This window comes from Oncorhynchus mykiss, chromosome 6, assembly GCF_057628025.1.
Source record: "Oncorhynchus mykiss isolate SJ-2025 chromosome 6, ASM5762802v1, whole genome shotgun sequence".
In the NCBI taxonomy this organism is placed as follows: Eukaryota; Metazoa; Chordata; class Actinopteri; order Salmoniformes; family Salmonidae; genus Oncorhynchus; species Oncorhynchus mykiss.
Window position 1 is genome coordinate 27,521,539 of NC_143027.1, and position 72,089 is coordinate 27,593,627.

General features: G+C 42.1%; 2 protein-coding genes across 7 annotated transcripts; one reads left to right on the forward strand and one right to left on the reverse strand.

The window, feature by feature from the left end:
- Positions 1–10,396: 10,396 nt before the first annotated feature.
- Positions 10,397–19,851, reverse strand: LOC110525639 (indoleamine 2,3-dioxygenase 2). Of its 5 annotated transcripts, none has more exons than XM_021605945.3 (10): positions 19,626–19,830; positions 18,979–19,074; positions 18,474–18,593; positions 14,307–14,425; positions 14,179–14,193; positions 13,896–13,995; positions 13,534–13,651; positions 13,385–13,436; positions 12,583–12,731; positions 10,397–12,355 (listed from the first exon to the last, which is right to left on the reverse strand). In XM_021605945.3, the coding sequence occupies exons 1-10, from the start codon at positions 19,716–19,718 to the stop codon at positions 11,937–11,939; spliced, it is 1,281 nt and encodes a 426-aa protein (XP_021461620.1). In that variant the 5' UTR covers positions 19,719–19,830; the 3' UTR covers positions 10,397–11,936. The 5 variants fall into 5 exon arrangements, with proteins under 5 accessions (XP_021461620.1, XP_021461621.1, XP_021461622.1 ...); XM_021605946.3 differs by having other exon boundaries at positions 10,397–12,301; positions 19,626–19,820; XM_021605947.3 differs by lacking the exon at positions 18,979–19,074 and having other exon boundaries at positions 19,626–19,851.
- Positions 19,852–20,675: 824 nt separating this feature from the next.
- LOC110525640 (rho-related BTB domain-containing protein 2) lies at positions 20,676–39,515 on the forward strand. Of its 2 annotated transcripts, XM_021605949.3 has the most exons (12): positions 20,676–20,768; positions 21,397–21,485; positions 21,589–21,713; positions 30,893–31,094; positions 31,430–31,533; positions 31,642–31,827; positions 32,080–33,023; positions 33,107–33,225; positions 33,446–33,596; positions 34,705–34,793; positions 34,981–35,086; positions 35,253–39,515. In XM_021605949.3, the coding sequence occupies exons 3-12, from the start codon at positions 21,649–21,651 to the stop codon at positions 35,456–35,458; spliced, it is 2,172 nt and encodes a 723-aa protein (XP_021461624.1). In that variant the 5' UTR covers positions 20,676–20,768; positions 21,397–21,485; positions 21,589–21,648; the 3' UTR covers positions 35,459–39,515. The 2 variants fall into 2 exon arrangements, with proteins under 2 accessions (XP_021461624.1, XP_090093570.1); XM_090237444.1 differs by lacking the exon at positions 20,676–20,768 and having other exon boundaries at positions 21,409–21,713.
- The last annotated feature ends 32,574 nt before the right edge of the window (positions 39,516–72,089 follow it).

A 72,089-nucleotide genomic window follows, 5' to 3' on the forward strand; every position in this document is an offset into this window, starting at 1 on the left:
CTTACATCACAAGAAAGAGATGAAAGATAACTTTATTTTGATGGGTGTTCATTTTTTTGTGGAATTTAAAAAAGTAATCATTTAATACAGTTTAAATGTTTACAAATTAGATGTGCTGAAATAAAATTTACTTCAGAAAATGAATCGGATTATAGTGATATTATGTCTGATCTCGCAAACAATGTAAAGTATGTATAGATACAGTAGGTATAATCTAGAGCCAAGTTTGTTGATTTTTTTTATCCCATGATATCTTGATATTGACACACTTGTTGAATTATGCAACAGAACGTGACAAGAACAGTAATTAATGAGGCAGTCCAGACAGCCAGGTGAGTGCAGGTAGACCTAGACAGCCAGGTGAGTGCAGGTAGACCTAGACAGCCAGGTGAGTGCAGGTAGACCTAGACATAGCTCTTTGTTCGGTGGTTGAAGCCCTGTTCAACCCCTTTATGTTAATTAATTCATATCTGTAAATACATTCTATGAAAAAAAGTGATTTAAAGGTTTTTAAAAACCTTTTAACAATTTTGATGACCGATGATGCTAACTTCAGTACACTTGTAACGGTTTCCTTCTGTGGACGAAGGATCGGACCAAAGCGCAGCGTGGTTAGAGTTCAACATGTTTAATCAAGACCATAAACGTGAACACTACAAAATACCAAAACAACAAATGTGAAAAACCAAAACAGTCCTGTCTGGTGCATAGACACAAAGACAGAAGACAAGTACCCACAGAATATGGCTGCCTAAATATGGTTCTCAATCAGAGACAACGATAGACAGCTGCCTCTAATTGAGAACCAATCTAGGCAACCATAGACATACAAACTACCTAGAAAGGTAACAGCCCCATGAACATACAAACCCCTACACAAGAAAAAAAACATACATCACCCATGTCACACCATCACCTAACCAAAATAACAAGGAAAACAAAGAACACTAAGGTCAGGGTGTGACAACACTTCAGATATTTCTGAATACTTCTTATGATATTTCTGATAGTGAATGATTTTTGATAGTGAAGGCTAGGTTCTTCTCTCTTTTTTTGGCAAGCCTTACTCGCAAAGGCCTTCCTAAGTAATACCATCCATCAAATATATGACTAGACACTATGTAGCCCAAATTAACAATATCATTTGTGGTAGCCGAGGAATTAAAAGCTACTTTTGGCATGTCTAGCGCGGGGGAGAGATATTTTTAGTTCCAATGAATTGAAGTAGTTTTCAGTGTTCTCTCTGTGGGGCAGTTCAGATCTACCTGATTCTAGGGTTGCTATTAGCAGCACTAATAAAGGCCAGATTGTGGGAAAACTGGTTGTTAATGTGACCCGGCTGTGCCTCGCTGACAGACGTTCCCACCAGCGGTGAAGGACAGAGGGGCTGCTCTATTTTCCTTTCCACAGGAAAAATGGCATTAGCTCCCACAGAGCTGCAGACGCTTTACCTGCACTATTTTCCCCTGAGAGGTTTAATAACCTCTTTATCTTGATATCAACTACATTACATTCACTGACTCTCAGAATGAACATGAGGCCTTGGCCTTTCATTGGCTCCTGCAGCATGTAACTTAGCAAATATACATTCAAATGTGCATTAGTTGTCTGGCATAAATGCACAAAGTCCATGTGTAACGTGGTACCTGTACGTTTAATTGCCTGTGAAATAAAACCCATGATGTTTTTTTTTCATTCCACCTTTGATGGCCCCCAACTGGTGCAGCGGTCTAAGGCACTGCATCTCAGTGTTAGAGGTGTCACTACAGACCCTGGTTTGATTCCAGGCTGCATCACAACCGGCCGTGATTGGGATTCCCATAGGGTGGTGCACAATTGGCCCAGTGTCTTTCAGGTTAGAGTTTGGCCGGGGTAAGCCATCATTGTAAATAAGAATTTGTTCTTAACTGACTTGCCTAGTTAAATAAAGGTTCAATAAAAACATATTTTTTAAATGGCTCCTGTCATTGTAGGTGTGATATTTCCAAAACATCTCAACAATTGCAGGAATTAGCCTAATTAGATTTCCAGGTTGAGATGTAGATTCATGTGGGTTTCAGCTGTATACTTTAATTCTGTCGCTAATCCCAATTGGCAGATCAAACAAAGAAGCCTGTGAGGGGAGCATCCTCTGAGGCTCCACAGTGGCCACTCGTGCTGCATCTAGTTAGACAATTTCCACCTAAATTATATTTTCAACCCTCTAATTAACATCCAGCTCTTTAGCTTGAAGCCGAAGACACAACAGGAGTGCCTTCCTTGGAACATGCCGGGCTCCGACCCTCTCTATTAATGAAACAAGCGTGAGACTGTCTACTTCAAGCTGCTGCTGAGCTACTGCATGACGGGCAATTTCTCCCGGGCCTGCTTGGTGCCAGAGCAGCGGGTGAGGGGTGGGAAAACAGCAGCCTGGGCAGTGTTGGCACACAGCCGTATGTAGCATCCTGCCTATTAAGATAAAAAGGCCTTGCCCCTCACCCGTGCCATAAAAAACAACTCTACCCCCAACCACTTTGCTAATGATTGCTGTTTTATCCCTTTTGTCCCCAGAACTCCTCTCAAGAATCTTTATTTGAACCATATATTAACAACACAGAATCCAGTGAGAGACTTATAATTTTATTCACAATGAGAATAAGCATAGCCGTCAAATCCATTTGTGTCCCAGTGATTTTGAATGGCACCCAGCATGCGACATAGAAATTCAGCATGAGGCCTGAGCACTTATTACCTAAGGCATTTAGAAATGGGTTTGAGCTGTTTGACCTTAACTGTCCCGATTCCTTCGAAAGTAGTAAAATGACAAGAAAATCACTGCTGTAATACACTAAAACGTCAGGGAGCTAGAACACAAGGGAATTGAATGTGCTTAGTCATGTTTACCAGACCAGTGCAATTCTCTACAAGCAATGGTATTCATGTTTGATACTCCAGTACCTGGGAACCTTAAATTTACCATAAAAATGTACTCTTCAATCTATTCTAGGAAAACGATAGCTGTCTAATACTCGCACAAACACTAATTTACAATGATCCACTGTCTTGAGAATCCATGATATTGTAGCTGAGGTGCTTATTAGAGCCAGCATCCCTCTCAGCAGGACAATGTACTTTATCATAATCATCTCATCTGCCTTTCACGCTGCTACTACTTGGTAAACTACCTAGTTATGTGAAGGCCATGTGCTGTAAATGGATCCAAATTGTTCTGTCATTACTGCTGTTTTTACTCCTGTTGTTTGTTAATCCTACAAATATTTTTTTTACATTGGAATAAATTATAGAAGTTGTCGGAAACTGATTTGTCCCTCATAGTGAATAAACAGAATTTGGGAGAGCTAGTTGAGTGTTGGATTTATGATGTAACAAAAATTATAAAGTTGCATACAGGTCACAGTACACTGCCGTGTTACAAGACCTTGTTCTGGGTAATTACATTTTATAGACCTTTTTGCTTGAAGACTGGAGTTGGAAAGTGAAGATCCTGGCCCCTGCAGTGTAGTGTGTGTGTGTTTGTGTTTGTCCGTGTGTGTGTGTGAGAGAGAGAGCGAGAGTTGCAAATACCAAGCATGGTAAATTGTCTACTATTTTGACCATTAGGCCATTTAAATTTGTCTGTTAGGTCTGGCTAGACACACTGTCTTGATCTTACTGGACAATGGAGGATCCTCCTAGGGAATTATTTTTGGAAAATTGTCTCATTAATATAAGAACAATAAACATGAAAGGGCTGCAGAATATCAGGCAGGCAGAGTGGTGTGGTGTGGTATACAGTCTGTGGAGGGCCAGACTAAAACCCTGAAAGCCATAAATTAGGGTAGCTTTACTTGAAGGAATATTTAATAGTGAGTGAGTTCCTTTGGTGAGTAAATGAGGTTTCCGTTTCTGTACATACTATAAACATTAGAATGTATTAATTTGAATAAAACTGTTTTGTGGACATCATTGTGAGAACTCACTCTGCTTCATTGATGGGCATCATTCCCCGAATCATAATCAAATGTGCACTTAAAAAATCAATTGCGGTATTTTTGCTTGGGGTTATCGTTATATGAGTAAAAACACCCAGGTGTTCCCAAATTTACTTGCATGTGATACCTCTGCTAACCTCTCATCTCTGCTCCATTTACAACAATTTAGGAGAATGTTTAGGGCAGAACTGCCAGGCTATAGGTGTAAGGACACATAACAAATATTCTTACATAAATTCTCAAATTTGATTAATAAATCCTCTATGGGATCAGTGTCTCCTTAGTTCAGCTAATGTGATTATCATGACGTTGTATGTAACAAGAAACTTTCCCAGGACATTATATGTCGACTACTGTGGCGGGCCGAGCGCAGTGCGCGCTAACCAAGGTTGGCAAGTGCACGGGGTTTCCTCCGACACATTGATGCGGTTGGCTTCCGGGTTGGATGGCGCTGTGTTAAGAAGCAGTGCGGCTTGGTTGGGTTGTGTATCGGAGGACGCATTACTTTCAACCTTCGTCTTTCCCGAGACCGTACGGGAGTTGTAGCGATGAGACAAGATAGTAGCTACTATCTTAAAATTCAAAACAAAAAAAGAAAATGCATCAATAAACCAATTATGCACATTTGGGCAGACTTGATACAACATTTTGAACAGTAATGTAATGGTTCTTTGGATCAGTCTAAAACTGTGCATATACACTGCTGTCATCTAGTGGCCAACATCTAAATTGCGCCTAGAGTCCTAAGTCATATAATGGCCTTTCTCATGCATTTCAAAGATGATGGAACAAAAAATAAATAAAACACATGTTTTTTTTCATTGTATTATCTTTTCCCAGATCTAATGTGTTATATTCTCCTACGTTAATTTAAACATTTCACAAAATTCAAAGTGTTTAATTTCAAATGGTATAAAAAATTTGCATATCCTTGCTTCAGGTCCTGAGCTACAGGCAGTAGATTTGGGCATGTCATTTTAGGCGAAAATTGAAAAAAAGGGTCCAATCCTTTAGTTAAACACTGAATATTTATTCTGTAGCCCTTTCCTGCAGTCAATGACCTATTTGGCCTCATGGGTAGAATGTTATTAATATTTAATAAAGATATTTATTTATTTTTCTGATAAAATAATCAGTGTTTCTATGTCAAACAGTTTTGTTATATTTCAGTCTTCTGTGATATACATACAGTATAATATTGGGATGATAACTCAAAATTGAACATGTTTTATCTGACATGGTACAGGTGTCTTGTTTTTTTAAGCCCATAACCATGTGTGTGAGGTGTATTCTTTTGCTTCAAAGTAGATTTTTTTAAGACTTCCAAGAATCTCTCTGTGTGACCCTGACTTATCCCACTGCACAGCATGTTAAAAAGAGATCCTCCTTTTCTATGTCTCCTTTTAAGCATATACCACATTTTTTTCTCAGGGAATATCATTTAGGTATCCAGTACATTATTTTAAAATATACTAAATACTGTACATGAAGAGTACACCGTGGGTGGCTAGCTGAAGAAATAACTTCAGCCTTGAACTAATATTTCAGTTGGATCTCTCATGCTCTCTTCTGCAAATAATTTGCTTAATATTTTTTTTTACGATTTTGTAATATGCTTATATCACTGTAGTAAGTCACAATATTTGGTTTCCAAATTCAGGGACTTGTATATCGCATGGCATAATATTTGAGTTTTGAGTTTTATTTTGGTTGTGTTTGGCCTGAGTGGCGGACATGATTTGGCAGAACATGTTGTAATAACTAAGAGTTCTCTGTAAATATGTGTTTCCATGACCTTAGGAATTGTCCAGGAAGCCACTGAAGGAAGAGCAGAGACCTATTAGTACTACATACATCAAAGATAGCGGTGGTAGCACAATACATACAACCACAGAGGAGCGACTTGAGCTAAACTTGAGCTATGTTTGTTTACAAAGCTTGGCCTTGTCTAACCAATCTACCAAGTATCAAGCTACTATTATCACACTGTACTCATGAATGTGCTCTTTGAATGCGAGGATACTTATGGAGTTGGATAAGAGTGCATCAACAGATGTGGTCCTCTCCTCTGGGTCTCCAGGAGTACAGTGTACCCGAAGTGCACTTCTCTAACACCCTCGTGTCCTGGTTGTCCTGGTGTGTGCTGCCCCCCCCCCCCCCCCCCCCCCCTCATCCTGATCCTGCCGTGGCACGGCGGACTAGTCCCAATCCCCTGGGAGGAAGAGGAATGTTTTCCCAGGGAAGCTCCACTCCAAAGAACCCATCCCTTACATAAATAAAACATCACTATGGATTAATGAGGTTTATCCCACGCAGAAAAGCTAACTGTACAGTGTGTCCTACAGTACACAATGTTCTTGACTGTGTGTGCACCACCATGTGTCTTTTCTCTGTCTGGAGTTAGAACCTCTCCATCCCTCTACTGTCATAGGGTTTATTATCACACTTTTTGCCATTATCATGTATCATCAAGGTAATATATTACACTCCGCTACTTTTTCAGTTGATTGTAGATCCGTATAGTTTTTCCTATACAATATTACTTGCTGGAGGTTTAAGGAATTGATATGCGTAATGCAATGTTACTGTAGGATGCCTGATCAGAGCGATAAGCATTATGCTCTATGGGGCCAATTCCTACACATGCCCTTCTTATGCACTTCTCAGTGGTTGTCATGTAGACTTACCTTATGCATCGTTCTGGTGACTGGGTGTATTAATACACCACCCAAAGTGTAATTAATAACCTCAAAGGGACATTCCATGTCTGCATTTAGGTGCCCTGCTTTGCGAGGCATTGGAAATCCTTCTTGGTCTTGTTTGTGGTTGAATCTTTTTTTGAAACTCACTGCTCAACTGAGGGACCTTACAGATAATTGTATGTGTGGGGTACAAAGCTGAGGTAGTCGTTGAAAAATCCTGTTACACACTATTATTGCACACAGAGTGAGTCCACAGAGTGAACTTATTATGTGACTGGTTAAGCAAATGTTTACTCCTGAACCTATTATTTAGGCTTGCCATAACAAAAGGGTAGCATACTTATTGACTTAAGACATTTTAGCTTTTCATTTTTATGAATTTGTGATAATTTGAAAATAAATCATTCGACTTTGACATTATGGGGTATTTTGTGTATTCCAGTGACGCAAAACCTACATTTAATCCATTTTAAATTCAGGCTGTACAACAAAATGTGGTAAAGTCAAGGTGTGTGAATAGTTTCTGAAGGCACTGTAACGTTTATGTGTGGTCTGAGTTCCATAATGATTCAAATAGACTACAAGTCCCAATGTTAGCCTAATATAATCGATTAAAGCTTGCGACCCTCAGGATCATCCACACAGACGTGACAGAGGAATGAAAAGTAAACAGAATGGAATGGAATGAGCCTAAATGTATGCTACAATTGGAAGAAAAGTAACACTGAAGTGAGAGTTATAAATGTATGCGCCTATTACTGACGGTGGCTCTGGATAGTAGCTAATATTTAACATGTTACAAATTGTAAAATAAAATAGAGAAAAGCCTGGGCATATAATTAAAACATACATCAACTCATACATCAACTCGGCAGGTTCAGCCCTATAACTTGTGTCTCATAATTTTGAGGGCACACAATAAAAATTCGGAATAACTGCACAGCTAATTATAGCCGACTTCCCTGTGGAAAAGGGGCCGTAATACCTGTCATGCTGATATGATTTTCAGTTTGTTTCCATATGACTGGTTTCACATTCGCCTCCAGGGCTCATAAAAAAAATTGTGTATTTACAATCCCCTCTTCCAAACGGATTACTCATTCACCTAGCTCTTATCAATAGCTCTTATATATTTATAAATTACAGTGCATGTAGAATGCTGTTATTTCTATCAGGAAAAATGAAGTAGATTCTTTTTCCACATGGAACTGGTAGGTTCGCTCGACCATATTCAAGGTTTCTCGCACATAAAGGTGGTGGAATTATGAGGGAATTAAGTCAAGGTTAGAGTGTGGCTGACCTTGACACACCTCTGCCACACCTTTATTTCTTAGATCTCCATCCTGGATGAATAGCATGCTATTCTCATTCATAATTAAGTTCATAGAGAGAACAATGCGCAAAAAGGGAATTACGCTCCATTTACGAACACTTAACTCGGGTCGGAATCAGCCCCAATATGCACAGGGACGTACACTATATACAGAAAAGTATGTGGACACCCCGTTGCTGACAGGTGTATAAAATCGAGTACACAGCCATGCAATCTCCAAAAACAAACATTGGCAGTAGAATGGCTTTTCTGAAGAGCTCAGTGACTTTCTATGTGGCACCGTCATAGATTGTCACAAGTCAGTTCGTCAAATTTCTGACCTGCTAGAGATGCCCGTTCAACTGTAAGAGCTGTTATTGTGAAGCGGAAAGGTCTAGGAGCAACAACGGATCAGCCGCAAAGTGGTAAGCTACACAAGCTAACAGAACAGTATTTGGAAGCAATGTCAGCACAACAACTTTTTTTCGGGAGCTTCATGAAATGGGTTTCCATGGCCAAGCAGCCGCACATAAGCCTAAGATCACCATGCACAATGCCAAGCGACGGCTGGAGTGGTGTAAAGCTCATCACCATTGGATTCTGGAGCAGTGGAAATGCGTTCTTTGGAGTGATGAATCACGCTTCACCATCTGGCAGTCTGACGGACGAATCTGAAATTGGCGAATGTCAGGAGAACACTACCTGCCCCAATGCATTGCGCCAACTGCAAAGTTTGGTGGAGGAGGAATAATGGTCTAGGGAATTAAGGCAAATCTTAACACTACAGCATACAGTACAATACCATTCTAGATGATTCTGTACTCACAACTTTGTGGCAACAGTTTGGGGAAGGCTCTTTCCTGTTTCAGCATGATAATGCCCCCGTGCACAAAGCGAGGGCCATACAAAATTGGTTTGTCGAGATCGGTGTGGAAGAACTTGACTGGCCGGCACAGAGCCCTGACCTCATCAGTGCCTGACCTCACTAAAGCTCTTGTGTCTGAATGAAAGCAAGTCCCCACAGCAATGTTCCAACATCTACTGGAAAGCCTTCCCAGAAGAGTGGAGGCTGTTATAGCAGCAAAGGGGGACCAACTCCATATTCATTTTGGAATGAGATGATTTTGGAATGAGATGTTCAACAAGCAGGTGTCCACATACTTTTGGTCATATAGTGTATTTTTAAAGCCTTGTGTTAAAGGGCCACAGATCCAAACAGCTGTCACTCAACTGAAGCACAGGCTCAACAGGACTGCTCTTAGCTGGGTTTTGAACAGGCAGATGTGTGAACACAACCTAATGGTTCCTGAGTGTTTGCAAATTCATCACCCTCATACATAGTTGATCGGTGTTTATGTTCGATTACCTGCTGTGTAATCTATTCAGTTTCTACTTTAACTCTCAGTCATGCTCTCCATATCAAGCTATGTATCTTTTAGTGTATCTGCATGTACAGTACTCGTAGGCATGTGGGGTCGGGGTGTGTGTCAGAGAGAGTGAGAGCGAGAGAAAGAGAGATTGATGGATAGATGGACATTCCCTCTCCATGCTGGAGAGCCCCCGAGAGCTTCCTGTAAGTTTGTTAAAAACACGGATGAGAAGCTGTTGATAACATGATTGTGTGGGCGCCATCAGGGAAGGTGACATTAGAGACAACCTTTAGTGGAAGAGGAAGTCAATCAGTGGAGCAGGAGGGAGGTGGACAGCCAGCAGTGGGACGTGTGGTGGTGCACAGGGGAATCTCTGGCTACAGGCCAGACACAGGAACATGCGGGTAGTCACGGGTGTTATGACTGTGTGTGTGTGTGTGTGTTTTTGACTGTGCACATGTGTGAGCACGTGTGGATGTGCATGTGTGAGTGTGTGTGACCCACTGGTTTAAAAAAACAAGTAAAGCAACACCTCACGGCACGTGACCTACTTGTTGTGTGTATGTACCGACATGTATGTGTACCTGATAGATCCCCACACAAACTACATGTTAATGTTTTTAAATGTATGGAAATTGTGAAGTATTTTGCCTGTAATATATTGTTTGTTATATGTTGGGCCCCAGTAAGACTGTCGCCATTGGCGTTGGCTAATAGGGACCCTAATAAATCTAATCAAATCATTGCCACTGTTTCTGTTCCACACCTGGCCAGTGAGTCACTCACTAGTGGTGTAGGTGTGAGCCGCTATGCTCGTCACTCTGATCGTGGCTCTGTTAACCTTTAAGACAAAAGGCCCTGACTTGCTCAGGCTCCTACTAACCTTGTGAGGGGAGGCGCCTTGAATTACATTTATTCTTCTCTCTTCCAACAATGGCTCATTTTATAACAACTGGAAAAAATATCTTGAAAATCTTTCATCAACTCCAAAGGTGAATCATAAAAGCAGTTTTGTCTCCTTGTTTGTAATAAAACAGATTGTAAAATTCCAGGTTGTTTAATACAGTGCAATACAATCATTAACAGCAATATTACTAAATTTACATTATCTTATGGAGGTTTGACAGCTGTAACAGGACCTTGTACCAACACTACAGAATGAGGACAGAGACCAATAAATCACCCAGCTCTAGGTGGATTTCCATGGCCATAGATTAAGGTGGGGTTTCACAATGTAGTTTTTCCATTGTGATCGCAAATGTTTTATAACAACATAGGCAATACAATGGACTCACCTTGAATTAACAACATATGAAAGAATAAAGGGTGTGCGTATGTTTTTGTGTGTGTTTGTATATCACGTCCCCCGAAAAAGCTCCACTGAACCCTCGCCCAACAGGCCCGGACACACAATGAACAGATCCTTAGAGATGGCCAGTGTTTACTGGAGGGTTGTCAGGGACTCCTCCACGCTGAGGTAATAAGGAAGGGATTATTTGCTTTGGCTGCAGAAGAGGGCTCTAATCAGATCACTGCGACATGTGAGTGCAGTATTTTATTTTTCGCCACCCAATGCTCTCCCTCCCTTCTTATTCTCTACTCTACTCTCCTGTATGTCTGTCTGTCTGACCGTCCCTCCCTTCCTGTCATGTTTACTACTCAGTTTCTCCGATTGTAAAAGAGGTATGTGTGAGTAAGTAAAGGAGCTCTTTCCTTCTCTGTTTGCTTGTTTAGTGAACAAGAACTAGTATACAGCCCATAAAAACATGGCTTTTGGGACAGATGCCTGATATCATTTTCCCCTCAATGACAATCTCTTGTTTTTGCATGTCCTCCCTATTCAGTATGTGGGAGAAGAGGGAGGGTAAGTTAGATCAGTCATGTTTGTGGAATTGGATTTCCATGGCAGATTGACACACATCACCAGCTTTATCTGATGGTGCATGACAGTTATTGTAATGAAACGCCAATGGAGGCGAGCCAGGAAAGGTGAAGATAATGCCACGGCACACAGGCCATTCATGGCACAATCCAGCTCTTTATTTCGTTGGGTATTCCATGCTTTATCACTCCAGGAAGGGATAGCTGGGGCATGTGAGGGGTGTATGTGGGCAGGAGGAGCGCTGGTCTAGAGGAGTGAAGGAATATCTCTGGTAACTGATGGAGCTTCACTCCACTGCATTGTGTTCTGAAATAACTCCCTGATGGAGATAAGACACCTTTATATAGAGGACAGACAATGGCAGTTTATATCCGCTGTGCTAAAAATGTTAGTGCCCTACCTGGAAATAAATTGTATACACAATGACCACAGACATTTTAAGAATAAGCCCGTTGTTCCTGAACACTTTATGTCTCATGGCATGTCTCTGATGGAATTTGGTGTGATGCTTTCGTCCATCCCATTATCGTCAAACAGAAGATGAAAACATAAGGCTATTTAATCAATTCTAGAATAATACTTAAACATACCAAAATGTAGAAAAAGTCAAGGCGTCTGACTCTCATGCAGGAATTGGGGATTGTGGTATGAGCACAGTCGGTCTGGACTAGTCATCCGATACATATTTTACATTCTAGTTTAGATTAAAGACGTCCGTGTGCGGTCCCTTACAGTCTTTAGGAAGCTCATGATGCCCGAGCCGCCGGTGCCCTTCTCCTCCAGTGCCGTGGGCGCCCTGCTGACAGTCTCCTCCTGGGAAATGTTCCCCTGGTTTCGGAGCTGTCGGGCACGGGCAGCGGGCACAGTGATGAAGCGGCTGACCACGTTGATGTGGTAGCTGCGGAGGGCAAGCAGCTTGGTCACACAGAGCTGGAAGGCTGCGGTTAGCGGCTCACAGGCCTGCTGCTGGACAAAGCCTCGCAGGGAGGGCTGCAGAGAGATGTCCTGGATCAGACGCTTGTGGGAAGGGGGCATGTAGTTCCTCATACGGGTCAGAAAGGCACCTGTACATGTAGATAGCACATTCACCCTCACTGGAAATGACGTCTTTAGGATACCTAAGTACAAAAGATATGTCTATGTAGAATAAAACAGACGTCTATGTCTGTATAACACGGGACGTGTTACAACGTGTTACAACAACGTGTTACAACTCTTTGTGGTGAACATTTCCTTATTACACAAGAAAAGGCCCGTTAAAAAGTATCTCTGCATAACATTGATGGATCTTTGTGCGGTAATATTTTTTGTACGCACTGACTCTTCTGGACCTTTGCTTTCTTACCACTCTTTGCTTCATGTTTGACACCCAGCAGCTCATCAAAGCAGTGCAGCAGACTGCTCTGGGCAGCACTCCCACCAGAATACTCCATAGGCTCTGCCTGGACGCCCTCATACACCAACCCAGCTGGCATGGAGGAGTTGTCTTTCCACCTGACCAACATACATACAGGTATATAATACAATGAGTATACAAAAACGTTAATAACACCTGTTCTTTCCATGACATAGACTGACCAGGTGAATTCAGGTGAAAGCTCTGATACCTCATTGATGTCACATGTTAAATCCACTTCAATCAGTGTAGATGAAGGGGAGGTGACAGGTTAAAGAAGGATATCTAAGCCTTGAGACAAATGAAACATGGATTGTGTATGTGTGACATTCAGAGGATGAATGGGCAAGACAAAAGATGTAAGTGCCTTTGAACAGGGTATCGTAGTAGGTGCCAGGCACACTGGTTTGTGTCAAGAACTGAAATGCTGCTGGGTTTTTCACGCTCAACAGTTTCCCGTGTGTATCAAGAATGGTCCACCACCCAAAGCACATCCAACCAATTTGACACTACTATGGGAAGCATTGGAGTCAACATGCGCCAGCTTGAATGCTTTCGACACCTTGTAGAGTCCATGCCCAGATAAATCGAGACTGTTCTGAGGGAAACTCAATATTAGGAAGGTGTTCCTAATGTTTGGTATTCTCAGTATATATTCATAAATTACATGTATATTATATGCGTCATTAACTTTTGTCAGACATAAAAACTCATTTTATATCGTCTAGGCCTAGGGGTATTCAGTACCTACCCAGACAGATAGATCCTCATAATGCCATAGAAGACTTCTGGTTTGACATACACTGGAACAACATAAGAGACATCTATATGCTGAGAATGCAGGTGAACTGGACTGAATGTCAATGCCGTAAAAAATCTCATCTGTTTCAGCTGTAGTACCATGCATCAGTTTAAGTGCATCTGTCATGCCCTGTATGGCCTGGCTGAATTCCTCTAGTGCTCTGGTTACAGTCTCAGCATCACCGCACTGGACCCCATTAATAACCAAAGGAATACTCTGAAACACAACAAAGCATCACACATCAACATAACACTATGGATATTATCTGCTCAGTTATGTGAGCTACTGTAGTATTTTTTATTTGTGTGTCTTGTCTATTTTGTCTTTACTAGTCACAACTAAAAGACCACTGTTTCCTCTGACGGTTTCATGCCTTTCCTTCTCAGAATGTGCAATACATGTGTGACCAACTGGACATGTGATTATACAGCTCTTTGTGTGTTTCAGGAGAGGCCTCCACCTTAATGGCTGGCACTGCAGCCAGCTCCACTAGCAGAGTGACCATGAAGAACCCTCTCACACTGTCCCCACCAGGTAGCGTGACAAGCAGTTCCAAGTTCCTGGGAAAGCGATGAAAACAACAACTATCACCAAGACCACAATGACAGCTGGTAAGAAGTCAAAGTTCCAGCAAACATTTTATGAGATTTACAAATTGTATTAGCTAACAAGCAAAGACTATTGGAATGTGTGGAATCTACAAAGACAGCTTGTTGGAATCAGTTATTCAAGGCGATACTTACTCCATGTCAAACAGTCTGGTATGGAAGATGAGGTGGTGACATGAAAAATAAACACATTTTCCTTAAATATCACTGACAGACAAAAATAGAATTGTGTAACAGGAGACTGTTGAGTATTCTAATCTTACCCCTGTGGATCCCTCTTCCTCCAGTTAGCCAGTACTGCGTCTGCATGGGTAAGGATGGGAGGAAGTCCTAGGCGCTGAGACACCTCACAGTATGGAATGGCCAGGTTGCGGGGAAGCATCTTATGGGAGATAAGAGTTCATATCAGAGGGACTTGCTGTTATATAACAGCTGATACTCAGTGTATTGCATGATGACTGGGGTTACGTTTACAGATAGCCAATGTACATACAGTAAGTCCCTAATGTGCATGGATCTAGTAATGATTTGTTGCTCTTCGTATCCCTGGTACCATCTCCAATTCGCACAGATCCACAGATGACGCAATCTCTGTTGCACTCCACACTGCCCTTTCCCACCTGTACAAAAGGAACACCTATGTGAGAATGCTGTTCATTGACTACAGCTCAGCGTTCAACAACATAGTGCCCTCCAAGCTCATCACTAAGCTAAGGACCCTGGGACGGGATCCTAGACTTCCTCACAGACCACTTCCAGGTGGTGAGGGTAGGCAACAACAAATCTGCCACGCTGACCATTAACACGGGGGCCCCTCTGGGTGCGTGCTCAGTCCACTCCTGTTCTCCCTGTTCACCCACGTCTGGGTGCCCACGCATGACTCCAACATAATCATTAAGTTTGCCAACAACACAACGATGGTTGTGTTGTGATTCCAACAAGCTGATTCCAACAAGCTGTCTTTGTAGATTCCACACACGACTCCAACACCATCATTAAGTTTGCCGATGACACAACAGTGGTAGGCCTGATCACCGACAACGATGAGACAGCCTATAGGGAGCAGGTCAGAGACCTGACCATGTGGTGCAAGGACAACAACCTCTCCCTCAACGTGATCAAGACAAAGGAGATGATTGTGGACTACAGGAAAATGAGGATCGAGCACGCGCTCATTCTCATCGATGCAGTTGCAGTGGAGCAGGTTGAAAGCTTCAAGTTCCTTGGCGTCCACATCACCAACAAACTAACATGGTCCAAGCACACCAAGACAGTCATGAAGAGGGCATGACAAAACCTATTGCCCGTCCGGAGATTGAAAAGATTTGGCATGGGTCTTCAGATACTCAAAAGGTTTTACAGCTGCACAATCGAGAGCATCCTGATGGGTTGCATCACTGCCTGGTATGGCAACTGCTTGACATCCAACCACAAAGCACTACAGAGGGTAGTGCGTACGGCCCAGTACATCACTGGGGCCAAACTCCCTGCTATCCAGGACCTCTGTACCAGGCGGTACCGGAGTGCCAAGTCTGTAACCAAATGGCACCTGAACAGCTTCTACGCCCAGTGTCTACCCAGACTATTTACATTGACTCCCTTTGTTATTTATTCCTTTACCGTTTGCACTGCCTTCCTTGCACATGCTCTATGCACACTCACTAGACTCTACCCACACACTACACACACCCTATACACACACACTCACTAGACTCTACCCACACACTACACACATACACACTCACTAGACTCTACCGAGACACTCACACACAATACGTACGCTCACACACACACAAAACATTCTCACTAGACTCCACCCACACACTCACACACACTATACACACACACTCACTAGACTCTGCCCACACACTCGCACACACACTCACTAGACTCTGCCCACACACTCTCTCTCTCTCTCACACACACACACACACACACACACACACACACACACACACACACACACACACACACACACACACACACACACACACACACACACACACTAACTAGACTCCACCCACACACTCACACACACTATACACACACTCATTAGACTCTGCCCACACACTCTCTCTCACACACACACACACACACACACACACACACACATACGCACTCACTAGAATACCCACACACTCACACATACAACACACACACACATACACATTCACTAGACTCTACCAACACCCTCACACATACTACACTGACACTCCAACTCACACACACACTACATACGCTCACACACATAAAACACACACACAAACGCATGCATATTGATGCCACACACACACACACACACACACACACACACACACACTAGAAAGTGTAGACACACTTTCACATTTCACATATGCTGCTGCTACTGTATATTATACAGTGCATTTAGAAAGTATTCAGAAAGTATTCAGACCCCTTTACTTTTTCCACATTTTGTTACTTTACAGCCATATTCTGAAATTGATTCAATTGTACACCATAATGAAAAAGCAAAAACTCTTTTTAGAAATTTTTGCAAATGTATATTTGAAAAAAGAATGGAAATATCACATTTACATAAATATTCAGACCCTTTCCTCATCACTTTGTTCAACCACATTTGGCAGTGATTACAGCCTCGAGTCTTCTTGGGTATGACGCTACAAGCTTGGCACATCTGTATTTGGGGAGTTTCTCCCATTATTCTCTGCAGATGCTATCAAGCTCTGTCAGGTTGGATGGGGAGCGTCGCTCCGCAGCTATTTACAGGTCTGTCCAGAGATGTTTGATAGGATTCAAGTCCGGGATCTGGCTGGGTCACTCAATGACATTCAGAGACTCCTTCGTTGTCTTGGCTGTGTGCTTAGGGTCATTGTCCTGTTGGAAGGTAAACCTTTGCCCCAGTCTGAGGTGCTGAGCACTCTGGATCAGGTTTTCATCAAGGCTCTCTCTGTACTTTGCTCCGTTCATCTTTCATTCGAGCCTGACTAGTCTCACAGTCCCTGCCGCTGAAAAACATCCCCACAGCATGATGCTACCACCTTCATGCTTCACCGTAGGGATGGTGCCAGGTTTCCTCCAGATGTGCCCCTTGGCATTCAGGTCAAAGAGTTCAATTTTGGTTTGATCAGACCAGAGAATCTTGTTTCTCATGGTCAGAGTCCTTTAGGTGCCTTTTGGCCAACTCCAAGTGGGCTGTCAGGTGCCTTTTACTGAGGAGTGGCGTCCATCTGGCCAATCTACCATAAAGGCCTGATTGGTGGACTGTTGCATGAGATGGTTGTCCTTCTGGAAGGTTCTCCCATCTCCACAGTGGAACTCTGGAGCTCTGTCAGAGTGACCATTTGGGTTTTTGGTCACCTTCCTGACCAAAGGCCCTTCTCCCCTGATTGCTCAGTTTGGCCCGGCAGCCAGCTCTGGGAAGAGTCTTTGTGGTTCCAAACTTCTTCCATTTAAGAATGATGGAGGCCACTGTGTTCTTGGGGACCTTCAATGCTGCATAAATGTTTTGGTATCCTTCCCCAGATCTGTGCCTCAACACAATCCTGTCTCGGAGCTCTAAAGACAATTCCTTCAACCTCATGGCTTGGTGTTTTCTCTGACATGCGCTGTCAACTGTGGGACCTTATATAAACAGGTGTGTGCCTTTCCAAATCTTGTCCAATCAATTGAATTTACCACCAGTGAACTACAATCCAGTTGTAGAAACATCTCAAGGATGATCAATGGAAACAGGATGCACCTGAGCTCAATTTCAAGTCTCATAGCAAAGGGTCTGAATATTTATGTAAATAGGTATTTCTGTTTTTTATTTTTAATACATTTGCAAAAGTTTCTAAAAACCTGTTTTTTCGCTTTGTCATTATGTGGTATTGTGTGTAGATTGAGAATATTTTTTTCATGTAATCAATTTTAGAATAAGGCTGCAACGTAGCAAAAAGTGTAAGAAGGAAAGGGGTCTGAATACTTTCCGAATATACTGTATGTCCTGATTGCCTAGTCACTATGACCCTACCCACATGTACATACTGCATTACATCAACTACCTCATTCCCCTGCACATTTACTTGGTACTGGCACTCCTTGTATATAGCCTCGATATTGTTATGTATTGTGTTACTATTTCCTTTTTTATTTAGCAAATATTTGTCTTACTTTTTAACTCTGCACTGTTGGGAATGGGCTCTTGAGTAAGCATTTCACTGTAAAGTCTACACCTGTTATATTTGGTGCATGTGACCTAGAAACATGTATTTTATTTGACGATTTGATCTCAAACCTGAAGGTGCCAAAGTGGCTGGATATTTTGACCTTTGATTTATAGTCAGAAAATGTGATCAGCAATTTTTTCACCTGCTGTGATTTTAGAAGAAAATAATCTAACGGTTACATGTGTCTCTCTTCCCACTCCAGGTCCAGAATATTCCTAATAAGAAGGGTTGGTGAAAAACCTTGACTGTGTCATCCTCCCCCTCCTGCCACACGTAACCCATGGTCATCACACTCAGGGCCAAGTGGGCCAGACGCAGCTCTCTGTGGCTCTCCAGGAGTTGGGTGTTCAGCAGGGGCATCTGAGGGAGTAAGTATAAAAATGGAGCTGACACTACAGTCTATCACGTACAAATGTTAGTCATTATAAATACACTATGCTTGGAATATTACACATTACCCATTTACTTTGTTAGATATTTGAATGCTTCAGGCTATGTGATGAATCAATGAAATGAATGATCTTCATCATCAAACCAGATGTATCTTTTGTCATCATCTCTTCACACATGAAGTCACACATTGTTATTAACAGTGTGGAACTGTCACCAAAAGCTGTTGAACTTATAAATCTATTTAATTTCCCCTGTTTAATGTCTTCCAAACCAGGTGGTAGAATTCCATTCCCCCTATTTCACCCCTTGTTACTTACTGATCAGCTGAGTTTTACAGTATAGACAGCTTTACCTTGAGAATGTGGGAGCGCAGCATGTGAGAGTAAATGAGCTCTGTAACATGCTGGGCAATGTCCATCCAGGGCTGGTAGTATGGTGGCAACTCTGTCTTTAGGGTATTGAGTCATATTGAAAAGTGTCAAGGTATTGTCCTGGATTGGAATGCTCTCATCTGCACTCCAAATTCAAACGCCAATGCAGTCTAGAGCAGGGCTCTCCAACCCTGTTCCTGGAGAGCTACAGTCCTGTAGGTTTTCACTCCAACCCTAATCTAGCCAGCTGATTCTAATGATTACAGTAGCTGGTTGATATGCAGAATCAGATTAGTAACAACTGGAGTTGTAGTGAAAAACCTACAGATGGATAGCTCTCCAGGAACAGGGTTGGAGAGACAAAAAATACCAATACCAAACTACCTACACAAAAAAAACACAGCTTGATTTGGGGTCTCAGGAAAATGAATGTGTGAGGCTAAGAAAGTTATAACCTGCCAAACACATATCAAAATTAATCAATGCTACTTACTTTACACTTACTTTCAATCAACAAACAAAAACAAATGACTATAAGCAGGAGCAGCAGACCTAATGAAATTCAGCAAATACCAACTATTGACTGACACCAATTACAAATGCAATTGGTATCCATTGAAATACCTACCAGGGGTGCAGGGAGGATGAAGCCAAATTCCTCAGAGACATGGTAGGGGTCCAAAGAGAAAGGCTTCTGTGAGTCTGTGATAGTAGTGGCCATGGGGGCTGAAAGAGGGCAGTTTGAATGATCTGGTAAGTATGCAAAGTTAGAGCCCAGCCAGACCTTAAACTGTCTGGACCCCAGCACAGAGTTCACTTGTAAACCGTGTCAACAAAAATCTGCTTACACAACTTTTCTCTTTACCTGTAGTCACACTATTGCACAATGGTCTCAAATCATTATGTGTTAGTAGTTCTAGGGTCGAGACATGCTTTTGGCCTTGTGATCTAGTTTGACCTGTACTGGTATCAATCTATAAACATGTCTATGCGAGAAATGTTATGTTCAATCAATATCACATTCTGATTACCATTGATGTCAAAATAGTAGTTTACGTGAAGAAAATAGTAACGCAGCAGCCTCATCTAGTGGAATATATAACACATTACAATGGTTAGAATAACATGGTGGACACATTTCCGTACTTATTCACATATGTCAATTAACATATGCAATGTAATTGTCTCAAGCAATGTCTTGATTAGGGTTACTGTAGCCAAAAACACACACGTGTTTATGAAAGTCAATAACTAATTAGTCCTTCCCAAAGGGGGTTACTGTTAACAATAGCTGTTTACTGTAAGATGAGAGAGTGTGCACCGATATGGGTGCGATGCAGCCTCTGGCTCATTATTGTTATCTAAAAACATTGTGTCTGGGCAATTTTTCAATCTATAGAAAATACATTACTAACTGTCATTACACAATTATACCATTTTGGTGTATCCAGTAGGCCTACTCTGGATTTTCTTTCCACACAAGGACATTTAACACTGTGGAAAATTACTGCTCTGGGTAAGTTTATAGAAACTTTCAACTCTAAAGGTAAAATGTAATTTAATCTTCCTGTTCTCTCAACAAAGTTAAAATATACCAAAACATGTGACTTTGTGTGTGTGTGAGAGAGAGAGAGAGAGAGGGGGGGGGGGGGGGGGGGGGGGGCGGGCAAAAAAGGAAAGGGGGGGTGGAATATTGAAAGTGGAAAGATGAGTGACCATTCTTTCTTAAACAAACTAAGGTGCAGTGTTTGGCCAGCCCACAAGAGAACAGGTAAGGAATTTAAAATCATTTTCAAACAGTATTTATGATGCCTGTGGGTGTTTAAAATGTTTTAATGTGTGTAAAATCTTGTTTATAAAGGCTATGCTTTGAGTTAGGTTAGAACTTTGCCAAATGAGATCAATCCATGAGACATGGTTAAATTGACCTATGGTCATGCAAATATTTTATTTATATTTGGAATGTTTTATGTTTTGTGAACAGAATACTTGAGAGGGGAAAAACAACCCCATTGAGTGATCATAAAATCTTATTACAATTTCAGGACCAGGACCATATTGACTCACAGTGCCACATCATGGCAGTCATGGCAACTTTAAAGTCCACTCAGATCACATCCCATTATGTTTGCAACAGCCTACGATTTTAAGAGATATATATAGTTTATTGCTTATCTCAGACATAATATTTGGAGTTTAGACATTAACCGTAATAATGATCTGTACAGTAGCCGAGCTGAGACTAAATGTCTTTACGGTAGAATCTGAACCAGAAGATACAGCAGCTAAATAGCCTACGTTTGGATTGAATGGGATTTACGGGAGATTTGCAGTGGAACGCTGTTTTATAATGAATGGGTTTTTTATTGGTGCGCGTGCTTCCATAATAAATTACGTAGGTGACTGGAGCTGGTCCTTTGACGCGGCGTGGCCTGCGGTTGGCGGTGAAGACGGACTCACGTAGACCACAAGTGTCCTCAGGCACACGGTGATGATAACCTTATTATTTTTACCAAGTATACTTTTCTGGTGACTTTAGCGGCGTGGCCGCTATTTAATCCCCTATATTTAATATATTTAATTCCCTATAGTTATCATTGCTGCGAAAATGACGTTCAGCCCAGGCTACCGTAGAGTGCTAGCCGCATCGGATGGAGCCCTCTTCTTCTCAGTCTCAAACATCGGTCAATCCGATGCACCATTTCCTTATGTTGAGGTAAGGAGACATTTTGGCCAAATGCGCAACGGGATAGGCTTTTGGGTTAGTAACCTATAATAGCCTATACTAATCTAACATTTTGGCATGCACCTCAATAACACAAAATGGCACAAGGAAGGAACCTCTGGGTGTTACGTAACGGTGGCGCTGAATGACCAGTGACTCGGCTTGATGGAAATAGCTTTTGTAGCAAGCTGGGTGAATGTTATTAGCTAAACCCTTTATAATTTGCTGACCTGCACGTATGGTCAGTTCTTGGAGCGGATATAGCCTATAGTATAGTTATATTATAAAGCGGCTATCATATGGTCTGTATGGCTAAGTTATCTAATTAATGGAATCCTCTGAAATAATGAGTTTTTTAGGCTATGATATATCAAACGTACTAGTTATGTCAGTCTAATTTGCATCTAAAGCTGCCTAACTAAAAGGGTCCATCATGAGAATCCATACGTCCATAATATAACGAAACAACTATGGAATTGTTCTTTGCACACAAGATAGTGCTAGACATGTTGTATAGGCTATTCTATGACAGACAGGATTTGGTTGCATCACCTCGGCATTAGACAGAGGTCTGAACTGCAGCTGAAGTATTATTATTTTTTATTTTTTTTGCCACATATTCAAATTCCTTTATAACAACTTACAATAATTATTATTTTGAGGAAACCCAAATGTTGCTTCTAACTTCGTTACAAGTTACTATAATATTCCTTCTTAATAATTGGTTTGATAACGTTATGGAAAAATGGTTAATTGTATAGATATGGCAACTTCTCTCTTGCTGTAAAAAAACAAAGTGGGCTAGTTGTCGGCCTTTTGGGTGGGTTTTGACTGGTCATTGGGCTAGAAATTTGAGCTTGGCTTTATCAGACTGCAGTTCAAACTCTTAAAAGACAAACCCTCGTCCACCAAGATGGTGACGGGAATCCCCGTCTTTGGGGGGTTTGTGGGGGGGGGGGGGGGGGGGGTGTACAATTATGTTCCGTTTGGGGCCCGAAAATCCCCATAATTCAATTCGCGACGATTGTACATACGTTAGGAAAAGTCAGCCAAAAAAGTAAAACCTTAACATCAATATATGGAGTCAAAACGAATGTAAATCAAATAGAAAGTGTGCTACTAATGCACATGACGGAACAAACACGTCTCGTAAAAGTAATTATGTTTTTGTTTGGTTAGCTTTTGGAAATTGTAGAAATAAAACATGTTCCTTCTTCAGAAGTTCCAGCTAGGCAGGTTAACGTTATTTAGCTAGTTCATTTGCTAGCTATCATACAGTAGACATATATTAATAATGATATATTTAACGTAAGTATACGTACAACCATAATTGACTGTAGCTCATATAAAGCACCCACAAGCCACCGGTGGCAGAAAACACAATCATCGCGGGATGAACAAGTGACGAATATCCGGGTAAGGGCGATCCATTTAAAACCATTCCTTCCTTTAAAAAAAAAAAATTGTAACTTAAAAAAAAAATTAATAACAAATCAATACATAAAGCACATGAGGGAACACAAGCATACATAGATTACAAACAATAGACAATCGAGCTAGGGGGTACAATATCACATTACAATTACACAAGGACCTTAAGGGACATGCATATACTTACAATTCTAACAGCTTTTCTGTTAGTAGAGCATTTAACCGTCTTAAAATACAGTTCAATTTCTTTTTGTAGGGTACGAAAATGTGGTTGTCTGTTTGGAAATTTACATTTGTGTATATGAAATTTGGCCAAAAGAATAATGAAATTAATTACATAAAAATGATTACGCTTATTTCTATTGTATGTAAAGAATCCAAACAGTACATCTCTCCACAATAGTGTAAAATCTTCATAAATGTGTTCAATTATAAACCTACTGATGTCTTGCCACAGTTTTCTTACATGCATACAATGCCAAAAAAGATGCAAAACTGTTTCTGGGTGGTCATTACAAAAGGAGCAATTTGAGTTGATGTTTTCCTTAAACTTCTTCATATAGTGGTTGGCAGGATAATATTTATGAATAATAAGGAATAAGGAAACTTCTTTAATTTTGTTAACAAGTAGGTATGTGTGTGGCAACATCCAAACTTTTTTCCAACAGATATTATCAATAAATCCATTCCAATAAGGCATGACATAAGGTACAACATCCTGCTGAAACAAGGATCGTATCGCTCTGTTGTTGAATGGACCAAAAGAGAAACAAATCTTTCCTACTGATGAGTCAATAGGGTCAACAGAAGGTAGGCTCTGAGGGTCAGGTCTTGACATGTTCCTGAATAACATAGCAACACCTGAGGGAATGGCATCTAAAACAATTGCAAAATCTTTAGGTGTTACAGGGACCTTGTAAAGTGATAAGAATTCTTTATAACTTAGTAAAAGACCCTCTGCATTTACCAGTTGGCTCACCAGTAGGATATTATTTCGGAACCAATATTCTAAAAACAGAGAGGTATTTTTATACAATATATCCCGATTATTCCATATATAATATATGTGTGGAGAAAAATTGTGTTTATAAATTAAGGACCATGACAAGAAAACCTGCCGATGAAAAGCAGAACGTTTCACTGGAACTTTGTCAATATTATAATTGCAAAACAACATGAAGTTAAGGCCACCAAAAGTAGAGAAGACATGATGAGGAATAAAATTCCAGATAGAAGTGGGTCTTCTTAGGAATTGTTTTATCCAATTGATCTTAAAAGTATTATTTAAAGTCCAGAAAATTCAGTCCACCATTCTCATAAGTGTTCATTACAACAGTTTTCCTAATGTAATGGGTACGGTTTCTCCAAAGAAAGTTGAAACGCATCTGGTCTATCTCCTTGCTTATTTTACGGTCAAGATATAAAGATAGAGCACCATATGTTAGTCTAGAGATACCTTCAGCCTTGGTTATTAGGACTCTACCGTTTAAAGATAAGTCCCTCTGTAGCCATTGATTTAGTTTATTCTGGGTTTTTTTAATAAGAGGGTTAAAATTTAGTAAGCCTCTAGACTTCTGATCCTTTGTAATGGTTATGCCTAAATATGTAAGTTCTTCTTTTACTGGAATACCATAATATGAAGGTGTCACACAATCTTTGACAGCTATGAGTTCACATTTATTAATGTTAAGATATAGACCAGACGCTTTGGAAAAGGATTGTATCACATTGATTGATATGGGAATTTGGTTAGCGTCTTTCAGAAAAAGTGTAGTATCGTCAGCCAGCTGGCTTATAATAATTTCTTTACCAGCTATGGAAATACCTTGTACAGGACTATTATTTAAAGAATTTGCAAGAAGTTGGGTGATTAATAAAAACCGGTACGGAGAGATAGGACAACCTTGCCTAATTCCTCTCTTTAACTCAAATCTAGGTGAGGTGCCATATTTCAATGTGATAGTGCTGTTACCATTTGCATAGAGAGTCTTAATAGCCTTACAGAAAAAATCCATCAAGTCTCTCAAGGGAGTGGAAGAGAAACTGATGCTCTACTGTGTCAAATGCTTTATAAAAATCTTAAAATAATATGAAGCTATCCTCAGTTATTAGGTCTGAGTAGTCAAGTACGTCTAATACTAGTCTGACATTGTTAGAAATATGTCTGTTCCTCGTGAAGCCAGACTGTGTTTCATCAATGATTGCATCCAGGACTTCTTTAATTATTTTTGCAAGTAGTGAGGCTAATATCTTATAGTCATTATTAAGAAGACAAATTGGACGGCAGTTATCGATGAGCAGCACTTATTTTTAAAGCTTAGGTATCAGTGTTATTAACCCCTGACTAATTGTAGGAGGGAGAACATTGTTTTTAATACTCTCTAAAAATACTTGAAATAGGAAGGGAGCTACTTGTTCAGAAAATAATTTGAACAATTCTGATGTAATTCCATCAACACCTGGTGATTTATTGTTCTTTAGATGTTTGATAGACTCTATAATCTCTTCAACTTTGATGGGTTCATCACACTGTTTAGATTCTATATCACTGATAGAGTGAACATTATTCAGTGATCCTGACAGTACGTAGAGCTATACAATTTTCTGTAAAAATTGCTACGGTATTTAGCGATTAATTTTTGGTCATCTGTAATAACACCATCAATGTTTAACTTATGGATAGTGTTATTTTTAGAGTGAAATTTCTCAAGTCTAAAGAAATAGGATGAATTCTGTTCTCCCTCCTTCAATCCATTTTTTCCTAGATCTAATAAAGGCTCCTTCTGCTTTTCATTTATATATATTATCCAGTTTATTTTGTAACTCAATTAAGTTCCATCTTCTCCTCCCCCAAGAGGTCGGCTGGGGACCTCTGAGAAAGGGAAGTTATCTTAATGATCACCTTTTCCTCCTCAGCTCTTCTGGTCTTAGCAAGATTACTACCATATTTTCTAAGATATTTGGACACCTCAAATTTAAAGAGCTCCCAGTTCTTGCAATAAGATTTTTCTTCACAAGCCCTTTCCCAAAAGTGTGAGAGCAGATCTTTAACCTCAAATGTAACTATATCATGCTCTACCAACCTTGGATGCTCTACCAAGGTTCGTATCAGGGGTAAATATTTTGATATCAATGTAAATAGCCCTATGGTCTGTGAGGGGAGTAGTACAAATATTTGTAGTAACACACTCACTATCAATACATTTCGATATAAGCTAAAAATCTATTCTGGATTGTCTGGAGCCTGTTTTGTTACTCCAAGTGAATGATCTTTTGGCCGGAAACCTCTCTCTCCATATATCAGTAAGATCAAACTTTTCCATAAAAAGTAATAAACCCAAATTCTGATTGGTTTATCTGATAGCATGCACCCATCTGAACCAGTTGTAAACAAAAGAAAAAGCGTAATGCATTACCTTTGAAGAGCTTCTTTGTTGGCACTCCAATATGTCCCATAAACATCACAATTGGTCCTTTTTTCCGATTAATTCCGCAGGTTTGATCCGGAAAAAAACAGCTTGTCAAAACACAACGTCACTACAAAACATTTCAAAAGTTGCCTATCAACTTTGCCAAAATATTTCAAACTACTTTTGTAATAAAACTTTAGGTATTTTTAAACGTTAATAATCGATCAAATTGTAGACGGGGCAATCTGTATTCAATAGAGCAAGTAAACAAACCATGCACCTTTTTTCCTCTTGCGTAACTCTCAACAGTGTAACGTTGTTCCAGGATGTGCCTCTTCTTCGTTGCACCAATGATTAACTTCAACCCAATTCCAAAGACTCGTGACATCCTGTGGAAGTCGTAGGAACTGTAAAATGGTCGCTATCAAATATCCCTTGGCAAAGACAACTGAGGGAACGGTCAGAGGCAAAATAAAAAATACAATTCTGAAAAGTTTTTCCTCAGGGTTTTGCCTGCTACATAAGTTCTGTTATAGTCACAGACATGATTGAACCAGTTTTAGAAACTTCAGAGTGTTTTCTATCCACACCTACTAATCATATGCATATAATATATTCCTGGCATGAGTAGCAGGAAATTAAAATTGTGCACGCTATTTATCCAAAAGTGAAAATGCTGCCCCCTATCCTTAAGAAGTTTTAAGCGCAGACTGTTGCCAAATAGTCAACATTACCAACGAGAGAAAATGGCATTGAGGAGTAGGTTGGCAATCCACCACAGAATTCAGCTTCTGCCGCCGTCCAAGTTCGCAGCCTTCTTCCATTCACGAACATAATATTGAAGCTATTTTTAATGAATTGGCGTGCTGCAGATAGCCTACTAACTACATTGCAGGTCTAATTGCCCTATATTGGAACCCACAGAGACCAAGCATAACCAGCCAACGGTACAGCCATGCAGAGTGGACACTCGAATTTCGTCGAAACACAATGTCATCATGTTTCGCGCCTTCATTGTCAAAGACGGTGACATTGTTGCAACTCATAGTTGCGGAGGTTGTCTGGGTATTGGGAATGGACATTTTATTAACGAGTTAAGCTACGGCGGTGTAGTAGCTGGCCAGATATGCTATTACATTTATCCTCGTGGTCCAGTCTGGCTCATGTCTGGCCACATTGTTTATGTTTTTGCGAGTGGCTGTCAGTGTACTTTGTAAAGGTCATTCAGTTGCCATACACCTGTTACAGTAGGGTAAGGTATGACACAGAAGCAAGAAGCAAATCTGGTTCCCTTGGAAACTGGATAACGAGATCAGCAACCACTATTTTTCTAGACGTGGATAGGTGTCTGTCTGTCTGTCAACTAATTATGTTCACCACAATTTTCTTGGATCCTAGACTGATCTATGGTTAGAAATTTTTTTTTGGGGGGGGGGGGGGGGCTTGCTAAGATTGCCAAGGAGGGGTTGTGATCAAATAATGCTTAGATGATTGAATGTATAAATTCATCAAGAGACAGATGTCAGTGTGAGTATTATTGGTAAGACCATGGCTGAATTTATTGAAAAATGTGTTTTGGTTGCAAGTGCTTTATAGAGAACTGTGATTTCAGCTGCATCCTTGCATAATGGGACTCCCTGTGGTCTGTTTAATTTGATCAAAGATGTATCTCATGGGGTAACAATGTGAATCATGTTATATTTTGTTATGTTGAAAGTGGCTTATGTTGGAGAGAGATTGTGATCCTATAACACATTGTTCTGGGAAATGGAATGTCCTCTCCTTTCAGTATAACTTAGTATGTAAGTCTGCATAAAACAAAGGGAAACACAAAATGACAAGACACAGATACTACCTGAGTATAACCCAGATGCTAGACAAATTAAGTTAGCAGAGTCTGTGCTTATTTTTAGGAACACATCCTAATTCACTTCCAGAACTCTGAAATCCCCAGCGTGTCCCTTGAAATGAAAGAGTAAGGAACGTCAGGGACCTTCCGAATTGGCACAGGCACTCAGCCAGCCAGCCACATCACTGGGGCCGAGCTCCCTGCCATCCAGGACCTCTATACCAGACGGTGTCAGAGGAAGGCCATAAAAATGTTCAAAGACTACAGCCACCCAAGTCATAGACTGTTTTCTCTGCTACCGAATGGCGAGCGGTACTGATACACCAAGTCTAGAACCAACAGGACATTGAACATCTTCTAGCCCCAAGCCATGAGACTGCTAAATAGACTGTTAAATAGACTGCTAAATAGTATCTGCACTAACTTTTTTGACTCATCAGATACGTTGCTGCTACTGTTTATTATCTGTCACTGTATTCCTAGTTACAGTGCCTTGCGAAAGTATTCGGCCCCCTTGAACTTTGCGACCTTTTGCCACATTTCAGGCTTCAAACATAAAGATATAAAACTGTATTTTTTTGTGAAGAATCAACAACAAGTGGGACACAATCATGAAGTGGAACGACATTTATTGGATATTTCAAACTTTTTTAACAAATCAAAAACTGAAAAATTGGGCGTGCAAAATTATTCAGCCCCTTCACTTTCAGTGCAGCAAACTCTCTCCAGAAGTTCAGTGAGGATCTCTGAATGATCCAATGTTGACCTAAATGACTAATGATGATAAATAGAATCCACCTGTGTGTAATCAAGTCTCCGTATAAATGCACCTGCACTGTGATAGTCTCAGAGGTCCGTTAAAAGCGCAGAGAGCATCATGAAGAACAAGGAACACACCAGGCAGGTCCGAGATACTGTTGTGAAGAAGTTTAAAGCCGGATTTGGATACAAAAATATTTCCCAAGCTTTAAACATCCCAAGGAGCACTGTACAACGATAATATTGAAATGGAAGGAGTATCAGACCACTGCAAATCTACCAAGACCTGGCCGTCCCTCTAAACTTTCAGCTCATACAAGGAGAAGACTGATCGGAGATGCAGCCAAGAGGCCCATGATCACTCTGGATGAACTGCAGAGATCTACAGCTGAGGTGGGAGACTCTATGGACAATCAGTCGTATATTGCACAAATCTGGCCTTTATGGAAGAGTGGCAAGAAGAAAGCCATTTCTTAAAGATATCCATAAAAAGTGTTGTTTAAAGTTTGCCACAAGCCACCTGGGAGACACACCAAACATGTGGAAGAAGGTGCTCTGGTCAGATGAAACCAAAATTTAACTTTTTGGCAACAATGCAAAACGTTATGTTTGGCGTAAAAGCAACACAGCTCATCACCCTGAACACACCATCCCCACTGTCAAACATGGTGGTGGCAGCATCATGGTTTGGGCCTGCTTTTCTTCAGCAGGGACAGGGAAGATGGTTAAAATTGATGGGAAGATGGATGGAGCCAAATACAGGACCATTCTGGAAGAAAACCTGATGGAGTCTGCAAAAGACCTGAGACTGGGACGGAGATTTGTCTTCCAACAAGACAATGATCCAAAACATAGAGCAAAATCTACAATGGAATGGTTCAAAAATAAACATATCCAGGTGTTAGAATGGCCAAGTCAAAGTCCAGACCTGAATCCAATCGAGAATCTGTGGAAAGATCTGAAAACTGCTGTTCACAAATGCTCTCCATCCAACCTCACTGAGCTCGAGCTGTTTTGCAAGGAGGAATGGGAAAAAATGTCAGTCTCTCGATGTGCAAAACTGATAGAGACATGCCCCAAGCGACTTACAGCTGTAATCGCAGCAAAAGGTGGCGCTACAAAGTATTAACTTAAGGGGGCTGAATAATTTTGCACGCCCAATTTTTCCGTTTTTGATTTGTTAAAAAAGTTTGAAATATCCAATAAATGTCGTTCCACTTCATGATTGTGTCCCACTTGTTGTTGATTCTTCACAAAAAAATACAGTTTTATATCTTTATGTTTGAAGCCTGAAATGTGGCAAAAGGTCGCAAAGTTCAAGGGGGCTGAATACTTTCGCAAGGCACTGTATATGTACATATCTACCTCAATTACCTCGTACCCCTGCACATCAACTCGGTACTGGTACCCCGTGTATCATTGTGTATCTATTATTATGTGCTTTATTACGTGTTCTGTTATTTCTCTATTTTCTTTCTCTCTGCATTGTTGGGAAGGGCCCGTAAGTAAGCATCTCACTGTTAGTCTATACCTGTTGTTTACGAAGTATGTGACAAATAAAATGTGATTTGATTGCAGTATTGATACCTGATGGGGTCAGAGGGGTTTTAATGAGGTGAAATGTTTTTAACAAGCTCCTCAGTACCTCTGTGATATTTGATATCTCCAGTTGATTATCCCTTTGGAATATTATCCAACTCTGCTTTCCTCTGCCCTGACAGGCCCCAGTTGATGGATTCTGACATGGACTATGAGAGGCCAAATGTTGAGACTATCAAGTGTGTGGTGGTAGGGGACAACGCTGTTGGGAAGACCCGCCTTATCTGTGCCCGGGCCTGTAATGCCACACTCACTCAGTACCAATTGCTTGCTACACATGTACCCACTGTCTGGGCCATAGACCAGTACAGAGTTTGCCAGGAGGTGAGTGGTGGAGTTCTCTGGTTTTGACTGTTAATTAATGAAAAGCTTTATTTGTTTGTCGGTTTTCTCTATTGTGGCTATGTTTTTTGTAATGGACTGCATGGGGTTTGAAATGAACTGTTTGGTCCACCAGCAACTTGACGGTGAAGGAAAACAATACTGAAATCCTCTGTTTTAAGTGCTACAGTTGGGTAAACCGTTGTTGCACATTAACAAACCTGCAAGACACAATGTATATCTTGGGCTTAGCACATTAGGCTGGTGGGCAGGTGTTAGTTTCACACTCTGCAGTTGTTGGTAATATCCATGCATATGATAGATGTCTCTCTGGTCAGGTTCTGGAGCGATCTAGGGATGTGGTGGATGACGTCAGTGTGTCGCTGCGGCTCTGGGACACGTTCGGGGACCATCACAAGGACCGACGCTTTGCGTATGGAAGGTGAGATCAGCTGACCTTGTTTACTCAAGCAAGTCATGGTACTGGTGCAGAGTAAAGTAAGTGGACCTTTCCTGTCTGTCCCTTCCATAACCCCACTCGTCATTGCAGGTCGGATGTGGTGGTTCTGTGTTTCTCCATCGCCAACCCCAACTCCTTGTACCATGTGAAGACCATGTGGTACCCTGAGATCAAACACTTCTGCCCCCGGGCTCCAGTCATCCTGGTGGGCTGCCAGCTGGACCTGCGCTACGCTGACCTGGAGGCAGTCAACAGGGCACGACGGCCACTAGCAAGGTGCCCTACAACTCCTAAGTCGAGTGCTTTCAATCTAAAACAGTGCTTTTCATCTCAAGTTAAAGTTGATAGCTTGTGATTGATAGATTCACTGTGTCATCATTAGAAATGTAGGTACCACTTTGTACTAAGATTTGTAAACAATATACAATGTTATTCATCCTCATGCTGCTCTGAATCATGTTAATTTAGTCTGTAAACTCACTTAACCTTTGGCCTCTTTTTGGCCTTGTTTATGGTCATATCTTCCAGACCTATTAAATACAATGAGATTCTGCCTCCAGAGAGGGGCCGTGAGGTGGCCAAAGAGCTGGGAGTGCCGTACTATGAGACCAGCGTTGTTGCTCAGTTTGGAGTAAAGGACGTATTTGATAACGCCATCCGGGCCGCCCTAATCTCACGACGTCACCTGCAGTTCTGGAAGTCACACCTGCGCAACGTGCAGCGGTCCCTCCTCCAGGCCCCCTTCCTGCCTCCCAAACCCCCACCACCCATCATCACTGTGCCACCTCCCCCCACCACCACTGAGGAGCATCCTGGCCGTCTTCTAGAGGACCCCCTGTGTTCCGATGTCATCCTGGTTCTACAGGAGAAGCAGAGAATCTTCGCCCACAAGATCTACTTGGCCACGTCCTCCTCCAAGTTCTATGACCTCTTCGTCCTGGACGCCCGGTCTGAGGAGACCGAGCGGCCCCCTCGCGCCACCGCTCTGTCTGGCCGTGAGATGCTGATGCGTGCTGCCAGCTTCGATGTATGTGAGAGCCCTGACGAAGGTGACAGGGCCAACCTGCGGGCCTGCACCAGTGACGGCACCCTGAGGGACTCTGAAGGGGGCCGGAGGGGCAGACTGCTGTCTACCTGGAGCAGGGCTTTTGTCAGCATCCAGGAGGAGCTGGTGGATGACCCAGTGACCTACAGCCCCAGGCCTATGACCGTGGTGCACATGGACCAGTCCATGCAGCTGGGGCCCTTCCGCGCTGTGCTGCGCTACCTGTACACTGGTCAGCTGGACGAGCACGAGAAGGAGCTAATGCACATCGCACACATTGCTGAGCTGCTGGAGGTCTTTGACCTGCGCATGATGGTGGCCAATATCCTTAACAACGAGTCCTTCATGAACCAGGAAATCACCAAAGCCTTTCATGTACGGCGCACAAACAGAGTCAAAGAGTGCCTGGCCAAGGGCACCTTTTCTGGTGAGCGCACACCATAATACTGAGGGATTTTGTACACTCTGTGTTTCTCCTTGGATGCAGTATGATTTCTCTTTGTGTTCCAGATGTAGTGTTCAAGCTGGATGATGGAACGATCATGGCCCATAAGCCCCTGCTCATCTCCAGCTGTGACTGGATGGCAGCTATGTTTGGGGGGCCCTTTGTGGAGAGCTGCACCAAAGAAGTAAGTCAACTCTTTACACCCTCTCACTGGAGTTAGAGAGCGTGCCACTATATTACATTTTTGTGCACAATAACAAGACCTCCTGCAAGTCATCTGAATAACCAGCCTGAATAACCAGCCTGAATAACTAACCTAAATAACCAAACACACAAGATCACAGTAGAATACACTAGTGAATAGGAACAGGAAGAATGATGTTGATCTGTGCCTTTTGTCTCAGGTGCTGTTTCCTAACACTACTCGCAGCTGTATGAGGGCTGTGCTGGAGTACCTGTACACTGGGCGCTTCTGTTCCCGCACTGACCTGGATGCCATGGAGCTCATTGTTCTTGCCAACCGTCTTTGCCTCCCACACCTAGTTGCACTAACAGGTATCTACTTGTTTTTGAGCACACCGTCATACACAAAGCCACATCTGTGCAACACTAGACATGCACAGTTATAGTTTAACACACACTTCCCCCTCTTTTTCCTTATCTTCATAGTGTCAATTAGGCTAATGTGTGTGTTGAGAGAGTTGTTTCTGTTACTTTAATAATTCTGTTGCAAGTTAGATTTGGCAATGTGCACAGTGACAGACTGGGTTTTATAGGATAGGATGATCTTCAATGTCCCAGAAGGAAATATTGTCTTAGACACATTACTGCTGTAAACAAAATAGGGGCCCTTACATTACACACTCAACATAAAATATACACTACATGTTACTCTTATTATACATGTTGTACACTTCTTATATAGCCAAATACATCATATGTTGCACATTCCCTTATATTCTGTCAGTGGTGTACTATCATAGCTCAGGTTGACTTACAGTATTGCTGTTTAGGTATTTGATGGACATGGGAAGGAAGGAGTGCTTATATCTGTTCAGCTTACAAGTAGGGACCCTATAGCGTCTGCCTGAAGGGAGGAGTTGATACTCAGCGTGAAGTACATGGGAGGGATCAGAAATGATGCTGCCTCACACCCATGACCTTCATGGCAGTTTGTATGAGGTGGGCAATTTGAGATTTCAGTTGAATATCTATATGACCGCATGGTAGATCAGGATAATTATTTTCAGGACAACTCCTAAAAGCCATAGGAAGTAGAGGTGTTGTTGGACTCTGGAGCAGACACTCTTTACTTGGACCTTCCAGCTCAGCACATTGTCCATATATACATCCAGGTACCTGTACAAACTAAGCTGTGCTATGTTGACATTGTGGACAACCACAGGCACATGGTCACCAACAGATTTGGGTTCAAACACTATCTTCTCTGTTTTCTTTACATTAAGGATGAGCTGGTGCTCATCACACCACTTTACAAACCTTTGAATTTCTGACCTGTACACCGTAGTATCAGCATGTTTATACATCAGACCAAGAATGGTGGTATCATCAGAAAACTTGACAATACAATTATCATAATTACTGCAAATGATTATTATTCTGTTGTTCTTGGGATACCCTGCATGTCATGCCTCTGTTTTAGAACTCTACACAGTGACAGTCCTGATGGAGGCTGCTATGATGGGGGCTGATATTGACGGAGATGTGCTGTTATACCTGGAGATGGCTCAGGTAAGATGGAGGCCTTGTTCCTATTGCAATTCCACGAGTGTATTTATTCTTTATACTGTTTTTCTCCAATCTCACAACTGTTTCTATTTCTAATGCTAATTTCTTTAACAAGTGTTACACTTTTAAATGTAAAAAGTTAGCGTGTGTGGAATAAGGTCTTCTATAATATCTTGTGTCTCTCTGGCAGTTCCATTGTGCCCAACAGCTAACTGGCTGGTGCCTTCACCACATCTGCACCAACTATAATAGTGTGTGCCGCAAGTTTCCTCGAGACATGAAGGCCACGTCTACAGGTAATGCAAGTGAAATACTAACTAAAGAGACCTGTATGTGCGTGAAACTACGACTCATTTGAATCTCCCCTTTACATCAATGCAGGATTTATAGAGAAGTTATCATTATATGAAGCATTTGTCTGCATTTGATGTTGCTAAAGCTGTTGAGCCATGCCTCTTGCAGACAACCAGGACTACTTTGAGAAGAACCGCTGGCCACCAGTGTGGTTCCTGAAGGAGGATGACCACTACCAGAGAGCAAGGAAGGAGCGGGACAAGGAGGACTACTTGTACCAGAGGAGGCAGTGTAAACGCAAGTGGCTCTTCTGGAACTTTCCCTCTTCTCCCTCTGCCAACTCCGCCTCTTCGGGTTCCAATGCTGTCGTCTGATTGGCACTCAGGTTACAGGCAAGGCCCTCTGTGGGGATCTGTAGAGATGGCTTGGGAAAGTGGAGAATCAGCACTGTTGGCCAGACGCTAGGCCCACTCATTCAGGCCCTCACCTCTCCCTCCCTCATTTCTTTTTTGCATCTGCAGCCAAGCTACACTCCCCCAGGTTTGCAGGGTCAGCTAAATCCGATAATGTACGTAATTAGTCTCTTTCTTTTTGTGTTAGCATATCCATGCAAAGACAATGAAGCTCAAACCTTAAAGATCAGTGACTTAAACCTTATGAACAAGGCAAGATAGATGGTGCTGGTGACTGCTCAATATGTTGTTGATATTCCTGCATACACCACCAGGGGGAGAACTGAGCAAGTTATGAAGGGGCTTGGCTTCAAGGTATAGAACTGTGATCCTAAGCTCATGATAACCATTGACTGACTTGAATTGACAACCAAGTGCTTATCAGCTGCAACAGACATAGCAAAGACCAATAACCAGCAAAGTAACACAGAAATCAAATCTCAGTGATAACACTTTCTTGCCCTTAAGTGTTTGCACAATCTACCAAACCAGGATGTGTACAGTACAATTATAATCACTCAACCAGAAATATCAACAAAATGCATTAGGTCTGCATTAAGATGAATATATTCAAGTCATATAGGACATCCCCTTCGATCATCTGCCTGCTGGAAACCACCAAGTCTGTACAGAATTACGACTTAAATGAAAACAGCGGAGATTTGACTCCTGTCCTCTTTTGTACAGTTATTGTATCTTGCATTTTTCTGTACAACTTGCACAGCTGACATTGATGTGAGTGTATACACGACCCCTGTGTTGTGACGTATGGCTACATGTCAGAAAAGGGCTTTCTTTTACACAGCCACGTTTGTCTTTTGACAAGATGCAAGAGAACCTGAGTCACAGAGTATTGTTCAGCATTTGCTTTTGAAACGCCAACAAACATTAACAAAGCTCACCACTATGTGTTGCAACAATGGAATAGCTTTGCACTACCAAGTTTCCTTTTCCTTAAAATCGGCAATTGTACCTTATCAGGACAGTCTGATATAATTATCCACGTATCTTGGACCCCACAGCTTTATGGTGAATGCCACTATCAACCGGACCATTCCACATTATAGCAATGGATCTGGTGCATTTCAGAAACCAATAGGCCAACTCTTGGACTTGGAGAATCCACATGTACAGCAGTTCCCCTCTTGGACGGTGGTGTCTTAGGCTTGTCTGTCTGTAATGGCAGTGACCTTGCCTTTTAGAAGTTTGACATTATGCTTATAGGGTATCCCTGTGATTGCATGTCATTGGTCATTTCAGACGTACACATACAGGAGACTGTCTTGTGTCTGGGTCTCATCATTCATCTATAAACTCCTCCTCACACCCTGCTACTGGACTCTTCTCAAGAGAGGTGAGAGCACCACCTGTATGTATCAGCATTCTGATGAGAAGAGCACCGAGGCCATTACACTACTGGACACACATGTCTGACAAGCTTCAAACAGTCTAAATGAGCTTGGAGAGATGATCATAGGATGAGAAAAATAACAGCACTACAAGACAATCCTCAGTGTACACTGAAGAGGATGTTTATATCCCTGTTGTCATTTCATCAACGACAACCCACAGTATTGTTTTGATTTAAAAGCATGCTGCTCATTCATTATTGTGAGTATTTACAGCAGGTGTATATCAAAAGTGGATCACCGATTTCTAGCAACACTTTACATGAAGTTGTCCTCATTGCAGTGCCCTGGAATTACTATGGAATGCCGGTGTGACCAGAATTAATAACAAAACTTGACTTGTTTCACACACATAATTATGAATGCTGCTAACTTATCAAGGAAATTGAAAATCCATGTTGTTTTGTGCTATTTGGGCAACTTATTGTAAGGTGTGATAGTCTACTAGATTTTGTTTGTTTTATGGATAGTTTTTTCAGATTTCTCCAGTGCTTGTGCTGACCTCCGGTTACATGTATGGTATGCAGGCAAACTGCTTTCAGACCAAAATAAGTGGCTCTATGGCTTGAGAAGGAAAATATGACATGGAGCACCCTTCTAGCCAATATACATTATTGTGAAGAATTTACTTGTAAAATATATATATATATAAAATAATAGATTGTAGACATAGCTTTTTGTAAGATAATGTAAGTTACTTGTAGGATATTGTTCTCCTTCATGCACTTAGAAAATATAGCCTACATCCCTTATGACATCACTAAAATGAGCTTTACAGTAATTTAAATGCCATGAATCTACTTAACATGATATCTCAGAATGTTGTTTAAATGCTTAATTATACAAATAGACTGCATGTACAAGGCTCATATAGATGTGTAATCTGTCATTTAAGGTGTAGATTATGGCAGTGCAGGAGCACAAGGCAGTAGCTTTACATTTTTAGATCAAGTTCATATGTGATTTGTTGCTATAATCTAATTGAAAAAGGCAGGTTTGACATGTATCTTGTAAAAGGATGAATCACTTGGCATACCATCCCAACTCCTAATCACTTGGCATACCATCCCAACTCCTAATCACTTGGCACACCATCCCAACTCCTAATCACTTGGCATACCATCCCAACTCCTAATCACTTGGATCATTCTGTATTGCACTGGGCATCAGAGTATGTAGGCTTGTTTAATCGTCAATGTTCTGTTTTTACCAAGTAGTGAAATTATTCAATGTTTTGGAATTGTTGGTCTGTAAAATGGTTTTCTTGTGTTTTGTCAAATTGGTAAATGCATCAATGAACCACTGTCTCACTTTGAAATATTGTATTAATCATATATTTTATCAAATTTACCCTTAGAAGATTTATGTTTTGATTCAGACCTTTGTCTTTCAGTTTTGTCCATTCCACTTGACAATCCGCATTTACATGCTGTGGTTGAAATGCATTTGAGTATATCTCAATTAGCCCTCCTCTGCTAATGCACTGCATCCAAGAAGACACCTCATGCCTTAATGTATAGTGTGTGAGAGACATTGAATGTAGATATTGTTACTGCGGTCACTAGTTTGTGTGTACTAAAGATGTGCCGATGTACCATGGTACTGAAGGCTTTGTTTATGTGTAAGTGTACATATCTGAGTGTGGCATTAATGTGTGTACACTTGAAAGCATCATGAGCCTGTGCTTTTGTTAGTTTAGACAGTGTTTTGGTTGAATATTTTCATGCTCTGAATGGAATGTTTAGTAATAAACCACTTTTCACCACACCAATAGACTAACACGATGACAAGCCCACTCTAGGGAACACATTAATCAATTACAAAAGTCAGCACATCCCCATCAAATTAATGCAGAGAATACCAATTCTAATTTGGTTTCTGATCATTAACTTCACTATGGAGAAATATCAGTATTATCATTACAATGGATGGCATTGACTTGGTGTGGGAATTAGAAGTTGGATTATAAATCAAAAACATAGATACTGGCCAATTGTTTTACAACTGTTATAATGTGGCCGAGCTGTACATATTTCAGCATAGATACTGGCTGATTTTGTACACTATGCAGGACATAGGCACACCAGTGTCGTTTAAACCATAAATGCACATTGCATTATGTAGACTGAGAGCCTTAGCTCATATTCTTAGATGAGTAGGCAACCTCAGGTGTTAATTGCAAATATATTATGACTAGATAAAAATAAAAGTTATAACTCAGAACTTTTAAAGCCCTTTTCCACGTGTTTAGGTGCTATATCACCGCTGCAGAGAAGCACAAACCAAAGGGAGCTTGTAGCAAGACCAGGACACCAATCTGCTGCACAATCAGTTGCATAGTTATAAACAAGACTTGTATTGAATGGTTGAATTCAAAACTTGAATCTTTTCTCAGTGTTTATAGCCTGGTCTGACATTTTTGCTCGTCAACAAGTATTTATTTTTGTTGTTCTGGAGAGTTACAGATGTTTGTATTGTTTGTTAGGGGCTGTAGATCTTGAGTTCTGTAGCATGTGTTCTTGAAATGTGTAAATAGTGTTTATGTAATAAATATAAAGTAGCAGCCTGCACACAGATGTCTTTGTGTATGACTCCGATCCTATAGAAAGTGGTCCAATCGCCAAACAGGGTGTTGATTAATGATCGGACTTCTCCAGTCATCTAGGCAGGGCCGGTTCTAGCATTTTTGGGGGACTTAAGCGAGATTTGGTTCGGGGGCGCCCCACCTCGCTGCAAAATATTTTAATGGCCTCTGTCATGACAGCAGATAGAAAAATGTATGTTTTTAAAGTTCATTTTCTGTAAGCTTTAAACCACTCCAGCCGACGCTTGGCATTGTGTGCTTGTGTGCTCCTTCTCGGCCATGGAAACTAATTTCATGAATCTCTCGACTAACAGTTATTGTGCTGACGTTGCTTCCAGAGGCAGTTTGGAACTTGGTAGTGAGTGTTGCAACTAAGGAAAGACAATTTTTACGTGGTACCCGCTTCAGCACTTGCCGGTCCCATTCTATGAGCTTGTGTGTTCTACCACTTCACGGCTGAGCCGTTGTTGCTCCTAGACATTTCCAATTCAACATAACAGCACTTACAGTTGACCGAGGCAGCTCTAGCAGGGCAGAACTGAGATGAACTGACTTGTTGGAAAAGTGGCATCCTATGAGGGTGCCACGTTGAAAGTCAATGAGCTCTTCAGTGCGGGCCATTCTACTGCCAATGTTTGTCTATGAAGATTGCATGGCTGTGTGCTCAATTTTAAACACCTGTCAGCAATGAGTGTGGCTGAAATATAGCCGAATCCACTCATTTGAAGGGGTGTCCACATACTTTTGTATATATAGAGTATATTTTATTTTAATACAGACCAACAAAAAAAGTTAAACATTACAAATTATCCAGTGGATAATGTCAGTGCCCTACTTGTTGTTATTTCTCCACTCCATGTGAAAATCACCTCAACCTTCCAAATATACTTTAACATGACCATAATCCAATCACAACCATGTAGAAATGATAATGGACCTACATTTATACACTTTCTAAAAACAATGGATAGAATAATTGGCCAATTTTGACACATTTTCAGTTTGGCTCCGGACCTCTTTGAAGACCGAATGCGGCCCCGGGACGAAGTCAGTTTGACACCCCTGATGTAAATACTGTATATTTTGGGGGAATATCTCAACTCAGAATGCTTTGCCCTTTACAAAAACATTTGTTTTTATATAATCCTGCACAACTGTCTTCTTAATCAGGGGTGAGATTGGGAGATGTAAGTAACCAACTTATTTTTTTAATTGGGAGGGTAGAGTTGACTGATCCAGAACTGGACATCAACAAGTGCCTGATATTCCCTGGGGATCATCAAATCTGAGAGAAGATCAGCAAAGGACAGGGTGCTCCAAAGATACACCCGTCTAGCCAGCTCTAAAAAGGCGAGGAATCTGTAATGGATCTGATTCAAAAATACCATTCAATTAACTTATTTAAACACTAGAGAGTACTAAAGCACATCTAAGTAAAACAATTAAAATCATTGTTTGAGCCTAAGTCATTGAATGCAGTGATTATGAGCAATTGTGTGTCTTCAGTGTGTACAATAAATTTATTATTCAAACTCTCTAATCAATTAATGGCACAACACTAGGCCTCTGTCACCATAACCTATTTTTTACTCGGGTTTATGTGCTTCTCTGAGCCTTCACATCCTTCTCCGTTGTCAGTGTTGTTATAACCATTGTTTACCAGAGGGTGGTGTAAGCACCCTATATTTTAGCCAAATGTTTCTTAGCCAGAACTGCATTGTGATTTGAAATCTAATTCTTACATTTTTATAGAGATTTGACATGTTCTGTACATAATTAAAATACAGACAAATAAATGTGGAGGATTTTAAATACATTTTAATCTAAATCGTAGAACTATACTGAACACATTTTTCAGTTATGTTGTTTCTACTCACTACAGTACCATAAGCAAAGAAAATGATCACTGTATTACTCGTCTTTTTGTGATAGCTGCAGATGATTCAGTAATTACATCATAGAATAATGTTTTATCTTATTGGGAATAAAATCAGTGGAACATAAAGTCTGCTTCACTAAATCACTAAGATACGGTATAATATGCTTTAAAATTGTAAACCATTGTATGTAACAGCATACATTATTGTATTACTGTATTATCAGTATGAATTTGACTCAGTTTAAAAATGCAGATTTTCAAGATACAATGTGGAAATTAAATTATTTAGAATTTGATATAGTGGCAAACTATGAAATAATCATACTGTCATTTATCATGTTAGCAAAAGGTGACACCACCATCACATCCCTTGAAATGCATTATTCTACTCATATTCATGTGCGTTCAGCATTATGACCAAAGATGAAGATATGATGTGAAAGGGAACAAAATATAGTGTATCAGTAGCTCCTAATGTCACAGCCAACTGTATGGCAGATGATTTCCTGCCATACCTTTATATAAAACAATGGTCTGAACAGGTGTGAAACCCTGCAAGTGTACTGTTGAGCAATGTATTCGTTTTAGAATCGGCCCAATGGCAAGTGTGGTTCAGTTTGAGAGATCTAGAGCCCCCCTTAGACAAACTAAACACAAAACAAATCAACTCAGACAAAATTCTGTCTTTAAATCGAAAACTAAAATTGAAAGCCACCTCAATTTAGGAGGTAGTTTATAAATTCTAGAGCTAAGCAGTGATCTATTGCCCTTATGTCAGCCAAACTCCAATTGATGTATGGTCGTATTATCTATAATACTGTCTTACATAATTCCCTTTTATTGCCAGAATCGGTGGCAGACAGCAAAACAGATTACATGTTAGATCAAATCAATACAAACTTTATTTACTGGGCTTTGAAATGTAATTCCTTTTTTCCCTGACACTTTTAAAAACACATACAGTACTAGCTGAGGCTTGAGCAGGAGGTTTCATACAGGTAGTGTACTACTGTACAGTACACGTGTGTTTGTTCTGCGGTAGGTAGGTCTACAGTGTGTCTGTTGCTGCCACTGTAGTGCTGCCAGCAGTGCCATTAGGGCCCACTGCAGGAGCCAGTGTCTGAGGAACAGAACAGAGCTCCAGAGCAGTGGTCAGTCACTGTCCGGTCCACCCACTGTGACACCCTCTTCATTACCCCGATGCTAGCCTGCTGAGTAATTGTAATGGAGCGGAATGGGCAGAAGCCCAGCAAACACTGCCTCTAAATAGGTTTTTATTACCAAAAACAAAAGCAAAGGCCCACAGAAACAACAGATTTCCTTGTCCACACTACAAAGTAATGATTCACCACATGACTTGAATTTAGTTTCCCATTTGGAGAGGCTGTACATATGTTGTTGCAATGCATTTTGAAATGACTAATTGAGCCGTAAAGCACCATAAGCATCTATTATGTGGATGTGAAGTAGTAATGATATAACATGATGAGTTGAAACGCTTGTTGATAGCACTAGGAGTTTGTTTCAGTTGGCGGTAGATTTAAAAACCTACGTGCTGTTACACATTCCTTTATATTTCACTTTTTTGATGTCATGAAGTGTTAATGAGGGTCAAGAGTGGGCTATGGACAAACTCCTTGGGAGTTGTTGAAGTTGTTTATCATTTAATGATAACCCGTGGGAAATGTATTAGGATCACAGAGGGTCCCCTTGGGAATAGTGTGCTGAAATCTATTCCACAGAATGCTGCCATGAATAGTCTGTATAACAACATGGGCCATTGAACACACACAAGAATATGTAGAAGTGTTTTGCATTTAGTGTTATTTATGTGGATGGCATTCACCATCCATAATGGTAAATATTTGCATACTTTTCACTACCAAGGCAAATCACATTTCAAGTGAAAAAAAGTGAAAAAATGTGTTGGCTCACCTACCATCAACCTACCACCTACCCAAGGTCCATCCATCAACAAGAAGTGTTTAGGCTGTGTGTTGTCTGTTGTGCAGCTACACTACTTGAACTTGTGAGCTTTGCATTAAGGTATCAGTTGTGCATCAACTTACAGTATCTGTAAGATTGTAAATCAATGTTTTCAGCTTTGTTTAAGCAAATCTGGCCTCTGGAGTACTCTTCACTTCCTTGGTATTCTAAAATGTAAGTCAGTTGTGGAGTTTGGTTTTTGAGAAGGGCCCAGAGCCACAGGGCACAGTCTTAGGCATGGGGATTTTGGTTTTTGTGGAGATGTTTTTTTCCACATCTGGTGGAGGGTATGAGGGCTTAAACCATTACTGCGATTAGAACTGCCTCACTATGATCTCTTGAGCTTGCTTACTGCTGCTAATAGCTGTTTCCTCTCTATTTCTCTCAATATCTTTTTCTCTCTCTTTCTGTCTCACTCTGTGTGAATGATTTTTTACGCTTTGCTAAACCATGTGGGGGCGTTGAGAGAGGATTTAAATTCGAAGATCCCCCTCCTCTTTTTTTGGTGAATCTCAGTGTTCTTTTCTGCAAGCCTCTGATGACGACAGGGCAGCATTAAGCCTGGCAGTGCCCACGGCAGGCTGCCGTTTCAGTGCTAGCTGCCCACTCTCACCAGCCTTGGCATGGTGGAGAACGCGAGGGTGGGGTTCCTCTCCAACAGACCCTGTCATTCCCAGGAAAGCCTACACGTCCACCCATGCAGGATTCCTGAAAGGTCTTCCTGTTGGGGATGTGAGAGCGCAGAGATGTGGATTTGAATTTCTGTAGGCGATCGTCCTCATTCAGTGGAAGAGTCAGCAATTTATATTTAGATGTCTGAGGATACTTCACAATACCATTAGTTATCATAACATGAGACCCAAGGTCTGCAAATTAAATGTGATGTCTGTCTCGTGTCATCAAGTGGGTGTAGTTGGCTGGTAGGATTACAGCATCTCATTTAGCCAAGATTGAGGGTGTTTATTTCCGTAGCTAATGGTCCAGTTTGTCATAATAACAACCCTGTTAAGCTGACCTGTGACCCACTTTATTCAGTCATCACCCATTCTTACACAACTTGTATGATTCATGGAATGCTCTAAAGAGTAAAGCATTACCTCTGATACTAGAAGTGATGGATTGATTATGCATATTCAGTTGAATGGAGAGAGGCAAGATAGCCTAGAGGTTTAAAAAAAAAATGTAGTTGATTTCCGCGCCCCCTCTGAAATCTAATTAGCATAATAAAAAAATCCCCATAAAATCTGTCACTTTAAACTTGATATCAGTTTGTTTTGCATTGGATGTGTCTTAATACATCCTAATACAGCCTATGTCGCACTTCCGTAACGGTGACAGAGCTACAGCGATGTTTGTCAGACCATGAGACATCCCGAAAATCAGTCTTCTCACAAAATCGTCTGTAGCGTCTGAACGGTTTGGCTTGCAAACTATTATTACTATTATCTCCGTTTTGCTCTACTACCTCCACAAGTGTCAGGAGACTTGTTGGGAAGTCTGTACTGCCGAACTGCCAACTTCTGTCTGTAGCATCCGAACCGTTTGGGCTACACAGTAACCCCTCTGTGCAAAGGTGAGACTCTCAGGAACATGTATGTCAGTTGTTTTGCTCTAGGACACCCACAGGCCATGTTCCAGCTTGCTCATTTCCCCCTTTTTAAATTTTACCCCTTTTTCTCCCAAATTTTGTGGTATCCAATTGTTTTTAGTAGCTACTATCTTGTCTCATCGCTACAACTCCCGTACGGGCTCGGGAGAGACGAAGGTTGAAAGTTATGCATCCTCCGATACACAACCCAACCAAGCCGCACTGCTTCTTAACACAGCGCACATCCAATCCGGAAGCCAGCCGCACCAATGTGTCGGAGGAAACACCGTGCACCTGGTAACCAAGGTTACTAACCTTGGTGACAGATATTTGCATTTGTTCTTCACTGACTTGCCTAGTTAAAGGTATATATATATATATATATATATATATATATATATATATATATATATATATATATACACACAGTGGGGAGAACAAGTATTTGATACACTGCCGATTTTTCAGGTTTTTCTATTTACAAAGCCTGTAGAGGTCTGTCATTTTTATCAAAGTTACACTTCAACTGTAGGAGACGGAATCTAGAACAAAAATCCAGAAAATCACATTGTATCATTTTTAAATAATTAATTTGCATTTTATTGCATGACATAAGTATTTGATACATCAGAAAAGCAGAACTTACTATTTGGTACAGAAACCTTTGTTTGCAATTACAGAGATCATACGTTTCCTGTAGTTCTTGACCAGGTTTGCACACACTGCAGCAGGGATTTTGGCCCACTCCTCCATACAGACCTTCTCCAGATCCTTCAGGTTTCGGGGCTGTTGCTGGGCAACACGGACTTTCAGCTCCCTCCAAAGATTTTCTATTGGGTTCAGGTCTGGAGACTGGCTAGGCCACTCCAGGACCTTGAGATGCTTCTTACGGAGCCACTCCTTAGTTGCCCTGGCTGTGTGTTTTGGGTCGTTGTCATGCTGGAAGACCCAGCCACGACCCATCTTCAATGCTCTTACTGCGGGAAGGAGGTTGTTGGCCAAGATCTCGCGACACATGGCCCCATCCATCATCCCCTCAATACGGTGCAGTCGTCCTGTCCCCTTTGCAGAAAAATATCCCCAAAGAATGATGTTTCCACCTCCGTGATTCACGGTTGGGATTATGATCTTGGGTTGTACTCATCCTTCTTCCTCCTCCAAACACGGTGAGTGGAGTTTAGACCGAAAAGCTCTATTTTTGTCTCATCAGACCACATGACCTTCTCCCATTCCTCCTCTGGATCATCCAGATGGTCATTGGCAAACTTCAGACGGGCCTGGACATGCGCTGGCTTTAGCAGGGGGACCTTGCCTGCGCTGCAGGATTTTAATCCATGACGGCGTAGTGTGTTACTAATGGTTTTCTTTGAGACTGTGGTCCTAGCTCTCTTCAGGTCATTGACCAGGTCCTGCCGTGTAGTTCTGGGCTGATCCCTCGCCTTCCTCATGATCATTGATGTCCCACGAGGGGAGATCTTGCATGGAGCACCAGACCGAGGGTGATTGACCGTCATCTTGAACTTCTTCCATTTTCTAATAATTGCGCCAACAGTTGTTGCCTTCTCACCAAGCTGCTTGCCTATTGTCCTGTAGCCCATCCCAGCCTTGTGCAGGTCTACATCCCAGCCCATCCCAGCCTTGTGCAAGAAATGCACTGTAGACCTTGTTTGATTTATTAGACCATGCATATTAATTTTCTTTGTTGGGGTGTTGGGGTGGGTGGGAATTTTGAGGCCATTATTATTATTATTAGTTGAAACTGTCCTTACACAGCCCTCTGGTCTTGGCCACTGTGGAGAGTTTGGAGTCTGTTTGATTGAGTATGTGGACAGGTGTCTTTTATACAGGTAACAAGTTAAAACAGGTGCAGTTAATACAGGTAATGAGTGGAGAACAGGAGGGCTGTGGAGAAAAAACAGGTCTGTGAGAGACAGAATTCTTACTGGTTGGTAGGTGATCAAATACTTATGTCATGCAATAAAATGCAAATTAATTACTTAAAAATCATACAATGTGATTTTCTGGATTTTTGATTTTAGATTTCACAGTATCACAGTTGAAGTGTGCCTATGATAAAAATTACAGTATCACAGTTGAAGTGTGCCTATGATAAAAATTACAGACCTCTACATGCTTTGTAAGTAGGAAAACCTGCAAAATCGACAGTGTATCAAATACTTGTTCTCCCCACTGTATATACACTGCTCAAAAAAATAAAGGGAACACTAAAATAACACATCCTAGATCTTAATGAATGAAATATTCTTATTAAATACTTTTTTCTTTACATAGTTGAATGTGCTGACAACAAAATCACACAAAAATGATCAATGGAAATCAAATTTATCAACCCATGGAGTTTCTGGATTTGGAGTCACACTCAAAATTAAAGTGGAAAACCACACTACAGGCTGATCCAACTTTGATGTAATGTCCTTAAAACAAGTCAAAATGAGGCTCAGTAGTGTGTGTGGCCTCCACGTACCTGTATGACCTCCCTACAACGCCTGGGCATGCTCCTGATGAGGTGGCGGATGGTCTCCTGAGGGATCTCCTCCCAGACCTGGACTAAAGCATCCGCCAACTCCTGGACAGTCTGTGGTGCAACGTGGCGTTGGTGGATGGAGCGAGACATGATGTCCCAGATGTGCTCAATTGGATTCAGGTCTGGGGAACAGGCGGGCCAGTCCATAGCATCAATGCCTTCCTCTTGCAGGAACTGCTGACACACTCCAGCCACATGAGGTCTAGCATTGTCTTGCATTAGGAGGAACCCAGGGCCAACCGCACCAGCATATGGTCTCACAAGGGGTCTGAGGATCTCATCTCGGTACCTAATGGCAGTCTGGCTACCTCTGGCGAGCACATGGAGGGCTGTGCAGCCCCCCAAAGAAATGCCACCCCACACCATGACTGACCCACCGCCAAACCGGTCATGCTGGAGGATGTTGCAGGCAGCAGAACGTTCTCCACGGCGTCTCCAGACTCTGTCACGTCTGTCACATGTGCTCAGTGTGAACCTGCTTTCATCTGTGAAGAGCACAGGGCGCCAGTGGCGAATCTTGGTGTTCTCTGGCAAATGAAAAACGTCCTGCACGGTGTTGGGCTGTAAGCACAACCCCCACCTGTGGACGTCGGGCCCTCATACCACCTTCATGGAGTCTGTTTCTGACCGTTTGAGCAGACACATGCACACTTGTGGCCTGCTGGAGGTCATTTTGCAGGGCTCTGGCAGTGCTCCTCCTGCTCCTCCTTGCACAAAGGCTGAGTTAGCGGTCCTGCTGCTGGGTTGTTGCCCTCCTACGGCCTCCTCCACGTCTCCTGATGTACTGGCCTGTCTCCTGGTAGCGCCTCCTTGCTCTGGACACTACGCTGACAGACACAGCAAACCTTCTTGCCACAGCTCGCATTGATGTTCCATCCTGGATGAGCTGCACTACCTGATCCACTTGTGTGGGTTGTAGACTCCGTCTCATGCTACCACTAGAGTGAACACACCGCCAGCATTCAAAAGTGACCAAAACATCAGCCAGGAAGCATAGGAACTGAGAAGTGGTCTGTGGTCCCCACCTGTAGAACCACTCCTTTATTGGGGGTGTCTTGCTAATTGCCTATAATTTCCACCTGTTGTCTATTCCATTTGCACAACAGCATGTGAAATTTATTGTCAATCAGTGTTGCTTCCTAAGTGGACAGTTTGATTTCACAGAAGAGTGATTGACTTGGAGTTACATTGTGTTGTTTAAGTGTTCCCTTTATTTTTTTGAGCAGTGTATATATATAGGTGAGGTAATCAAGAAAGTGAGTGTCATGAGGCACAGGTGCACGTAATGATTAGACAACAGGCGACAACGAGCACTAGAGAGGAGCGGGGATAGACGTGACAGTACCCCCTCCTTGACACACGGCTCGAGCCGCAGGACGCCGATCAGAGAGACTGTCTCAAGGACAATGAATGGCCCGGTCGCTGAGGCGCGGGGAACCTGACGAGCCAACCAAGTCTTGAGAACCTTTCGAGCCAGCTGAGGCATCCCCGTTTGCTTTGGCCCGAGGCACGGGAACCTTTAAAGCCGGCTGAGGTATGGGAGCCTGACGAGGTGGCTGAGGCATGGGAGCCTACCGAGCCAACCGAATCCTGAAAACTTGACGAGCCAGCTGAGGCATGAAAGCCTGACGAGCCAGCTGAGGCATCCCCTGTTGCTCGGCAGCGGCATTTGGACCCAAAGTCACCAGAAAAAAAATATGAAAAAAACACTCCCTGATGCTCCACTTCGGAGAGGTGTTATTCTATAACGTGTACACTGGGAGTCTGGGAGCAAGTAGAGGGAGTGAATAATTTAATAAATAGAACATGGTACAAAACAGGAAAAACGTACAGACATGAAACCCAAACAGTCAATAACACCAGAGGAAAGAACCAAGGGGAGTGACCGATATAGGGGAGGTAATCAAGAAAGTGATGGAGTCCAGCTGAGTGTCATGAGGCACAGGTATGCGTAACGATGGTGGCAGGTGTGCGTAATGATTAGACAACTGGGGTGACAACAACAAGCACCAGAGAGGAGGAGTACACTTGACATTATCTTGTTTTTTCTTTCTCTTTTTCTCCTTCCCTCTCTTGCTTAGTATTACACAGTGACTATGAGTAAAATATGCTTTCAATTACCATGAAATTATGTTTTTATCACCAATGAGGGTGGTGTGTAAGGGCAGAGCAGGGGAATACCGATGTGGTGTGAATGGCTAAGGCCAGGTTAGTATGCAAGCAGACGTATAACATGTTGTAAATCCTGGATTATTGTCCAAATGTGTCGGCTGCTTTCAGTGAACCCTGGTCATGCGTTTTCACAGTTCGCTCTATTCTGGTGGGGTAAAACAGAAAGAATCAAGAGCAAAGACAACTGAAAGAGGAAGATGAAAAGACAGTCAGTAACCAAACTGTGGTTTTTGTGAATATCGTTCAAATGGCAGCTCCGTCTTGCCAGTTCAGCCAGTTGACTCTCAGATCTGTTTGAACAGAGATTCATAATCTGCGCAGGAAAGTGCATTTGTTGCTGTGAATGCTAGGAGAAACATACAAGATTACATTTCTATTCATATGAGGGCACAGAAACCAACTAATGCTGTAGCATAGACCACAAGAGCAACCTCGGCCACCTTCAGTATAAGCAATACTGTTAACGATGTACTGTAGGATGTTTTCACTTTCAGTCTGGAGGTAGGCTCATGAAACGTGTTTTGTGTTTAGTTGTCTGTGGCCTTACTGAACAGTGCCATGAAATGCAACACTGGCATTTCAAATCATGCTTGTTTTATTCAGACTCTTCTCTGCTGGTTCCTGCCTATGTCTTGCCACCTCATCTCTTCTCTATAGAGACAGAACTATTGGATTTAAACTTTAGTGTGCCACAAATGTTTCTGAGTGATGATAAAGTTAAAGAAGTCGTAGACTATAAAGTTGACAGCCTACGAGGAAGCTTTGGCTCTGTGGTATTTTGCCCAAATTGTATTATGTTTCTCATCCATAGTCCAGCTTTGGGTTTAGTTACAGTTCTGTCCCAATCCTCTGATTCACCTTCTTTAAGAATAGCTCCAGGGCTGCTCTTAATGCTAAAGTCTCCATAATGCCGTCCCCATTCCATCCCTCCTGGTGGTGTTATTGTCTTAACTCTGGATGGAGACGATGTCAGGAAAATGGGGTAAACACAAATTTGGCAACCTGCACATTTTAGTTTGAAGAATAAGATGATTTGCCTAATTGAAATAAGAGTGTCTCTTTCTCTTTCTATCAGAGGTAGCTCTGATAGATAATAAACTGATCAAAAAAAATATCTGTTCCATATCTGATTTAATGGAAAACTCTGATTGATCTGAGCTGGCTTTGTTCCTCTCTAGAGAATACAGTTGCTGATAAGACGGAGCAGCCATCACTTCCTTGTCATTCCTCTGATCCTGTGGTTTAGAAGCAGTGAAAATGGTATGCAAATGATTTGTTAATCCCTTTAAATTATTTTGTTCCATTTCTCCCTTTTATTTTCACACTCAATGATTTCTAGTGCAGCTTCCGTGTTTAACAGAACGGCAAGCTGACAACCAGACACCCTCAGTTTCACAATTCCTCTGATAGAAAAGGACTGACAAGCAATCCTGCATTGGGAATATACCTGATTGAATTCAGTAATTGGATATATCTCAGTAATAAATAAATGGAAATTATGATTTTGATAAAAAAAACAAAATAATTTCAAGGGTAACCAATCAACCAATGACAAAACGTGTGAAATACAATGGTTGTTGATAGTTTTATCCAAAGTATTATTGAAAGTTTGAACTACTTAGGGATATAATTTCCATATTATTTTCACCATATCTACTTAGTTATCTCTCATACTTTTACCAATAGATTATGAAGCCTTAGAAAATACCAACATTTCATGATCAAAATTAAGACCATATACAGTATTGGTACAGGCAGAAAAAGACAAAACAACCAAATCTAATTCAAGAGTAGCATAACGGAGATATGAGATTGTGACCTGTGTTTTGTTGTCCTAAGGGTTGGTGTTTAAATAATAAGAAGGAAGTGGGATGGTCTTATATCCAAGAAGCTTAAAATGCAAAATCTGGAATAAGCCTCATTTTCTTCAGCCAATCGCATTTGATTTTGGAGGGTTTCTGTTGATCGTCTGAACTGACACACACACCCCCCTCCCTAAATTAAAACACTAGAGGTTTATATGGCTTTTCCCCAAAAAATTATCTAGACATTTATCCAGTTTAATCTTCTTAACATATTAAAGTGATTTGCATTACCCTGAAGTGGCTAAAGCTGTATCGAGATCATCCCCTTTAATGCATTGAGACCTGGAAGGCATTGTGGACATATGCAGCTCTTAAATAAAACAGAGGTGGGCAGGAGTCAACTTTCTCAGCCGTGGAGATTTGGCCGTCACTGCTGTGCGTCCATTTTTCTTGCTCTGTTGATAATCAAACTATTGCACTCAGTCGGTATGCTTCTGCACGTGGCTCTGCCAGAACTACCCACACTGTGAGGTGGAGGGTTGAAGCGCTCATCTTTTGAGCTGCACTGAATGAGCTTTCCCATAACATACACTACTGGTCAAAAGTTTTAGAACACCTACTCTTTCAAGGATGTTTCTTAATTTTTACTATTTTCTAAATTGTAGAATAACAGCGAAGAAATCAAAACTATGAAATAACACATATGGAATCATGTAGTAACCAAAAAAGTGTTAAACAAATCAAAATATATTTTATCTTTGAGATTCTTCAAAGTAGCCACCATTTGCCTTGATGACAGCTTTGCACACTCTTGGCATTCTATCAACCAGGTTCACATGGAATGCTTTTCCAACAGTCTTGAAGGAGTTCCCACATTTGCTGAGCACTTGTTGGCTGCTTTTCCTTCACTCTGCGGTCTGATTCATCCCACTGGAGGCATTTCAATTTGGTTGAGGTCGGGGGATTGTGGAGGACAGGTCATCTGATGCAGCACTCTTCACTCTCCTTCTTGGTCAAATAGCCCTTACACAGCCTGGAGGTGTGTTGGGTCATTGTCCTGTTGAAAAACAAATGATAGTCCCACTAAGCCTGAACCAGATGGGATGGCATATCACCGAAGAATGCTGTGGTAGCCATGCTGGTTAGATGTGCCTTGAATTCTAAATAAATCACTGACAGTGTCACCAGCAAAGCACCCCCACACCATAACACCTTCTCCTCCATGCTTTACAGTGGGAGATACACATGCAGAGATCATCCATTCACCCACACCATGATTCACAAAGACACATCGGTTGGAACCAAAAATCTCCAATTTGGACTCCAAACCAAAGAACACATTTCCACCGGTCTAATGTACATTGCTCATATTTCTTGGCTCAAAAGCAAGTCTCTTCTTCTTATTGGTGTCCTTTAGTAGTGGTTTCTTTGCAGGAAATTGACAATTAAGGCCTGATTCACACAGTTCACACACTCTGAACAGTTGATGTTGAGATGTGTCTGTTACTTGAACTCTGTGAAGCATTTATTTGGGCTGCAATTTCTGAGGCTGGTAAGTCTAATGAACTTACAGTATCCTACTTATCCTAACTCTGGGTCTTCCATTCCTGTCTTAAAGTAATGATGGACTGTCATATCTCTTTGCTTTTTTGAGTTGTTCTTGCCATAATATGGACTTGGTCTTTTACCAAATAGGGCTATCTTGTGTACACCCCACCTTGTCACAACATAACTTATTGGCTCAGATGTATTAAGAAGGAGAGAAATTTCACAAATACAATTTTAAGAAGGCCCAGCTGTTAATTAAAATGCATTCCAAGTGACTACCTCATGAAGCTGGTTGAGAGAATGCCAAGAGTGTGCTATTTGAAGAATCTCAAATATACAATATATTTGGATTTATTTTGGTTACTACATGATTCCATATATGTTATTTCATAGTTTTGATGTCTTCACTATTATTCTACAATGTTGAAAATAGTAAAACATTTAGGAAAACCCTTGAATGAGTAGGTGTTCCTAAAACTTTTGACCAGTAGTGTAGGTATTGGCGAGATGTTTCGAGTTTTTCCTCTGTGAATGTTATGAGAAGTGATATGAATAGTTAGAAAAGGCATAACCACAGAGTGCAGGCACGATTGGTCTGTATGTTAATAGGTTTGCGCATTTCAAGTGGAGGATGCTCTAACCTTTTCAGGGTTAAAAGCTCTGGGCCGGAATCAATAGTGACAGTTACAATGTGCTCCTTTCAATCTCTGCTCCACTGTCTAGACATTTGGGAAGCCTTGGTCACAACAAAGTAACTAATTCAAAACTGAGCCTTTCTTTGCTATGATGTGTCCAGTATGTTGCCAGGCATTTTCTCATCAACTAGTGACTACCCCATGTTGCATTACACATTTATTGTCATCATTGTCATCAGAGTCACTTCACCAGGGGTGGACTGGGACCAGAAATTGTCCCTGGCATTTCAAACACACCAGCCAATTTTTTTCCTTGGCGCCCCACACCAGCCCATTTTTCCCTCCTTGAGGCCCCACATCGGCCCATTTTTTCCTTGAGGTAAGGAGTTAGGTGACGCGACAAACAATGGACTCTATGCAGGAATACTACAAAAAAAACACAATTAACAAATCTGTTTTCACTATATATCAATAATGTGGTCAGCAAAATACATAAATAATGTTAAAACATTAAGGTGGCAGATGTTACCCATGTCTAAAACAGGGAGATTGTTCAAGATTTACTTAGAAATTGGACTTATATCCATTTCTTGAGGACTTCGGAAAATGCCTTAAAAACCGGCCATTATGGACAACAGTGAGCGCTATTACCATGGTTTTGCTAGGGTATTGTGTACATGTCACGGCCGTTGAATGAAGAGGACCAAGGCGCAGCGTGGTGAGCGTACATTTTATTTTTATTAGAAAAGACGCCGAACAAAACAATAATCACTACAAACAAACCGTGAAGCTAAAGGCTATGTGCCATAAACAAAGTAAACTTCCCACAAAGACAGGTGGGAAAAAGGGCTACCTACAGTGGGGCAAAAAAGTATTTAGTTAGCCACCAATTTTGCAAGTTCTCTTTTTTGCATTCTTTGTCCTCCAAACACGACGAGTTGAGTTTTTACCAAAAAGTTATATTTTGGTTTCATCTGACCATATGACATTCTCCCAATCTTCTTCTGGATCATCCAAATGCTCTCTAGCAAACTTCAGACGGGCCTGGACATGTACTGGCTTAAGCAGGGGGACACGTCTGGCACTGCAGGATTTGAGTCCCTGGCGGCGTAGTGTGTTACTGATGGTAGGCTTTGTTACTTTGGTCCCAGCTCTCTGCAGATCATTCACTAGGCCCCCCCCCGTGTGGTTCTGGGATTTTTGCTCACCGTTTTTGTGATCATTTTGACCCCACGGGCTGAGATCTTGCGTGGAGCCCCAGATCGAGGGAGATTATCAGTGGTCTTGTATGTCTTCCATTTCCTAATAATTGCTCTCACAGTTGATTTCTTCAAACCAAGCTGCTTACCTATTGCAGATTCAGTCTTCCCAGCCTGGTGCAGGTCTACAATTTTGTTTCTGGTGTCCTTTGGCAGCTCTTTGGTCTTGGCCATAGTGGAGTTTGGAGTGTGACAGTTTGAGGTTGTGGACAGGTGTCTTTTATACTGATAACAAGTTCAAACAGGTGCCATTAATACAGGTAACGAGTGGAGGACAGAGGAGCCTCTTAAAGAAGAAGTTACAGGTCTTTGAGAGTCAGAAATCTTGCTTGTTTGTAGGTGACCAAATACTTATTTTCCACCATAATTTGCAAATAAATTCATAAAAAATCCTACAATGTGGTGATTTTTTAATTTTTTTTTCTCATTTTGTCTGTCATAGTTGAAGTGTACCTATGATGAAAATTACAGGCCTCTCTCATCTTTTTATGTGGGAGAACTTGCACAATTGGCTGCTGACTAAATACTGTTTTGCCCCACTGTAAATATAGTTCTCAATCAGAGACAACGATAGACAGCTGTCCCTGATTGAGAACCCTACCTGGCCAAAACATAGAAATACAAATAATAGAACATAGAATGCCCACCCCAAATCACACCTTGACCAAACCAAATAGAGACATAAAAGGATCTCTAAGGAGAGTGAGAGTACCCCCCCAAAGGTGCGGACTCCGGCCGCAAAACCTGAACCTATAGGGGAGGGTCTGGGTGGGCATCTATCCGCGGTGGTGGCTCAGGTGCGGAACTCAGACCCCGCTCCACCACTGGCTCACCCCACTTTGGTGGCACCTCTGGTGCGGGGACCCTCATCGCCGACCCCGGACTGGGGACCCTCGTCGCGGGCCCCGGCCTGGGCACCCTCGTCGCGGAGCCCGGACTGGGCACCCTCGTTGGGGGCCCCGGACTGGAGACCCTTGGGGGCCCCGGACTGGAGAAAGTCGTTGGAGGCTTCATGCCATGACTCCTCACTGGAGGCTTTGTGCCACGCATCATCAATGGAGGCTTCGTGCCATGGATCGTCACTGGAGGCTTAGTGCCATGGATCATCACTGGAGGCTTCGTGCCACGGATCATCACTGGAGGCTTCGTGCCATGGATCATCACTGGAGGCTTAGTGCCATGGATCATCACTGGAGGCTTTATGCCATGGATCATCACTGGAGGCTTTGTGCCATGGATCATCACTGGAGGCTTCGTGCCATGGATCATCACTGGAGGCTTCGTGCCATGGATCATCACTGGAGGCTTCTTGCCATGGATCATCACTGGAGGCTTCTTGCCATGGATCATCACTGGAGGCTTCTTTCCATGGATCATCACTGGAGGCTTCGTGCAATGGATCATCACTGGAGGCTTCGTGTCATGGATCATCCCTGGAGTGAAGAGACACACAGGAGGCTTGGCTCTGGGAGCAGGCACAGGACTCACCAGGCTGGGGAGACATACAGGAGGCTTTGTCCTTGGCAGAGGCAACGGATACACTGGGCCATGGAGGCGAACTGGCGGTCTCGAGCGCAGAGCTGGCAGCGTGGTGAGCATACATACATTTTCTTTTTAATAGAAAAGACGCCGAACAAAACAAACACTACAAAACAAACCGTGAACTAAAGGCTATGTGCCATAAACAAAGTCAACTTCCCACAAAGACAGGTGGGAAAAAGGGCTACCTAAGTATGGTTCTCAATCAGAGACAACGATAGACAGCTGTCCCTGATTTAGAACCCTACCCTGCCAATACATAGAAATACAAATAATAGAACATAGAATACCCACCCCAAATCACACCCTGACCAAACCAAATAGAGACATAAAAGGATCTCTAAGGTCAGGGCGTGACAGTAGGCCGATGGGCGCAATCCCATGATATTAATCCTATCCCAAACCTTAACCATTCGGAATGAGTGCCTAAACTTCACACGTAAATTTGAAATTTGAAGTTTCGAGAAACATGGATAAACGTCTAACTCTGCAGTGAGAGCTTGTTGGTCTAAAAATCCCAATACTGTACGTTGTGACATTTACGCTATATGTTCTTGCACACTATTACAGACTACTAAGGGAAGCACAGTCACGAGCTGCCCAGTGACACGAGCCTACCAGACTAGCTAAATTACTACTATTCTCGCTTCAAGGCAAGTAAAACTGAAACATGCATGAGAGCATCAGCTGTTCTGGATGACTGTGTGATCACGCTCTCCGTAGCCAATGTGAGTGAGACCTTTCCTCTTGAAACTATGGGGGCGCTATTTCATTATTGAAAAAACGTGCCCGTTTTAAGCGCAATATTTTGTCACGAAAAGATGCTCGACTATGCATATAATTGACAGCTTTGGAAAGAAAACACTCTGACGTTTCCAAATCTGCAAAGATATTGTCTGTGAGTGCCCCAGAACTGATGCTACAGGTGAAACCAAGATGAAACTTCAAACAGGAAGTGAGCAAAATTTTTGAGGCGCTGTTTTCCATTGTCTCCTTATATGGCTGTGAATGCGCCAGGAACGAGCCTACACTTTCTGCCGTTTCCCCAAGGTTGTGCAGCATTGTGACGTATTTGTAGACATATCATTGGAAGATTGGCCATAAGAGACTACATTTACCAGGTGTCCGCCTGGTGTCCTTTGTCGAAATTGGTGCGTAATCTCCAGGTGCGTGTATTCTTCCATGGGATTCAGAGGAGAAAGCAGACTTCCACGAACGATATATCATCGAAGAGATGTGTGAAAAACACCTTGAGGATTGATTCTAAACAACGTTTGCCATGTTTCAGTCGATATTATGGAGTTAATTTGGAAAGAAGTTCGGCATTTTGATGACTGAATTTTCGTTTTTTTTTTTGGTAGCCAAACATGATGAACAAAAGGGAGCGATTTCTCATACACAAAGAATATTTTTGGAAAAACTGAACATTTGCTATCTAACTGAGAGTCTCCTCATTGAACACATCCGAAGTTCTTCAAAGGTAAATTATTTTATTTGAATGCTTTTCTTGTTTTTGTGAAAATGTTGCCCGCTGAATGCTACGCTAAATGCTACGCTAGCTATCAATACTGTTACACAAATGCTTGTTTTGCTATGGTTGAAAAGTATATTTTGAAAATCTGAGATGACAGTGTTGTTAACAAAAGGCTAAGCTTGAGAGCTAGCATATTTATTTCATTTCATTTGCGATTTTCATGAATAGTTAACGTTGCGTTATTTACATTTTCAACCGCTCCCTGACTGAGTCTGTAATACCAACATGTTTCAAGCAGACCAACATAGTACCCGTGCCCAAGAACACTAAGGTAACCTGCCTAAATGACTACCGACCCGTAGCACTCACGCCTGTAGCCATGAAGTGCTTTGAAAGGCTGGTCATGCCTCACATCAACACCATTTTCAATTTGCATAAAGCCCCAACAGATCCACAAATTATGCAATCTCTATTGCACTCCACACTGCCCTTTCCCACCTGGACAAAAGGAACACCTACATGAGAATGCTATTCATTGACTACAGCTCAGCATTCAACACCATAGTGCCCTCAAAGCTCATCACTAAGTTAAGGACCCTGGGACTAAACACCTCCCTCTGCAACTGGATCCTGGACTTCCTGACGGGCCACCCCCAGGTGGTAAGGGTAGGTAACAACCCATCCGCCACGCTGATCCTCAACACCGGGCCCCTCAGGGGTGCATGCTTAGTCCCCTCCTGTACTCCTTGTTCACTCATGACTGCATGGCCAGGCACAACTCCAACACCATCATCAGGTTTGCTGATGACACAACGGTGGTAGGCCTTATCACTGACAACGATGAGACAGTCTCTAGGGAGGAGGTCAGAGACCTGGCTTATGGTGCCAGGACAACAACCTTTCCCTCAACATGATCAAGACAAAGGAGATGATTGTGGACTCCAGGAAAAGGAGGATCGAGGACACCCCCATTCTCATCAATGGGGCTGTAATGGAGCAGGTTGAGAGCTTCAAGTTCCTTGGTGTCCATATCACCAACAAACTATCATGGTCCAAACACACTAAGACCATCGTGAAGAGAGCACGACAAAACCTATTCCCTGTCAGGAGACTGAAAAGACTTGGCATGGGTCCTCAGATCCTCAAAAGGTTCTACAGCTGCACCATCGAGAGCATGGTTGCATCACTATAAGACTCCTGAACAGCTAATCAAAGGGCTACCTAGACCCCTATTTTACACTGCTGCTTCTCTCTGTTTATTATCTATGCATAGTCACTTTAACTCTACCTACAGTACATGTACACATTACCTCGACTAACTGGTGCTCCCGCACATTGACTCTGTACCGGTACACCCTGTATACAGCCTAACTTGTTATTTTAATGCTGCTGTTTAATTATTTGTTACTTTTATTTTCAATTTTTTACTTATCACTTATTTTTTCTTAACCTCTTAAAGCATTGTTGGTTAAGGGCTTGTAAGCATTTCACTGTAAGGTCTACTACAGCTGTTGTATTCGGCGCATGTGACAAATAAAATAAAATTAGATTTGATTCATATTTTCTCTTTGTCATGGGTATTCCTCAACCTATCAGTGTACGATCAATGTGACATTATATTGCCAATAAATATGGGAATCTCCTGAGTGTGTTTCAGTCATTGGATGTCTTTTGACTGAAATTTAAGGTGAAATGTTTTTCCTTAGTTTCTGTCGTTCAGATATTTTCAGAGACACTAAAAAAACATTGCACCATTTTCATGTATGGGTTGTCAGGGATTGGTCCAAATTCACGTTTTTACACCCCATTTCCATGACGAGTGCTAGCTTGCTAGCTGTGTGGGAGTGCCTGGCGCTGTTCGCTGAGGCAACGAGTGTGTCTGTTAGGCTAACACACACACACACACATCCGAACACAGACACACACAGTGTGTTGGTGGGGGTGCTGTGTGTGTTGGAGATGGTGCTGTGTATGTCTGTGTGAGTGTGTGTGTGTGTGTGTGTGTGTGTGTGTGTGTGTGTGTGTGTGTGTGTGTGTGTGTGTGTGTGTGTGTGTGTGTGTGTGTGTGTGTGTGTGTGTGTGTGTGTTGTGGGGGTGCTGTGTGTTTGGATGCTGTGTGGTGTGTGTATGTATTGAGTATCTAATTTGCATAAAGTTGTATCAAAAGTTGTATTCTAATTTCACAAATTGTTACGAAGTTTCAGTTTTCCATAAAGCATGAAGATTTGTTAACAATATGCATATGAAGTACTTAATTTGCATAACACCGCATTTTAATGTAATAATTTGTGTTTTTATTTGAATCATCTCATTGTTTTACATCAGCCTGGAAATGTCATAACAATAAGAACACTCTATGTGTAGATATTAGACAAAACATGTTGAATTTAAGAACCCAGACAGGTGATTTGGTGCCATTATTGAGTAGGGATTAACATTGACCTTTCTGCAACCTTTTGTACCTTTTCAGATAAATTGAAAATAAGACATCTCAGCAATGGTAAATCTTATCCTCATTAAATTGAGTGTTCTGTATTCCTGAGAAGCTTCTCTATACAAATTATCACACCAGAATTAAAGTTTCACTTTGTCCCATAACACGCTACTTGAGCCCCCGATTATTAACCAGATAATGATCATTATGCGCAAAAAAACTAAAACAAGTTAGACAGGCCCACTGGGCTAAAAATGGACCAGCCCATCTGGCATTTGCCCCGAATTCCCAGATGGCCAGTCCGCCCCTGCACTTCACAGCGTAATAGATGTTGAGATCTTCATAGTAATGAGTGATTTTCTCATTTTTTATGTGTCATACTCTTATCTGTAAAAATACATTGTCTTTCTATTATGCCTGCAGAGGTTTTCAGATACTTTTTTTGTAAAGCTGTTAAAAGGAAATGATCGTTTTTAATTCTCAATTACTTTTTATTTTCTAGGTTGCATTAGGTTTATTGGCTATATAAAATTAAGTTGATGATACTGCCAGAGTGTGTCTGAAAAATACTTGTTCTAACCTTAGTTAATTAATGTATAACCGTAGTATAATGCAGTGTTCACATCATGAGAAATATAATTCTTCATTTAACTCTGTTCCTATTTTCAATGCTTTTGTACGTTTTTCTGTTGCCTCCAATTGCTTTCCTGTTCATACTGTAGCTACTACTCCACAACTATTGCCAGCCATCTCTTTGCAGTGTAAAAATGTTGGCCTGTTACTCTAGTACTTCCTCTAAGAAGCTGAGAGATGGTTTAAGAACGGCTGTTCTTAAAGGATCTTCATCTCTGTCAACATGGCTGAGTTACTCACAGACACTTCACATAAACCACCAGTCGTTGCTTCTTTTCATATCATATAAAATTTAAGAAATGTATTGAAACTGTAAGGTTTGAAAACAGGCCTTTCCCCTTTTTCCTCAGTCAACCATGAATACCTTGCTAGAAAATTTGATTTTTTTGTTGTTCTGGCTTTGTTTTTATTTCTTTGTCCAAGTCCTATCGAATGGTGCTTCAGGTTCTTCCTTGAGTAAAAAGTTGATGTTGTAGTGAAGCGGAAGAAAGGACTTTTTTCTTTGAGTTGGAATGTGGATTTTCCCCCCGTGAAATCCTAATTGTGCCTTGGAGGGCTGGTAGTATGTAGGGTATCTCTGCTCAGCTCAGCAGGATTTGTGTCTGTGTATGTTGGAGTGTCTTTCAGCCTGGATGCGAATATAACCCTTTCAGTGCACAAGCGTCGGATTCCTTGTATTTGCCGCTAGGCTGATCTTGTGCATCTATGCAGCTTTGTGGTGAACACATTGAAACTTCTTTTTTGGTTGCTACCATTTAAAAAAGGACAGGTGTTTGTCATGTGCAGAGTAGGGACTGAAAACTTGGCATAATTTCAGTTCAGTACAATACGCTCTCAGGTAGTCGACTCTTGGCTGTGGAACAACCACATAAGAAAACTAAGGGCTTACAAAGCTATTGTTAATATGGCTCGTGGCCAGAGTGGACCATAAGATAGCTACAGCGCAGATATCAGGTCAAGACTCAGGCCTCTGCTTAGCCCCAGAATTATTTATTTAAATGTATCTATGCAAATCCAGGATAAGATGTTATCTGCCTGCAGCTAACAACTCCCCAGGGGCAAACATGCCTGGGTCCATCAGAGGTCCATCAGGTTATTGATGACAGTCAAACAAGGAGGAAAAGGCCACATCTGTTAAGATTGTGGTGCTTTGGTGGTTAATTGTATTCTGAATGGGGTTCAGACCTTTAGATCAGTGTCAGTTCGATAATCTATCAGCACTGCCTGATCTCACATATCTTTCCGTTTTCATTTGCTTATCTTAGAATTCAGTAAAATATGCTTTATTCAAATTAATGGTGGAGAGTATTCAGATGATATATGGCCCCGTGGGGATAGGCCAGGATGGAGCTGTTTGTGGAGCAGCTTTATTTGTTGTGTCTTTATCAGTGTGTCAGGCAGGGGGAGAGGCAGAGCATGCTCTGTAAGAATGGACGAGCCCTTGAACCATAAACCTGCAGCTCGGCTGATAACATTTTCAGTATTGTGAAATCTGTCATTCTGCCCTGCGTCTTCCTCTTGACAGAGCTTTATATATCAACACTTACTAAATCAGGGTCCTGCCACAGGGAGGATCATTTTGAACCTGCCCTCCGAATTAAGGTTTTCCATTCCTCACTCAGTGTTTTTATTGCAGTTTCTTTTTGAGATTGAAGGGGATTAAATAACAGAGGGAGAACATCTAACTCTCCTTTTGTGTTTTACCCATTTACTGTTCTGTACCTGGTGGGTAGGAGCGTTTGGCCAGTAACCAAAAGGTTGCTGGATTGAATGCCCGAGCTGACAAGGTAAAAATCTGTTCTGCCCCCGAGCAAGGCACACAGCAAATTGGCCAGTGTTAACAAGTGTTAATTTTCTTGGTGTTACATTTTTAGTGTTCAGAGGTGTTGATTTAAGAGTTGTTTTTACACCCTCTGTGCTAATATTGTCACGCCCTGATCTGTATCACATGTCCTTATACAGGTGTTGCCCATCTTCTCCACTTATCCTCTGGGTATTTATACCTGTGTTTTCTGTCTGTGCCAGTTCATCTTCTTTGTTTAAGCCTACCAGAATTTTGTCTCAGCTCCTGTTTTTCTCCAGTCTCTCTTTTTCTCGTCCTCCTAGTTTTTGACCCTTGCCTGTCCTGACCCTGTACCCACCCACCTGAGCACTCTGCCTGAGCCTGCCTGCCGTCCTGTACCTTTCCTCCACCTCTGGATTACCGACCTCTGCCTGACCTGACCCTGAGCTTGCATGTCATCCTGTACATTGGGTTTGCATGTCATCCTGTACCTTGGGCCCTACTCTGGATTATTGACCCCTGCCTGCTTTGACCTGTCGTTTGCCTGCCCCTGTTGTTACAATAAACAATGTTACTTCACACAGTCTGCACTTGATTCCTGATAGTACGAACTGACTATGACGGACCCAGCAGACTTGGACCAGCTCCGCAACGCGATCTCCTCACAAGGAGCCACCATTGGTAGGCACAAGGAGTTTCTTCGCGGTCTGATGGAAGGGTTCCAGGCCGTGGCCAAACGTCACAACCTAGCCTTGGTGGGAGTAATTACGTGGGTTGCCTACTAGGCAGCCTACCATGACGGTAACCTCCCAGCCCCTCAGTAACCCGACTGGTTACAGCGCTGTCACACCGGTTTCCCGGGAACCCCACTAACCTCCCCCGGAGCGCTACGATGAAGATTCCAGAACCTGCTGAGCCTTTCTCTCCCAGTGCTCCCTCATTTTCGAGTTGCAGCCTTTTTCGTTCCCCTTGGACCGCTTGACATCACATTATAATGCTGATGTCCGGGAGGGCACTCGCCTGGGCCATGGCGGTGTGGGAGCAACAATCTGCTGTCTGCCTCAGTCTATAGGTATTCATGGCAGATGTGAGAAAAGTTTGAGGCTCCGGTGTCCAGGAGATAGGCTTCCCGGAAGTTACTCCAGCTTCGGCAGGACACCCTCAGTCTGGCAGACTATGCGGTGGAGTTCCACATGTTAGCAGCTGAGGGGACCTGGACCTGGAAGCGCTGTTCGATATGTTCCTGCATGGATTATCGGAGGAGGTAAAGGATGAGCTGGCAGCCCGAGAACTACCAACGGATCTCAACTCACTCATCGCTTTAACCATCCGAATTCATGGTTGGCTACGGGAACACAGGAGGGAGAAGAGGTCTGATTGCGGTCCCAATCGCTCACTCAGGGATCCCACCTTGCATCTCATGAACTCCAGAAGTCCCCGGCGTCTACGTCACCGAGCGTATCCGAGCTTACCCGAGTCCCTCCAACAGCCTCTGGAGACTGCCGATTCACCTCTTCCCAAGCCAATGCAGCTCAGCAGGGCTAGACTGTCTCCAGCCGAATGCATACGCCGACTTGAGACCCAGATTTGTCTGTATTGCTGTACTGCCATTAATTTTGCGTTTACCTGGCCCTTCAAGAGACCCAGCTCATTCGTTGGAGTGAGTACACTGGTGGATCTCAAAGAGAATTGTTCTTCTCCCCTTCTCCCCTCTCCATGCCACCCTGTTGTGGGCCGACCAGTCCAGGTCTTTCCAGGTACTCATTGACTTGGGGACCGATGTGAGTCTCATGGACGCTACCCTGGTGTCTGAGCTGGGCATCCCACTCAACCCCTCTCCATGCCCATGGGTGTTAGAGTGCTGGACGGGCGCTCTATAGGCCGGGTCACCCACCAGGCCACCCCCGTCAACCTATGAGTGTCGGGGAACCACAGTGAGACTATCCCAGTGGTTCTTAACCTTGTTGGAGGTACTGAATCCCACCAGTTTCAGATGCGCATTCACCGAACCCTTCTTAATTGGAAAAAATAAAATATGATTTTTTCAAATTCAAACATAGCTATATATTTTACTGGTGCACAAAATGAACCGTGCATCAACATCACTGTGTTCAAAGAACAAAATCATCAAAACATGATTTTCACACAAAAACATAATAATGAATATTTACTGCAAATCAGTGTGACTTCTGCTGTTGCCTTTCAGAGACCGGCTCAGAAATGCGCGGCTTCACCTTGGCAAGTGCCACTCTCATGTCATTTTCACAACAAAGTCTGTTCCTTTTCTTTGTTTTTATGTCCAGCATCCTCAAAAAAGATTGCTCGCAAAGATATGTTGTAACAAACGGTATGAAAATCTCCAAAGCTTTCTTAGCAATAACAGGGTACGTTACCATTTGTTGACACCAAAACGTTGAAAGCGTTGTTGTTCTGAAGAGTTGCTGTTGAACCTGGCTCTACTGAATTTCAATGATTTCATCGATGTATTCATCATTGAATTTGTCTCAACACTAAACGTGAACGGCTGTCTCACCCATGCTGGATATGACTCTCTTGTAGGGAAGTATCCGTCGAGAGACTTTGCAAGCTCATCTAAGTGCGTGGCAATTGCTTGCTTCAGTTCCGCGGGTACAGAAATGTCTCCAATTCCAGATACATCTTCGATCTTACTTACACAGTCGTCCAGCAGGGGAAAGTTTGCGAAGTTATCGTTCTCTGTACTTTGTTTCCATAACGGTAGCTTTTTTTGAAAAGCCTTCAGGTTTTCCTCCGCTTCGATGATGTTGACTCCACCTTTTGATTGAGATGATTGAGAGCTGCAAAGATATCAGCCATGTACGCTAAAATGAGAATGGACTCAGAATTTTTGAAGCAATCTGCATGACAATGTTGGTGCTCTTGCAAAAACAGGGCTAATTCCACATGCACGGCAAAAACACAATTCAGCACCTGTCCCCGGGATAACCACCGAATGTTAGAATGGTACAGAAGTACCTCGAATTCAGAGTCCATTTCTTTACACAGCTCACTGAAGATGCGGTGCCTCAGAGCACTAGTTCGAACATTGTTCACGCATTCAACTACAATTTTTAATACTTCTGCCAGTTTTGGAGGCAAGGTTTTTGTTGCCAACGCATGCCTGTGCAGAATACAATGCGTAACAATGATGTGTGGTGCATCGGCTTTCACTAGTGCACCAAACCCAGCCTTTCTTCCCAGCATGACTGGAGCTCTGTCCGAACAAACTGCAGAAACCATATCCCACGAAAGATTGTTGTCTTTGAAGAAGTCATCCACAAGTTTCTTCACATCGGCTGCCTTAGTTGTTGTTGTAAGAGGCTTACAAAATAAAACATCTTCCTTTATCACGTCGTCTTTCACATAGCGCACGAATAGAGCAAGCTGGCTTAGATTGGAAACGTTTGTGGTCTCGTCGAGTTGAAGGCTGAATTTTGCCGGGCTTGAAATCAGATCTGCAACTACTTGAGCCAAGATGTCTTTGCTCATGTCCTCTATTCTGTCGCTGATGGTATCATTTGAAAGAGGAATTTGGGATAACTTAACTTCAGCCTCTTTTCCCAGCATGATATTCGTCATCTTCAACACAGCTGGTTTTATGAGTGTTTCACCAATGGTGTGTGGTTTGCACTGCTTTGCTACCAGGTAAGCAACTTCGTACGATGCTGTGAGGATCGGTTTGTTGATGGGTACAAAGCCGAGAACCGGCAGAGTAGCTTTTTCATCGAATCTGGCTCTCTTCACCTTGAATTCAGCGAGCGTTGTGTTCTTGTATTTTCCATCTCCATGCAGCTTAAGGAAGTGTTCTCTTAGTTTTGCTAGACTAGAATTGCTCAACTTGGCATTGCAAATCATGCAGTTAGGACGCTGACTCCCATCACGTTCCTTTATACATGTGAATCCATATTGTACATATTTGTCCGACCACTTAATTTTTTTGCTCGACATAGTAAGTATGAAGGGATTCAAATATTAAGAAAGAAATCACAAGACGTACCATCACGACAGTCACAAGTCGACTACTGAGCGCACCAAATTCCCTGTAGCACAGATAGGCCAAGCGATGTAGCGTGATCACCTGCAGCCAATGATGGCCAAGTGGGGCGTGTCATCACGAATCATATGGGTCGGATGTGTGTCTTGACCTCCGCCAAACCACTGAGACTGACTCACCGAACCCCTGGGGTTCGATCAAACCCAGGTTAAGAGCCACTGGACTATCCAATTCCTGCTGGTTGAGTCGCCGCAGGTTCCCGTGGTATTGGGATTCTCTTGGCTCCAGTGTCACAGTCCCTCCATTGACTGCTACTGGTGCCATCGTGGGATGGAGCCTGTCCTGCCGCACTCATTGCCCTCATCACAGCTCTGCCTGCCCGGGTTTGTCTTCCTGGGGGTTTGGAAATTGCCCCTGACCTCTCTGCCAGCTCCGCAGAGTACCAGGACCTCTGGGAGGGGTTCAGTAAGGCCCGGGCCACTTCGCTTCCGCAGCACCGACCGGAATCCAAGAAGGTCAAGCCTGAGGCGCTGGCACGCTGCTATAGTGCCGCGGCTACACCCCCGGAAGTTGAGACCTTTCCCTTCCGCTCCAAGATCATTAGCCCCTCCGCTGTACGCTGACTAGTGCACTTTCATCATGTAAAATGATACAGTAATAGTTGTGTAATTTCTTTTTTGAGTTGTCTCTTCATTGTCTTAACATGTGGAGAGTGACTTAAAAATACCCTTTGTGTGTTGCAGTCATGCTGCAGCATTGAAGACCATCTTGATGGGAGCCATGGTCGACAGTCATTCCTCCTTGCCGCCTGAAGAAGACACAGTAAGATTGACAACTACTACATTGTGGTGGACAAGAGGCTTGTTCCCTGCCAAGCAACTAGTGGTCTGTGTGCGTTTGATGAACTGTTCAAAGCCCACTTTGTCTTTATCCTGACGTACGATGATGCTCTTGTCAACTACTACACATTTGTGCAGACAACCATCTACAACATTGATGTATGCAAAACAAGAGAGGCCCCTAGCATGATGGAGTTGAGGTGTCATGACTTCCGCCGAAGTTGGTGCCTCTCCTTGTTCGGGCGGCGTTCGGCGTTCGACGTCACCGGCTTTCTAGCCGCCACCGATCTACGTTTCTTTTTCCATTTGTTTTGTCTTGATTGTACACACCTGGTTTCCATTACGTTATAATTTATTCCCTATTTAACCCTCTGGTTCCCACATGGTTTTGTGCGTGTTTTTTCTTTGTTAAGTGGTCGCTCTTTTGTGTCGAGCTGGAATATTTTCCCTGTATGGAATTAGTTTGTGATTTATTAGAGTAAAGTACGCTTTTACTCAGTTCTGTGTCCTGCGCCTGACTCCGTCCTACCCACTGCACACTGACACTTGACATGAGGACAACACTTCTTAACTAGATAAATGTATGTCACAGTGCTTTTATTGTAAAGTGTTGCACAGAAACAACCAGTCATTGATGTTTAAGTTTTAGACTTGAACCTAGCTTCTGTCCCACCACCAAGTTTAGATTTGTCTGTGCTCAAGATGGTTGTAGACGGCAGTTTTCAAAATACTTAGGGTTCTAAAAACATTTGAATACTATTCATAAGGATATTGGTCAAGTAGTTGATGCATTAAGCTTAAAAGGGCCCTCTCATGTTGCTGATTCTCCAGTCTAATCAGGAGCTCCACAAATAGGTGGTGACATTGGTGTCTCACTTGATGAAGTGATTGTTTTGAGAAGAATAGACAGTCTTGCTAAAGATATGTGTGCCTCCATCATTTCCAAGTTGCAAGCTAGGGGTGTTGCAAATAGTTTTGTCAACAATAGTGTGTGATTTAGAAGAACTTACTACTGAGCTGCACTCCCAAATTAAATAAGATGTTCTGTCAGTTACGCCTATGGATAACACCTCTCTCTACATCTGCTGTAAAGGATGATAGCAGGTGAAATAAACAAACAGGCATGTATGGTCAAGTCATCTGTGGAAGACACTTATGAAGACTTTTGTGATGGAAGTTACTTTAAGATTCATCCCTTGGTCTCAAAACATAGTACAATTGGATCTGAAAAGCATTTCTATGATGACTTTGAATCTGCCAACCAGCTTGGATCCAAGCGTGGTGTTCATAAGATAGGCGCTATTTATTTGCCACCCAAGTTTAACTCTGCTGTGATGAATATTCATTGTGTATCATTATTTCATTATCAAGATCTAAAGAAATATGGCTTTGATGCCATTCTAGAGCCCTTGGTTAATGATGTTAAAAAACTGGAGTGTGATGGTGTAAATTTGCCTTTTCAACTTAACTGATAGTACCATAAACTCTATCTGACAAATAACTAGACACAATTTGGGCAATGCATGCAGTCCTTGGTTTCACAGAGTCCTTCAGTGGTCATTACTTTTGCCGGTTCTGTTTGATAGAAAAGTCTAATGCTTAGACGGTTTACAGAGAGGATGACCCTAAGATTGTCTTGTGTGGTAAATATCAATTTGAAATGCATTTGAATCAGTTGCAATCAAACCCACAGCTCCCATCTGTGTATGGTGTAAAGAAAAATTCTAAACCAAGTTTATAGCACTTCCATGTTTGTAGTAATTTTTCTGTGGACATAATGCATGACATTCTTGAAGGGGTGGCTCAGTTTGAGTTAAAATTGTTGTTTGAAAATGTCTCTGAAAATTGTATTTCGAAACATGCACTTCTCTCTAGAATCTACTCGATTGACTATGGGTACATGGAGTGCAGACTAAAGTCAACCTAGAAAATAGTGGAAATAGCATAGTACTTAATTCTATTCAGACTCTTGTGAGAAACGTTCCCTTTATTTTGGGTGATGTTGTTCCACCAGGAAATGAGAACTGGAATTTCCTGCTAATCTTACTGCAAATAATCAACATTGTTTCTTCCCCCCTTTTCTTAGCCAGGACATGACTATATCTGAAGCATTTGATAATTGAACATCACACACTTTTCAAACAGTTGTACCCACATAAAAACTTAATACCCAAACATCACTTTATGATACGTTACCCAGCATGCACAAGACAATTCGGTCCTTTATTACATATGTGACTCACCACCTGGATTCGGTGTTGTGTAGCAAAATTTGAAATTGTGTTTTTTACATTGAATAAAATAAAAGACTCAGAACTACAAAATGGTATATCATACACTGCATTTGTGGAAGAATGGGAAAGTAATTCTGCTTTGAAAGTTGATGAATTTGTAAACTCACTTTTGAGAAAATGGCCTTTGAACGTTTTGGTACCTAGTGCTCTTCTTTGCCTACACCCTTTCAGCATCATTCACACCCTCTTAAGCCACCCATCTCGTTCCGATCTCGGAGCGTACACTTAACGCTCTGGCCGATGATTTGTTTACCTATGGATAACATGAAAACAGCCTAACCAGCTCTGCTGGCGACAATTTCAGTACGCTTTCTTGCAGACGTTTACTGACACTGGCCATATTCAACGAGTGTTGTACACACAAATAATAAAGTAAGTTAGAGAGCCAGCCAGCTAACGTTAGCTAGCTAACAGTACACTTTAGCTTAACTTCTTGACGCACCCATCCCGTTAACGGGATCATTTTCGTCAACATCCGCTGAAGTGCAGAGCGCCAAATTCAAATTAAATTACTAAAAATATTTAATTTTCATAAAATCCCAAGTGCAATATAGCAAAACGCAGCTTAGCTTGTTGTTAATCCACCTGGCGTGACAGATTTCAAAAAAGCTTTTCAGCGAAAGCATACCAAGCGTTTATGTCAGAACATCTCTCTCAGCAGACAAAACATTACAAACAGCAAAGTAGATTGGTCACGAAAGTCAGAAAAGCAATAAAATGAATCAACCTTTGATGATCTTCGGATGTTTGCACTCACGAGACTCCCAGTTACACATAAAGATTTATTTTTTTAATAAATATATATTTTTTGATTTTACTCCCTTTTCTCCCCAATTTTGTGGTATCCAATTGTTGGTAGTTACTATCTTGTCTCATCGATACAACTCCCGAATGGGCTCGGGAGAGACGAAGGTCGAAAGCCATGCGTCCTCCGAAACACCAAGCCGCACTGCTTCTTAACACAGCGTGCATCCAACCCGGAAGCCAGCCGCACCAATGTGTCGAAGGAAACACCGTGCACCTGGCGACCTGGTTAGCGCGCACTGCCCCCGGCCCGCCACAGGAGTCGCTAGTGCGCGATGAGACAAGGATATCCCTACCGGCCAAACCCTCCCTAACCCAGACGACGTTAGGCCAATTGTGCGTCGCCCCACGGACCTCCCGGTCGCGGCCGGCTGCGACAGAGCCTGGGCACAAACCCAGAGTCTCTGGTGCCACAGTTAGCACTGCGATGCAGTGCCCTAGACCACTGCGCCACCCGGTAGGCCCATAAAGATTATTTTTATATCCAAAATACCTCCATTTGGTTGGCGCGTTATGTCCAGAAATCCACAGGCTTGAGCGGTCACGACGGGGCAGACGAAAATTCCAAATAGTATCCGTAAAGTTCGTAGAAACATGTCAAACATTTTTTAGAATCAATCCTCAGGTTGTTTTTACAATATATAATCAATAATATTTCAACTGGACTGTAGCTTCTTCAACAGGGGAGAGAGAGAAAATGTCTGCTCCACTCTGTTGGCGCATTCAAAAAGCTGCTTGCACCCAGCCATCCAATGACGCAATGTGATCTTTCTCGCTCATTTTTCAGAATAAAAGCCTGGAACTATGTCTAAAGACTGTTCAGACCATGTGGAAGTCATAGGAAAAGGAATCTGGTTGATATCCCTATAAATGGAGGGAAGGCATGCAATGGAACAGAGAGCTTTCAGGAAAAACAGCACTTCCTGGTTGGATTTTCCTCTGGTTTTCGCCTGCAAAATCAGTTCTGTTATACTCACAGACAATATTTTGACAGTGTTGGAAACTTTACAGTGTTTTCTATCCTAATCTGACAATTATATGCATATTCTAGATTCTGGGCCTGAGAAATAGGCAGTTTCATTTGGGTATGTTTTTCATCCAAACATAAAAATACTGCCCCCTACACTCAAGAGGTTATAAGACATGTAGCTAGCAAGGTAAACGATGAACCTAGATAGGTAAGCAAAGTGTAAGATCACACATGGAACGTTAGCTAATGAGCCAGCCAGCTAACGTTAGCTAGTTAAACAATGAACACAGCGCCAACAATGCTGTTTAGCTAATCAACCAGGTTCAATGTTAGCTAGCTAACTTTAGGCTTTAACTAGAAA

What these genes read in the sequence shown, in the direction of transcription:
- LOC110525639 (XM_021605945.3), bottom strand. Translation starts at nt 19,718, where the DNA reads ATGGCCACTACTATCACAGACTCACAGAAGCCTTTCTCTTTGGACCCC. An exon ending in TGCGCTCCCACATTCTCAAG is followed by an intron (nt 18,594 to 18,978) that starts GTAAAGCTGTCT and finishes TTACTCCCTCAG; the next exon opens with ATGCCCCTGCTGAACACCCA. An exon ending in TGCACTTAAACTGATGCATG is followed by an intron (nt 13,437 to 13,533) that starts GTACTACAGCTG and finishes ATGTTGTTCCAG; the next exon opens with TGTATGTCAAACCAGAAGTC.
- LOC110525640 (XM_021605949.3), top strand. Translation starts at nt 21,649, where the DNA reads ATGGAGCCCTCTTCTTCTCAGTCTCAAACATCGGTCAATCCGATGCAC. An exon ending in GGCCAAGGGCACCTTTTCTG is followed by an intron (nt 33,024 to 33,106) that starts GTGAGCGCACAC and finishes TTTGTGTTCCAG; the next exon opens with ATGTAGTGTTCAAGCTGGAT. An exon ending in TATACCTGGAGATGGCTCAG is followed by an intron (nt 34,794 to 34,980) that starts GTAAGATGGAGG and finishes TCTCTCTGGCAG; the next exon opens with TTCCATTGTGCCCAACAGCT.